At 43.6% G+C, this 72,089-nt stretch overlaps 1 protein-coding gene across 1 annotated transcript; it reads left to right on the forward strand.

Moving 5' to 3' along the window:
* The first annotated feature begins 583 nt into the window (after positions 1 to 583).
* Positions 584 to 58,114, forward strand: LOC144827965 (nmrA-like family domain-containing protein 1). The gene is made up of 5 exons (XM_078686121.1): positions 584 to 680; positions 13,171 to 13,409; positions 15,816 to 16,065; positions 32,331 to 32,521; positions 57,935 to 58,114. The coding sequence occupies exons 1-5, from the start codon at positions 584 to 586 to the stop codon at positions 58,112 to 58,114; spliced, it is 957 nt and encodes a 318-aa protein (XP_078542247.1).
* Positions 58,115 to 72,089: the final 13,975 nt, after the last annotated feature.

Genomic DNA, 72,089 nt, shown 5'->3' on the forward strand with positions numbered 1-72,089 from the left:
GACAGATAAAAATCAACATCTAATTAACACATACCTAGACCAAGAACCGAGACCTAAATTTTTACAAAATGATTATGACAGCCTTGAAGATATACCCCAATGGATTGAGATTCTACTCTCCATTAACAGCTTGCCTTCGGGGAAAGCCGCAGGACTGGACGGTATACCGGTCGAATTTTATGTAAAATTTTACAAACCACTTAAAGCAAAACTCACGGCTCTTATGATTCAAGTATTCACAACGGGAAAACCCCCAAAATCTTGGTCAATGGCAAAAATAGTCATATTCCCCAAAAAAAACAAGGATCCAACTGAACTCGGATCATACCGCCCCATAACTCTGATTAACTGTGATTAAAAAATCTACTCTAAGATGTTAGCTACCCGATTAGCCCTGATCATCCATAAAATCGTATCGGTACGACAACATGGATTTGTCCCCAGCCGCTCAACTACAGATCACATACAAAGGGTGATTACACTCTTCGATATAACAGAGGTCACAGGAGACCCTATGGCACTTATATTATTGGATGCGGAAAAAGCATTCGATAGGGTCTCCTGGCAATATCTGTGGACAGCCATGACAAAGAGTGGAATCGGAGATCAATTCATCAATGCCATCCAGAGTCTATATTATAAACCAGAAGCCGTTGTGATGATAAATGGTGGAATGACTGGTAAGATCAAAATAACTAGGGGAACCAGACAAGGGTGTCCATGCTCACCCTTATTATTTGCAATATTCATCGATCCCTTTATCAGTAAATTAGAATGTAATTAAAATATCTCACCAATAAAAACATTGAACGGAAATACTAAAATATTAGCTTACGCCGATGACATCGCGATCACCACAAGCAATCCATATGTAACAATAAAGCTGTTAGAAGAAGAGGCCTTACGTTTTGGAGAAATCTCTGGATATAAATTAAATGAAAATAAAACTCAGATAATAATCAACAAAAATATCAACTTAAGCGATGAAAGAATAGTCGGAAATGCTACATATCTCGGCGTTAATATTACCTCTAATTTGGATGAACTTGTTAAAATTAACATAGATCCCCTTCTAAAACAATCATCGGATAGCCTGAGTAGACTAAACAATTTACATCTAACTCTTATAGGGAGATGTAATGTAATTAAAATGATTTATTTGCCGAAATTTTTATATTTTTTTCGTACCATATGTTTAAATTTTGATCCACTAATATTCTAACAAATCGATACGCTTTTTTCTCCATTCATATGGGGATACCAAAAAACACGCCGAGCATATAAGCACATCTCACTTCCAAGAATGAGAGGGGGTCTTGCAGCCCCAAATCTTAAAATATATTGGTGGGCTACATTGATGAGTTATAGCAAAGGCTTACTCATGTCGGATGATTTTCCGATTATTGAAGGGGACGTCCCTTCTCCGAGCAGACTTATTCTGGGAACAGAAACTGGTGATCATTTGTGGCGACTAACATATGATAATCACTTTAAAAAAGTCCGATTTAAAACACTGTTAGGTATTTATAACGCTTGGTCTAACATCCGTAAAATACTAGGAATAGGCAGATACTCTCATTACACTAGTCTCATCCAAAATCATAACCTCCCAGGAATATTTCAGGATACGTGCATGATTAGATGGATCAATACTGGGATTAAACATTTGGGAGTATTTTTTTCACCATTGGCCATTAAATCCTTTGAGGAACTAAAGATGGAATTTGGGCTTGAACATAGGGATTTTTTTAAATACCTCCAAATTAGCGACTTCATAATAAAAAAAGGGGGAGGCAGGGCCGAGTTTCAGAAAGTCCCGATTATAGAAGCCATTATAAGCAAGACTCCTATTAAAATAGGAGATATTTATAAAACTTTAATCTCACTGTTACCAGATGATCTGGATAGACATAGTCTCAAATGGCAAAATAAACTTAATATCAATATAGACGGCGTACAATCAGCATTTCAATTCTCTCAAACTTCACTAATATCTACGAAATTACAGGCTCAATATTATAAGACTTTCTTTCAACTATATTATACACCATCTCAGATTGCCAAATGGAGTATGGGTAAAAGTACGAATTGTCCAAAATGTGCTACACATGCCGCCAACATAGTACACATATTTGCCACATGCCATTCACTAACTATTATCAGATCAGAAATTTCTAAATTTCTTTCTGAAATTTTTCAGAGTCCAGTCGTTATCACGACAACAGAAATAATGTTGGGATTGGAACAAGGTCTAAGATCCAGGGAAACACAGGGTCTGATATCTATATCTATGGCCATCTTAAGGATCTGTCTGGCAACTGGATGGCTGGATCCAACTCCTCCACTATTCCAACAGTGGCGATCAAGACTACTAGCTAGCTATAGCCTAGAAATAGCTATATACAGGAGGAAGGGGACATACAAGAAAAAAAGGGGTCTCGAGATATGGGGCCCCCTAATTAATTGGCTGCAAAATAACGAATAATGATAGGCAGTGAGTAACTCATAAGTCGTGTGAAACTAACATGACTTAATAACATGCAAACGAATGGACGAACGAGTATGGACATAGAGAATAAATACCTCTAACTTTTATAATTTATTTATCTAATAATCTAGCTACTTTTCTTCTCTTCTCCTCTCCCTGTTGTTTATGACAATGTGCTAGTATGTCCTTCATTATATGTTATCATATTTAGTAAGAACTAGTGAAATAAGTGTATATATTTATGTTTTTGTAATGGAATTCTTGACCAAAAAAAGTTTATAAGCTGGCTGGGCATGGGTGGGGAGGAACAAAGGGTGGGAAGGGATTAAAGTCAAAATATACTGAATAAAGAACTATTTAAAAAAAAAAGGAAACCGGAGAAGGGTCAGGAGGCTCGAGTACTCTCTCACCCAAAGTCTCCTTGAACAGGTTGTGAATAATCATATTAATCCTGGCACCAGAATCAACAAGTAAATTGAGGGATTTACCTCCGACACTGATTTAAACAATGGGATTAACGGTATACAGACAAAATATCGAATCAAAAATAAAGAATAGCACTAATATCGAAGTGAAAATATAGAATGGACAAAATATCGAATGGACAGAACATAGTCAACAAAAATATCGAATTTAAGGTAAGTAATTTAATATCAATTTTCATAAAAATAGAAAGTCAAAATATCGAAGTATATAATATAGGTATTAAATATATTGAATTTTCATTAACATCACATTTTTTAAAGTGTTTTGTATGTTAGTATATGTGTGAAAAGTGTATATTTACTTTATTATTTATTTTAAGTAATGAATTTTATGTTATTTAATTTTTGCGTAATTTTATTCTGTAGCGGGTAGTGGGTTTATAGGGGAATAGGGTGGGAAGTAATTTAATTATAATTAATTAAATATTTAAATGTATTTATTTTGAAATAATTGTTAATTAATTTTTAATTGGTCATTATTAAATTTTAATTGGCAATTAATTTTACTTAATAGATTAATTGATAATTATGTTAATTTTATTAATTCATTTTCCGTAGTGGGTTGTGGGTTTTTAAGGGAATAGGGTGGGAAGTAATTTAATCATAATTAATTAAATATTTTAATTTATTTATTGGTATTTATCTTGAATTGTTAAATATATTTTAATTGGTAATTAATTAAATTTTAATTGGTAATTAATTTTTATTAAGTGATAATTATGTCAATTTTATAAATTTATTTCCCGTAGCGGGTTGTGGGTTTATAGGGGAATAGGGTGGGAAGTAATTTAATTGTAATTAATTAAATATTTTAATTTATTTATTGGTTTTTATTTTGAATTATTTGTTAATTAATTTTTAATTGCTAATAATTAATTGTTAATTGGTAATTAATGTGTATTAATAGGTAATGAATTTTAATTAATTAATTTTTATTTGTATTTCCAATTGATTAATTATTATATTATATTAAATTGGTAATTAGTTTTAATTAATTTTTTATTGGTATTAATATTTAATTTATTTTTATTAATATATTAAGTATTTACTTTCCCTACTGTTGCACTCTCTGGAGTGGGAATAGTTTTTACCCCTACGCTATCCAACGCTTTCCCTACTGTTGCACTCTCTGGAGTGGGAATAGTAATTTTTACCCCTATGCTATCCAACTCTTTCCCTACTGTTGCATCCTCTGGAGTGGGAATGGTAGTTTTTACCCCTACGCTATTCAACGCTTTACCTACTGTTGCACTCTCTGGAGTGGGAATAGTAATTTTTACCCCTATGCTATCCAACGCTTTCTCTACTGTTGCACTCTCTGGAGTGGGAATAGTAATTTTTACCCTTGCGCTATCCAATGCTTTCCCTACTGTTGCACTCTCTGGAGTGGGAAAAGTAATTTTTACCCATACGCTATCCAACGCTTTCCCTACTGTTGCACTCTCTGGAGGGGAAATAGTAATTTTTACCCCTACGCTATCCAACGCTTTCCCTACTGTTCACTGTCTGGAGTGGGAATAGTAATTGTTACCCCTACGCTATCCAACGCTTTCCTTACTGTTGCACTCTCTGGAGTAGGACTAGTCATTTTTACCCCTACGCTATCCAACTCTTTCCCTACTGTTGCACTCACTGGAGTGGGAATAGTAATTTTGACCCCTACGCTATCCAACGCTTTCCCTAATGTTGCACTCACTGGAGTGGGAATAGTAATTTTTACCCTTACGCTATCCAACGTTTACCCTACTGTTGCAGTTGCTGGAGTGGTAATAGTACATGTTACCCTCCCGCTATCCTACAGTAAAAATATTGTATATTATTAATTAATATCATGTTAATATATATGTTATAAAAAATACTTTTAAAGTTATTTAAGTATTTTTAATTATGTTTTAGTTAATTATAGTTATTATTTCATGAATTTTAAATTACTTTTTAAATAACTTTTAAGACATTTAAAACAATTCGATATTTTGACTAACTATATATATTTTTTTGATATTTTTGATTCGATATTTTTGTATTTACCTTTTTGTAGATAGGACTTCGATATTTTTGCTCTCTATATTTTTACTTCGATATTTTTAGTATTCTATATTTTTGTATTCTATATTTTTTCAGTGATCCAGGATCAACACAGCTTGAAGGATCGCCCCCCAAAGGTTCAGAGTCATCAGACAATACACATACATCAGTGACAACTGAATTTACTTGTGAGTCAGATTTATAGTCAGACTCTACCGCACATGCTACAGCCTTGATTCTTTTTCCTCAGACACACCTCAGCAGAATGTTCTGTTTTCTTAAAATAGTTGCATACAACATTTGCCCCAGGACATCTTCCTCCTTTTTGATGGGGAGGATTACCACAGGAAAAACACATAGGTTTTGAAGTGGTATTGTCAAATGGATTTCTACTTTTGACATTTGCTGGAGTGAGAGTGCGAAAAAAATGTTCTTCCTTTTTCCATTTGCAATACCAACATTCACAGATTCAAGACTTTTGTCATCTAACTCCTTCAGAGAGATTTGTGAAATTTCAATGCTCTTGGCAATTTTGATAGTCTATTCTAATGATGGGTTTCCCAAAGAGAATTTTTTTTGTCTGATTTGCTTGCCCTTACACTGGCAAACAAATTGATCTCTGATCTTCCGATCAACTGGTCAGTAAAAGTTTCAAACAGAAAAACAGAAGACAATCTACATATAACTGAAATACAAGCATCCACATCTTCTTCATCACCTTGTCGTCTTTTGAAAAATTTGTGTCTGGGGACCATGAGACTTGGCTGCTTATCGAACCTGGTCTTACGTTTTGTAATAGTATTCATCTAGATTGTCCCCAGGTTGATGTGTCAGCTCGGGTAAATGTTTAAAAAAATTGACCTTCCCTCAAAACCCAAGGAGTGGAGTAGAAGGCATTTTTTCCGCTTAGCACTGAATCTCATAGCTCCAATAGCCCCAAGATAGGTGTCAAAAGCATAAAACCATGCCTCCCATCTGACAAGCGATTCGACAGGACTATCTAAAAATGAAGGAGGAGTATCAACAGCTTGCATGGTACACATTATAAGAGAAATGGAAAGAAAGAAATGGAAGAAAGAAAAGTAGATGAGACAGAAAGCAAGAAGTAGGTGCAAAACAATTGTGGAAAAGATGTAGAGAAATGGAAACAAACAACAAAAGGTTAGTCAGACACCTTGAACCCCAACAAGTACTGGCATAGGCCAGCCTTTGCCATGCTGTTCACCCCAGTAAGAGAACACATAGGCCAGCAAATGGCCAGCCTCTAAAGCAAGCAAAAGTATAAACATTTATTATTGCATGTAGTTAATTAAACACATTACAAAAAATCATCGAAATTTGTCAATAAAAACACAATCAGCAACGATGTTTAAAAAGATAGAAAAGAATAGAGAAGCATATGGGTGTTTCCCAAAGATCAGAATTCATCATAACTAGTCAACTTTGATCGAAGCGCAGGTTATTACTCACATTTTAGGCTTCCTTTATCCTGTTGCTAAAAACGTTTACAATATTGTGTTTAGTACCAGGTTTTGCTAGTCTACTACATCATGGCTGGAATCATGAGTTTAAAGTGCAGTCCTATGGTGCAGTATGTCTATCATTGCAGGCGGTCATCATATTTCATTGCGGCAGTTATATAAAAAAAGTGCTGGTGTGCATGAATCATTGACTGTTATGTGTTATGTTATGTTATGTTATGTTATGTTATGTTATGTTACGTTGTTTTTGTATAGCGTACGGCTACTCGAACTGGAGTGTCCCGACGCTTTTTTCCACCCACGGCTGATAAAAGGTAACACAACACAGTAAAAACAGAAACCACAGAAAAATAAAAGTACGCTGCTGTGAGGGAAACATCCTTTACAACGAAACTTTTACAACGCACTACCATTACGACGCAACTTTTACAACGCAAACCATTACAACGGATAGCGCTGGGGGGCGCTCTAGGATAGGGAATGTATTTAATATACTATCCAACACCTTCCCTACTATCCACGGGGACTGGAGTTGGAATAGTAAATTAAATAAATCACTATCCAGCGCCTAAAAGCACTATGCGTTGTAATGGTATGCGATGTAAAAACCGCATTGTAAAGGTAGGCGTTGTAAAAGTATGCGTTGTAACGTCATACATCCCTGCTGTGATCATGGACAGTGTGCAGATATAAACTAGGTGTTACAAGATCTCAGATTCCTGTGCGGTACCATGTGCATTGTGAATTTTGAAACAAGTTGATTTCTAGAAGTTCACAGTCGTCTGTCTCCTGTTTGAAAATCATGTGCAAAATACATACGCCTTGGCTCTATGGGGCCGATTAGGATGGCGGTTTTTCCGCATCCTCCGGGCCGGCGGAAGTGTCCGCCGGCCTGGAGGATGCGGAAAAACCGCTGCGGAGCCTCCAAAGACCCACCGCCAAATTAGGATGGCTGGTGGGTCTGGAATTCCGTCCGCCGCTTTTCCGCCGCGGTCGGCTTCCGACCGTGGCGGAAAAGCTATAACATGGCAGGCGGTGTCTATGAGACACCGTCCGCCATATTAGGATGTTCGTGAATACATGCTTTTCCACGGCGGCTTTTCCGCCATGGAAAAGCATACGGACATTCACTTTGGGGGCCCGTTGCGGGCCCCCTGGGTGAATGGGGGGTGGGGGGTGCACATGGGGGGTACCTATGGTACCCCCCTGCATTTGCGTGCACAAAGCAGCAGGCACCGTGCGGTGCCGGCCGCTTTGTGCATGTAAATGTAAAACATGCTTTTTTAACATTGCGGCGGGTGCAGCTTGAAGCTGCACCCGCCGCAATGTTAAATATAGAGGATGTGACCGCCACCCTGGCGGTCACATCCTAATCAGCACGGAGGGAACGCCGCAGCCCCTGCGGACGTTCCCTCCTCCTCAAGGGTGGCGGACGGACGCAAGTCCGTCCGCCATCCTAATCGGCCCCTATGTGTTTGATTTAGAAAATAAAGAGCTGACTTTCTGCAAAAATGTGGTTGCCCTGCAAGCGGTCTGAAGCGAATTGCAGTTCAATAGTTGCATGATGGCGGGCTGACAAGACATAATTTGTGAAACGCGAAGTGCATTTCAGCGTGTTTACAGCTGAGCAAATGCACACTAGATAGATGAGGGACTCCTCGGCTTGACCACAAAGCCTGCAAAGCATGGTTGCCATGACTGTTTCCATTTTGGAATCTGGTCTTTTGTGGTGAAGTCTCTCAACCTGATCAAAAGTAGCTGATGCTGGGTTGATGGAGTGATATTCTGGACGAGGTACGGTTGAGGGAATCGCATCTCATATGAGGATAAGATCATCCAGCTGTGTTTTTTCTTCGATAGGGTAGCTATATCCATTATCCAGGCCTTTTGCTTTGCTGTGTTTTGATTATTTTTTTTAATGCATTGAAACTAAGATCTGTGTTCCAAGCGTCATGCGTGTCAAGCGTTGTCAATGCTTGTTTGAGTATGGTGTGCCAAGCTTTTCCTCCTTTGGGTTGGTTCTTTATTTCTGTCCAGCAGTACCCCAGCAGGAAGTCCTCTGGTGCTGCTTTTAATTTCCAGAACCTCTTTATCACTGCTGCTTGTCTAATCGGATGTTGGTTTAATAACCTGAATTCCAAGCCGACTTGGGCTTGAGATGCATACTACGGATTCCAGAAGACTTGTTTAAATAGGCCTGATTGCAATAGGTTCAAGAAGTTGGCATCTTGTCCTTTGTATAATTCAGAGCCATTTGTGAGAGTTGGGAGGAATTTGGCATCAATGACGTTTAGTAGATGAGCGTTAGATGGACACTTTAATTTCAGTTTTAACATGTTCAGTTCAAATCGTAATTTATTTTCCTGAGTTTTTCTGGTGTTTAAGTGGTCTTTGAGTGTGAACCTTGTGTCAACCACTACTCCCAGGTATTTGTATGAGGTACACTGCTCAATTTTATTTCCTGCTGCATGCCACTGGTAATTTCCCCTACTGGGCACCGTTTTTGCTGCGAAACCCATGACCTTAGTTTTCTTGTAGTTGAGAGACAACACGAGCTCCTTGGTGTATTCCACTAACTTTGTATTCAAGGGCTGGAGTCCCACTGGCATCTGACTGCATAAGATGATGTCGTCTGCGTACTGCAAACTTCTTATTTTGCGGTTTGCGATTTTTGGGGGGTCACTTTGCACTTCTGATAGCCTCCTATCTAAGTCTGCGGTAAAGATATTAAAGAGACAAGGTGCCAGCACGCATCCCTGCTTTAAGCTGGTGCACGTAGGAATCCTTGCTGTGGTACTTTCTCCATTGCCCAGTTTTATCTGGACCCAAGTGGATGTGTACAGTTTAACGATAGCCCGTAGTAGTGATGGAGGAACACCCCATTTTGCCATTTTTTTCCCACAGAAGTTCTCTAGGTACCATGTCAAACGCTTTTTTTAGATCGACGAAGCAGGTGTACAATTTGGTGGATTTTCGTTTCACATTTTCTACGAGGAGATTCAAAGCCAAAAGATTGGCAAAGTATTTGTACCGGGTCTAAAGCCTGTCTGTGTGACTGGGATGATCTTATTGGAGGAGAACCATTCTTCCAAGGCTACCCCACTGGATCCTGTGCCATTCCACTGTACTCTACGGCACTATGCAGCATTCTACGCCACTCCACTTTACGCCACTCTTTTTCAATCTGTGCTTCTCTATTCTAAATCACTCCACTCTATGCCACTGCACTCTACTCTACACTACTCCATGCCACTCTACAAAATTCTACTCTACACCACTCCACTATACACCATGCCACTCTGTGCATGCCTCTCTCCTTCACTCCAAACCACTCAACTCTTCACCACTGTATGCCGCTTCACTTTGCAGCACTCCATTCTACTCTATGCATTTCTACTCCACACCACTATACACAGCTCAACTATACACCAACCTACTCCATTCCACTCCACACTACGCCACTCTACTCTATGCCATTCCGCTCACAGCTACTCCACTGCAAACAATGTTACTCTATGCAACTCCATCCAGCTCTACTCTATGCCACTGTACTCAAATCTACTTCACTCTACAGCACTCTCCGTCACTCCACTCCACGTCAATCTACTCTGCGCCACTTTACGTCACTCTACTCCACTCCACTCTATGCCACTCCATGGCACTCTATGCCACTCCACCGTACACCACTGTACTCTACACCACTGTACATTAACCTACTGTACTCTATGCCACTTCATGCTACTCCACTCGATGCCACTCTACTCTGTGCCGCTCTACTCCACCCCTCTCTATGCCTTCCCAGAAGAGAAGTGTGGCTCAATGGTTAGAGCGGCAGACCCTGATGCAGAAGTCTGGCCCGGGACCAGGGTTCAATTCCCCGCCTCGGCGGGTCTTGGGCTAAAAAATTCCACTGACCTGATAATTCTCGCCTCGGTGCCTATTCCAATCATGGAGTCCCACTCTGCAACTCTGGGCAATAGCTTGCTTAATCTCCACAACGGCCCCCACAACGCTAAGGATGCCTGGCCTCCACCTTGGGGGTGCCCAGTTGTGGACACCTCACAGGGAAAGCCAGGATGGGTTCCACAGCGGTATTCGTACAAGCGCCTTGAGACGGGTAAACCACCGTTACAACGCAACTTTTACAACGGACTACTTTTACAACGCAACTTTTACAACGCAGGAACCATTACAACGAACTACCATTACAACACATTTTTTTACAACGCAATACCTTTACAACACAATACCTTTACAACGTAAGTATTGGTAAGTATATTATTATAGTAAAAATGTTATAGGTTTGGGTTTTTGGGTAAAGGGGTATTTTTAGGGTTCAGGGCTAGGTTTGGGTTTTGGGGTAAAGGGGTATTTTTAGGGTTCAGGGCTAGATTTGGGTTTTTGGGTAAAGGGGTATTTTTAGGGTTCAGGGCTAGGTTTGGGTTTTTGGGTAAAGGGGTATTTTTAGGGTTCGGGGCTAGGTTTGGGTTTTTGGGTAAAGGGGTATTTTTAGGGTTCAGGGCTAGGTTTGGGTTTTTGAGTAAAGGGGTATTTTTAGGGTTCAGGGCTAGATTTTGGTTTTTGGGTAAAGGGGTATTTTTAGGGTTCAGGGCTAAGTTTGGATTTTTGGGTAAAGGGGTATTTTTAGGGTTCAGGGCTAGGTTTGGGTTTTTGGGTAAAGGGGTATTTTTAGGGTTCAGGGCTAGGTTTGGGTTTTTGGGTAAAGGGGTATTTTTAGGGTTCAGAGCCAGGTTTTGGTTTTTGGGTAAAGGGGTATTTTTAGGGTTCAGGGCCAGGTTTGGGTTTTTGGGTAAAGGGGTATTTTTAGGGTTCAGGGCTAGGTTTGGGTTTTTGGGTAAAGGGGTATTTTTAGGGTTCAGGGTTAGGTTAGGGGTTTTGGGTAAAGGGGTATTTTTAGGGTTCAGGGCTAGGTTAGGGTTTTTGGGTAAAGGGGTATTTTTAGGGTTCAGGGCAAGGTTTGGGTAAAGGGGTACAGGGTAAAAATAAATTAAAAATAATATTAAATTAAAATAAATTATATTAATTTTAATTAATTACATTGTAAAAAATATTATATACTTACCAATACTTACGTTGTAATGGTATGCGTTGTAAAGGTATTGCGTTGTAAAAAAATGCGTTGTAATGGTAGTTCGTTGTAATGGTTCCTGCGTTCTAAAAATTGCGTGGTAAAGGTATGCGTTGTTAAAGTATGCGTGGTAACGTCATACATCCCCTTGAGACCCTTGCGGGTGAGTAGTGCGCTATACAAGTATCAATTTACATTTTACTTATTGCCACCACATTCTAGTCTATACCACTCTTCTGTGTGCCACTCTACACCACTTCACTCTAAGCGACTCCACTCTACACCACTCACAGCACTCTACACTACTCCACTTTGTTTTCGTGCCACTCTACAACTCTCCACTCTGCGCCACTCCATGCTACTCAACTCCACACCACTCTACTTCCATCCATCACACTCTATGCTCCTTTATGAAGCTTTACTGTACACCCCTTGTACTGTTCAGCACTCTATACAACTCCGCTTCATACCAGTCTACTCTATGACACTTTAAGCCACTTTATGCCTTGCCATTCCACTCCAGTCTATGCCACTCCACGCTACTCCACTCTACGCTACTCCATGTTACTCAACACAATGCTATTCAATGCCATTCTGAACCACTCCACTGAACGCCACTCTACTCTGCACATCTATATTTTACTCCACTCTACTTTACTATGCTCTGCTCTATGCCACTTTACGGTACACCACGTTACTCTACACCACTCTATCTATTCCACTCTGCTCTATGTTGCTCCACACTATACCACTATATATTCTACAATACTCTACTCTATGCCTCTCTATTCTACTCTGCCACTCTACTGTATATGCCACTTTATGGCACACCACTCTAAGGCACTCCACTCTACGCCATTTCACTGCACTCCACTCCAGTCTATGCCACTCCACTGCTGTAATATAAATATGTTGTTCCACAAAAGGTACTCTCTCTCGCTGTGGTGTAAACCATATCTTATAAATGTGGTACTTGTACAATAACCTATATTTTGATTTCCTGATGGTGGGTAAGTGGTTGACTGTGATTTGGCCAAAAAAATGTTTTCTCAAAACAGTTGGAAAAATAATAATTGCTTGATATAATGCTGGGGCGTAAGTAACATAATCTCTTCTTTACCAAATGTTTCTCTGTTCTGAATCTTATGGGGAGCTCTCAAACTCTATGCGCCACTTTTTCGTAATTTTTAACATGGCAAAAGTGGTGCAAGGGACTTGTAAATCTGCCCCTACATTTTTTGGGCAGTTTGGAATTATTACTATCCAGCCTAACAGCACCAGACTGTCCTTACGGGACCACTGACACTCTGTAGGCTAATCCACCCACACAGCCCCATTAACTGGCTCTGGCTCTTTCTTGCGTCTCTTTACGGGTGGACGGCTACAAAGCTGGGCCCATCTGCACTCACTTCCCTAAGCTGTTTGACTTTGTACATCTCAGTTTACTGCCCTGGCACCACAGCCTGCCCATGCATCTACCCTCGTTACTGTGTGCCAGACTACCTGACATTTGAACAACTTGCTCTTAGGTGTAGCCTCTACATTTTTAATGTTGAAAACACAGTTTACAACTACTACACCAGGTCTGTTCTCTGCACCTAGGTCCTGAGGGTGAGGTTGTCACCCGAGCCCTCTTGCAGAGACCTGATTTTGCAGTGAGAGCCGTTACTCGCTTTGCCAACCGCCCAGCATCACAGTTCCTTCGTGACTTGGGAGCCACAGTGGTGAAAGGAGAACTAGACAACAAGAAAAGTGTGGAGGAGGCCATGAGCGGGGCTCATGGGGCCTTTTTGGTGACTGACTTCTTTGACAGTTTCAGCAGGGAGAAAGAAGTTCAGCAGGTAAGACCAGAGCGGCTTCCTTTGATCATCGTGCAACATGTCAGGTACAGCCCTTCCTATAAAGAGCCTTTTCCCATAAATATTTAAATTGCCGTCTATGGGACCCTCTAGACATGTTGTACCCTGAAATGTGCAAATATTCACAAGCCCCTATCGCCACCACAATATCACTTTCAGTGATGTTGTGGTGGCGATAGTGGCTTAACGCTGCCATGTGAATAGGCCCCCTTTCACGCTGTGTTTACCGTGAAAGGGGCGTGCAGTGGGTGTTGTGGTGGGCATTCCACCACAACATCCATTGATATTTATGCTGCCCTTATTCACAAGGTCTTAAGTTGGCGATACGAGGAGAATTGCTTTATTTCTTCTCATCTTTGCATTTTCCATGTGTGCTGCCTTGTACATAAAAAACCTTTTTTTAAATGCCTTTTTGTAACTTACATGTGTGCTGCATGAAGCAGCACACATGTAAGTTACAAACTGGCATTTCAGGTTTGTTTATGTGCAGGAAGGGACACCTTCCTGTACATAAACAAACCTCCCTGCTTGCAGACACCCTTGCCCTCTGGTGCAAGGGTGCTTGCGTTGGTGCTAAATTCTGAAACTTAGTGCCAATACATGGGGAAAAGCAGGGCTGAACCATGTCCTTGTGAATATGGTGCAGTCTTGCTTTGACGAAGTAGGGGAGAGAGGGTTTAAGCTAAGAAGGCTAACACCTCTCTCTGCCACTTCATTGTGAATATCCCCCTTAATGTTGCACTAGTTCCAGCTTTGAAGCAACCTTTTTATCTTTCATGGACCTTTTGGGATGAGTTTTGTGCTGATAAATTCTCAGACGAGGGTTTGGTACCCCTTTTGCACATTCGGTTCACCAGTTGTTTCTATTTTACACTATTTTATTTCATATTCTTGAAAGTTATTGTGTTTTATTGATGTAGCTAATATGATTTAATATATTACTACTATATTTTCTACTGCATGTAGAAAAATGCTACATTGGTGTGTGACCCTCAGTTGGACGTTTATGCCCAGAAGTGGGCCCCATGTACACTGTGCCACTGGAATCAAGCTATATCTGGCTGATGAGCCCATAACTAGGGCTAAACCGGTGCTGGGTTGCTAGTGTACCAGTGTAGCACCTGGCTTGGCCGTTCGGGCTGGACTGTTCCCATTGCAGTAGGGTCAAGACTGATGTGCATATAACCAGGGGCGGCCTTAGGCATGTGCAAGCTGTGCACCTGCACAGGGCCGCCAAACCCCAGGGGCCGCCACACCAGGCCTGAGGCATTTATAAATGGTGCGTGGGCCCCGGCGGGGCCCCTGAGGCTCTTAAGAAATGGTGCTGGCCCCGGCCGGGGCCTCTGTGGCTCTGAAGAAATGGTGCGGGCCCGGCCTGGGGCCCCTGAGGCTCTTAAGAAATGGTGTGGGGCCCCTGAGGCTCTTAAGAAATGGTGCGGGCCCCGGCCGGGGCCTCTACCTACGCTCCCTGCCCAGGACCGCCATGAGCCTAGAGCTGTCCCTGATATAACTAGGTCTAAACTGAGGTGGTGTGGTGCGCAAAATAACAATGGGTTGGGATGCGGCCCGAACAATTGCCAGTGGCTGAGTTTAATTCAATCATTGCATCCATCACTATTGTAAACTTTACTAAACCTATACATACCTATAAGCACTGTTGATATTTTGGTTTTCAATATTTTGGCTGTGATATTCTAGCAAATCAATATTCTCTGCTTGTTATTCCTTACAACCACCCTTCTCAAGCAGCAGGTTCAGGATAGAAGAGCACCAGTGGGCCTGGACATTTTTTTATGAGACCAAAAGTACACAAAGTAGAGCTACTCGGGAGAATCATTTGTATGACATTCAGATTACATATGTGTTTGTAAGTCTAAATCAGTGAAGCAGAATAGAACCAATCTAAAAAAGAAAGTTTCTGCTACAGGTTTTTTTGCATAGAACACCCCACACAATCTACATCAAAACATCTTCCTCTGCAAGAGCAGTTTCAATGGAGGAAGGCTGGCCTTGGACAGATGGATGTATTTGCAGTTACAAAGTACTTTTGCACTTGGTGTAGTTTCTCCATGCTGCATTGTCTTCTATGATGTTATAAAGTAGAGTTGCATCTGCAGTGAAGTTGCATGTAGTGGTGATGTTGTGAGAGGTGCTATATCATTCACTATGTTTGCATAGGTGAGTCAGGCATCTGCAGAGATGGCTCATCCAGTGCTGTGAGCTTTCTTTGTAGAAGGGCGAATATTGTCAGTTGGTTGATGAGGCTCTAAAGTTGGCATACTCTTCCAATAACGTTTTCTTATAAAAAAAACCTTCTTATATACGTCAATGCTGGAAGTAATTCATAACATGTTCTCTAACTGAAGAGATGTCTTCTTTCTTCTACAGGGCAAAATGGTGGCTGATGTAGCGAAGCAACTTGGCACGAAGCATGTGGTATTCATTGGGTTTGAGAATGTGAAGGCGCTCACAGGCGGAAAGCTGGAAGTGCTGCATTTGGACAGCAAATGCGAGGTGGAGCAGTACTTTTGGGACATAGGGGTGCCCATGACAAGTGTCCGTGTCAGCTTCTACTTTGAGAACTTCTTCACTAGCGCAAAGCCATTGAAGGCAGTGGATGGAGACCATTATAACCTGGGTATGGGACTTACAAGGTCCAGGTTCTAGACCTTATGTACGCAGGACCGTAATGATTGGGAGACCCTTCCCACGATCCAGGAGAAAGTTGAGCAGTCGCTCTCACTTTACCCACAACTCTAGACTATGGGTGCCTGAACCTTTGAAGTATATAACTGACCAGTACACATAACATGGTACAGATTTTGAGTAGCAATATCACAAAACAAAATGATAGACGGAGTGTTGAACAGATATGGGTTTAATCCATTGTTATTTTGCTCACCGTCACCCCAGTCTGGAGCCAGCCATGTGCAAATCAGTCTTGACACTGCTCCCCATGTGAACAGTCCAGCCCAAACTGTCAGGTCAGGTCCTCCCTGGACAGGAAACAAGCATCATGGGACCGGTTTCGGGGTATCACCCCTCATCTGTCAGGCTAGCATGAACCTGGGGATGCAGCAAGCAAGGAATGGAATGGAATGGAATGGAAATTGCACTTGTATAGCGCGTAACTACCGGAGGCCTCGCAGCGCAAGGGACCCACGTCTGGGCATACCCATAGCCACTTAGGGCGCACATAGCAACATTGCAAAATAAAATGATGGAGGGAGTGTTGGAACTTTTCAAACTTTCACCTGAGTCACAAACCTGGGTTTTATCCATCGTTATTATGCTCGCCACTGATCCTGCGGAGCTCTATAACAACCTTTAATACTCATCTCACTTTACTCAGGAGCAATTTTATTTTACACAACGGTGGGGCCCATAACACTGCGAGTCACACACACACAATTACTCCTAAATCAGTGATAAAAAAGGCAAGCTGCTGGTTAGCGGGGTACCTAGGCTCATAATTTGTACATTATATACATTATAGAATTTTCCTTACATATGCTAATCTGTTACCTGGAAAACTCTACACCAAGGTACTCCACTATTTGGTCAATAGATCATCTAGTAGAAGTTAGTTGATGGAGACTAAGACCAGCTTAATCATAGTAATCCTATAACTTTAGCATTTTATTCTGTCATAACATTTTAATAAAATAAAAACCATAACTCGAGTTTTAAATTTCAATTTTGAATTTATCTACTTCATTTAAGAAAACGAAACTTTAGTTTATTTTAGACAAGCAAGAACGTAAGCATTTAGTTAGTACATGTTAAAATAAAATGAAATTTAGAAATCATATTACCAAGTTCTGTTATATGAAAATAACAGAATTGCACGAGTCTCAATCTGCCTCTCTATTCTCCTCAACGCCTCTCTTCCAAAACAAAACCTCTGCATTCGATCATCTTCATTGCTCCAAAAAGTTAAAGTCCAAAAATATTTCAAAGTTTCTAGCACCATAAAATTGCTCGAACCAACAGCATGTCGTGGTGCAAAATAAATCCAGGAGCAAGCTTTTTTTTTCATCCGTTTGAACAAGCTCTTTTATACCCTTTTTCACTAACTAACTTAAAATTAAAACTTTTAGGGTCCACAGTTTATTCTGATTGGTGCATCAGAGAGTTGGCTATGATCACCTCATCCCATCCTTGCACAAACCAGTTTTCCAAAATGCGTAGTCATCCTTAACATGTTCTCATGGCAGTCATCCCCGTTTACGCTTGTCATTCACTTTTTGTTACATGATTTGCAATTCTCTTCCATTCAATAGTTCCGTTCCCACATTCTTAGATGCAAACATCCTTTGGCACCCTTCTGTGCCCTAGGCCAAGCTGACCTTGACATCACTTTGCCTTGCGTACCAGTCATTCTGCTTACTCGGCTTTTCATTTATGCGCATGCGTAGAGGCTCTTTCTCTCAAGCTGATGTCAACACCGAAGTCAGCAGCCATTTTCAACAACCAGGCCACATAGGCCTCAATGAGAACTAGTGCGAAAACAAACACAAGATTTAGAATTATAGTTTTTCTGTTTATCTCCCACCATTTTAATATCCCTAATTAGTGGTTACCTAGCAAAAGCGTGACATATAGCTTTATTTTACTTACCAAGTGCTTTTCATTTTCTCTTGCCACGATGAATACATACACTTTAATGAAGCCTAAACACACATGCTTCTTTAATTAATGTCTATTATTATAGCACTACATTAATACGACTTGTTCACAATTGTTAGTATGTTATTTACGCAAATGGCAATTAGTTCCCACATGTAATGTGAAATGTCTAAATGCATTTTGTTAGTTAGTTACTCATGCTTCATCCTTTAACTCTTCCAGCTCAATTTCACCCATTTTGCGTTCCATTTGTTTTCTTTTTTCTATATTCTTTTTCAATTTTCTTTCAGCTCTTTTTCTTCTAATACAAATACATCCTAATCTTATCAGTAATACTATCATTATTATTATTGTTGCTGGTATTAGTATTTTCCTAACTAATGAACTACCTATTTCAGCAAACCAATTCTTTACATTAGAAAAACTTTTACCAAGTTTCTCTAAAACACCATCAACCTCCAGTGGGATAATTTCTTTATGCAATTCAGTAATATTTTTAATATACCTTTGTATATTCCGACTTTTGTCAGGAATATAAGTACAACAATGTTGCACTCTCAATATTCCACACTCCTCTTTCTTTTGCCAATAAAATATCAAGAGCAAGTCTGTTTTGCATTACCATAGCTCTCATGGCAACCATTTCTGTATTTACCATTAAAAATCTTCCACCTGTGCTAGTTGATAAATGATCCACTATTGTTGACAATTTCTGATTTTTGTTTGCATTAAATGATATACCCACTGCTGGTATCAGTGTTCCAAAAATATCACCTACAATCTCTAGAAAGGTTTCCCTTCTTCTACGTGTTAATGGTTTACCTATTTCACGAACTCCATTAGTACCTCTATCTACATGAAATTTTTTAGGAAAGACCAAACCTACATAACAAGTCCCATACCAATGGTCTGGCAATCTATAATAAGCTTTTTTACCACAGATAAAATACAATCCAGGAAATGCAGGATCTTTTCTCCCTTTATATACCCATCCCCCAATAATTCTGTAAGTGTCTTTGCAATTACTTGCTCCCACAAAATAGTTATCATACACTGTATTGTCTCTTCGAATATAACATTTTCCCTGTTGGGGAAGATCTATTCCCAATGCAACATTAGTATCACTTTTTACAACATTTTCTTCACCAAAATACAATGAGGATGGTTTCAATTTACTTGCACTAGCCTTTCTTTGATAATCTAATCTTCTATCTTCTGCCATTTCTAAAAATACCTTTTCTGCCTTTTTCAATTTACATGATAAATTATTTTTGTATGCATATTCTATTGTTAGTTCATCAATTTCTGAGAAAAATTCACCTAAAACTTTAGCAGGTTTTACTTTGTTCATTCTATGTACTACAGGAACGTTAGCCAAAATGTCATCAACATCAGAATAATAATACTCTAATTTCCCAGTTTGATAAAATAAACTAGCTATAACACTGCAAGTCATTCCATACGTCAAAGGAAGGTGATGGTAGGTCACACCCTCTGATACAGATGCAGGCACTGCATACAGACATAGCAGTCTTGTACATCCATAGTTTCTACATATTCTTTTAATAATCTAGAAAAAACATTCTTCGAAAAATCATTAATAGATTTATCTTTGTGTAATTCGGTTCAATCTATTAGTTCTACATTATTCTTTGCATCATGTATTTTCTCACTCTTATTATCACTTCTATTTCTATATGAATTCTCAAAATTTGAATGAAAAGGAATCAATATTGCTAAAATAATCCATATCCGCTTTAATAAAGCAGTACATATTAACCACATTCTACACCATCTGCGGAACATCCCACTTTTAGATGTATTACTTGAAGGCTTTTTTTTTTACACTTACAATGTCTCTTTTAACACTTACAATGTCTCTTTGCCACTTTCCGCACAAAATATGTGTCCTTTTAAAATCTGTTACTTTAGTTATGACTCTTTCTTCTTATTCCATTTGACCTTGTCTTTCCATTTGCCACTTATATTGTCTCAGTTTTGAAATCAAAATTCTTTTTCTTTGCCTTTGTCCTTCTCACTCACCAGAGTCACTTTGGTTTCTTTCAATTTCCGGTATGTCAGGTAAGGAGATATACACCCACTCAGGTGATTTGTACTTTTGATTTGGTCTCCTTACTCTTTTAGGTCTTTGCAATTTTTTTTTATTCTTTTCCTTTTGACCTTCTTGGCTAGATATCTCGTTTACTTGTTCTTGTTGTATTCCATTAATATTGATCAATTTGAATTTTAGTCCTTTGATTTCTGTAGGCCAATTATCTCCCTTTTTGGGCTTTTTAATCACTTGTTCAATTGTTTCACGTTCAACTTTCCAAGCCCTCTTTCTTGGACTTTTTCTCAATGTGTTTTCTCCGTCACATTCATCAGACTCAGTTTCAGATTTGTTTTCACTTCCTCTTATTTTGAACTTTATTATTTCAGATTCAGCTTCTGAGTATCGTTTTCCTCTTGTCAATTCAGTTCCTTTACAAGGAATTTTTCCATAACTGGTGCTTGGAATCTCATCCTTGTCATGAGTTACTTCCTTTTCTCCAGTTTTGAGATCGATATTCCTTTTCTCAGAACTTTCTGTTTGACTCTTAATTTCTCCACCTTTACCAGTTTTATTCTGTTCTCTTTCAGTGTCCAAACTGGTTTCTCCTTTTTCCAGATGTCGACTTACAGGTCGATCTTCAAAATCTGGAATGTCATTTATTTCAGTTTCTGTTTCTGATGCTGAACTTGTATCTGATATCTCCAGATGTCGCCTAACAGGTCGATCTTTCTTATCTGGAAATTTGTCTGCTGTCTCCTCCGCATCAGAGTCTGAACTAGTCTCTACTTCTTGTAATTGTTGATTCTCAGGTTCTGGTACTCAGATGGTGTGGCTGGCATGCACCCACCTTTTAACACCTGCACATTTCACTGCAGTCGTGCTGACCAGAATCACCTGTCTTGGCTTATCCCAGCGAGGGACCAGACACTTTCTTCTTCTGTGTATTTTTATTCGGACCCAATCTCCAGGACTTAAATCATGTGTTGGATGCTTTTCTTTAGTACATGCATCAGCTCCAACCTGGTGAAACACAGAATTTATTGTGTCAGACAAGCCCTTGCAGTAATCCAGTATGATATCATCATTTATGGGTAGCAGTTTGTTGACAGGTACAAATGCTTGTCTCATTATTCGTCCCATCAGTATCTCATGTGGACTTAAACCAGTCTTTCTGTCTGGAAAGCTTCTTAAGGTCATTAGAATAAGTGGCAAAGCATCGGGCCATTTCAGTCCAGTGGCCAAACACATTTTTCCAAGTCTGTTTTTAATTGTTCCAGTAACCTGCTCAACTACCCCAGAAGCCTCTGGTCTGTAGGTGCAATGTCATTTCTGTTGAATATCCAGTACTTCACAAATCAATTGTATCAATTCATTTTTAAAATGGCTCTCTCTGTCAGATTCAATTGTTACTGGAAATCCGAATCTCGGTATCACTTCCCTTAGCAAAAGCTTTACTACCGCCACTCCATCATTCCTCCTTGTAGGGAAGGCCTCAATCCATCTTGAAAATAACCAGATGATCACTAGGACATACCTCAGCTTGTTGCATGGAGGCATTTCAATGAAGTCTAATCGGATTCGTATGAAGGACCACCCTCCCATCCTATGGTTCCCAAACTCACAACACTTTTTCTTCCTGGATTCAATTGTTGACAGACCAGACATCGTTGGCACAAACTTTCAGCTATTATTCCGAACTTTGGATTATACCAAGTTTGTTTGAACATTCTCATCATAGCATCCCTACCTATGTGTGCTTGACCATGGTACATTCGGGCCATATTTGAGATCATGCTATCAGGCATAACTGGTCTTTCATCTTTGTATACCCAAATTTCATCTTCCTCTCTTTGTCTGCAACCTGATTTTATCCATCTATCTTTTTCCTCATCATCTGCGTCATCTTGCATTTGTTTCACTTCCTGCCAGGTCTCAACAATGTTAGTGAGCATTAAAGGACTTGAAGTATGTTCTTTTTCTCTGTCCCGAAAATTTGGGGCACAATATTGAGCAATGGCATCAATAAATCTATTGCCTTCAGTAACATAATCATCTCCATTTTTATGTGCAGCACATTTCACCACTGCTATGCTTTTAGGCAGCTGTATTGCCTCTAACAACATCTTCACAAACTCACCATTCTGAATAGGTGATCCCGATGGGTCATATAACCTCTCTGAGACCACAGTTGCCCATAATCATGGACCACACCAAAACCATACTATCAGTCACTATGGTAACCCGGACATGCTTTCCCAACTTGCATGCTCGAATCAAAGCAACCAATTCAGCTACTTGAGCAGAACGTATCCCTTTCAAAAAAGATGCTTCCATGACATCAACCACTGTACATACAGCATATGCAACACTTCATCTGTTCTCAAACAGGAACCATCAACAAACAGCACATAATCTGATTCTTCCAAAGGTTCATCTTTAATATCAGGTCTTGGTTTGGTACAATACTCAAGCACATCCAAACATTTGTGATCGATATCATCTTTCACCTCCACATCCAAAGTACCAGGTAACAAAGTTGAAGGATTCACATTGACACATCTCGCAACTGTCACATTGTCTGCACCCAAAATCACCTTTTCATACCTGGTCAGGTGACTATTGGTCATTTACTGTGTTTTAGTTCGCGTTAAAAGCATCTCCACTGAATGTGGCACATGCACGTTAACTGGATATCCCATCACAACGCCTTCACTTTGCTCAAGACTCATACTTGTGGCTGCAACAGCTTTCAGACACCCAGGCAATGCTTTTGCTACTGGATCTAATACTGCTGAAAAATATGCAATGGGTCTTCTCATTCTTCCATGTCTCTAAATCAGAACTGATAATGCACACCCTTCTCTCTCACTGCAATATATTTCAAATTCTTTTTCATAATCAGTCATGCCTAGTGCTGGTGCTTCACATAGACTGTTTTTCAATTGTTCAAATGCTTCCATTTCTTTTTCATTCAGCACTATAGGATCTTTTACATCACCTCTTGTCAATCTCTGTAATGGTTTTGCAATTAGTAAAAATTCATTTATCCACTAACGACAGTAACCAACCATACCCAAAAACATTCTTACATGTTTCTGTGTTTCTGAGGTCACTTTTCTCACTCCCTTTCCAATCTTATGACCTAGGTATTGTAATTTTGACGGGGGCACCTTATGCCCTCCTTCTGCTCATTGGCTTAAAAATTCAATACTATCTGAAATGCAATTTATTTTCTTTTGTTTTTGATGCCACCAATAGGTTATCAATATATTGGAAAAAAACTGATTTTCCTGGCATGTTTAAGCTTTTTAATAACTTTTTTAACATCTGATTAAAAATTGAAGGACTTTCAGTATACACTTGAGGAATTCGGCACCATGCCAAAATAGGTTCTCCAAACCGAAATGCGAAAATCGGTTGGCTATCTGGATGTAATGGAACTGTAAAGAATGCATTGCATAAATCAATAACAGTATACCATTCTGCATCATGTGGAATTTGATATAATATCACTCCTGGATTTGGCACAATTGGACAACATGGGACAACTATTTTGTTTACCTTTCTCAAATCTTGTACAATTCTACATGTACCATTTGGCTTTTTCAGTCCCATAATTGGTGAATTACATGGGCTACTCGTGATTTCTCTCAGAATTGCTTGTTCAATAATTTTGTTAATCACTGGGGTAACTCCTTCAATTATTTCTGATGTCAATTTATATTGTGGAATATTTGGATATACAGCATCTTCCTTTATCGTTATTTTTACAGGACTTACTCCTTTCATCAGCCCTATTTCTTCTCCTGTGAAGTCCCACACCTCTTCTTTAACTGTTTCTTTTAATTCATTTGGGATCTTTTTTCTGTCAAATACAGGGACTGTTTCACTTCTTTCTGAATCAATTATTGACATCGTCATTTTCAACAGACTATCATCATCTGCTGTTTGGAAAGCTATGCCATCTGGTGAAAAATAAATGGCACAGTTCATTTTACACAATATGTCACGTCCAAGTAGATTTACAGGACTACTGTCACATACTACAAAGCAATGCATTTCTTTGAAGTTACCAATTTCTACTTCTACAGGTGTGTCAAAGGGGTTTTAATTTGTCTGTTCGTCACACCTACAACTTGGATTACATCACCAGAGAGAGGAAGGTTTTGAATTTCTACTGATCTTACTGTAGAACGGGTAGCACCTGTGTCCACTAGGAAAGTAACATTTACACCATTCACCTTTCCATTCACAAAAGGACCAGATTGATCTACCTCAAGAGTTGCGCCAAGATCGCACTCCACTTCCTCTCCTAGGCTCCATCAGAAACTTTCATCAGATTCATTTCCATCCGATCTTAACCAGAACTGCAGAACAGCAGTCACATGTGGTGATCTTTTTACCTGTTCTCCTTTGTAGAATCCTGTCTCTGCACTGTATTTCTGAAGATTAACCCTCTGTGGAAGAGGTGGCAATGGCACCTGATTCTGTTGAGTGACTACCTGCTGCTGTGGTGGAGATTGTTGATTTACCTCATTCTGCACCTGTGGATTCAATGATGCATTTTCCAGATAAACCCTTTGTGGTAATTTACACTCATTTTTCCAATGCCCCATTTTTCCGCAATTATGACATGGCCATTTCTTTTTATCCTCATCAATATTCATTTGTCCTTTTCCTTTATTCTGATTATTTTAAAATTTCATTTGGCTTCCATTATTAATAATTTGTGCCTCTTGTTGCTCTGCCACCTTTACTTGTGCCTACATTGCTTTCTCTTTCAAATTTTGCTGTCTCGCTTCAATATCATCGCTACAATATTTTGCATATCTCCATACATCATCCACCGAGCTAGACTGCCAGCACATCATATGGTATCTTATCATGTCACCTATTTTAGATCTCAAACCAAACACAAATCTATATACAAAATGACTCATATCCTTTTCACTTAGGTTTTCATACCCACTATACTGTTCGAAAGCTAGAAGCAATCTTTCAATATATGCGTATACAGATTCTTTTGATTCTTGAATAGTTCTATCAATCTTTAACCAATCAGTTTCTTTTGGTGGAATTTTATTTTTCAAAAAGGTAATAACTTGATCATATTTTCTCATTACTTCTGGACCTGGAGCACCTATTTTTGCATCTCTCGGATATTCTTCCTTTGGCCAATCAATTGTAATTTTACATTCTGTCCATAAATCTGCTGGTACAACTATGTCAAATAACCCATCTAAATTTTCCCACAAAACTTTTGATACCTTCACAAACCTATCTACTTGTCTATACCATTCAACTGTTTTTTCTCGCAATCTTAGGAAATCATTTGTAAACGATAATGTATCCAAGGTACATGAACATAACCTCTTCCTGGTATTTCTCTCATTGGTTATTCTTTGGCTACAACCGGTTCTTTCTCTTTAACAAGGAATGCTAACAACGTTTTATTAATAATTTCTTCCTTTTTCTTTGTCCATCTAATTCTATTCATCTACATCTCCCCATTTCCTCAGTAATACAATTAATTCTTTTATTTGGGTCAATCTCCCTGCTGTATTCATGTTGTCTATATCTTTTTTAATAAAATCTACTCTGTACGGTTTTTGCAACATTTTTACCGTTGCAAATTCTATACCTAATTCATTTGCAAGTTCCTCCAATCTGTCATGAAGATTCTTAGCTCTCCATGTTATACTTTTACTCATAAAAATCAGCTTTTCATCTTGATATGTTTTTAAGTTTTCTGTTCCAATTGTTCCTATTATCAATTCTTCCATATCTATTTTTAGCTTAGCCACATCTAAAACTGTAGGTTCTGTATCTTTTTACTGTATCGTCTTAATCCATTCATTTAATTCTTCAACTGATGGTCCTACTGGAGTTTTGATTATATCTAAATTAATTAAACTTTTCTCTGAGTTACAGTTGCTGACTCTGCTCCCATCTGTATTTTATATATTGGACTCTGATTCATAGTTACATTTGGTGGTGGCATTCTACTAATATTCTGTATTTCATTCAGATCTGGATAAATCTTTTCCCTGACTTGTTGCATACTTGAATTTAAAGAAATAGTTAACGAATTCTCATCTATTTTCTGATTTTCAAAAACCGGTATTACGGGACCTATAGTTACAGGTACTGTCACAGCTTCTACATGTTTAGTTAATTTCTTAATTTTCTCTGCTAATTCTTTTGTTGACCTCTCTAATTCTGATGTACTCGTTTTTTCATCTTGCATACATTCTGGTTTTTCAGAAATATGTTTTTCTTCTAAATGTCTTTTTGGGGTGTCTACTATATCATTCTCTATTGGCGGTGCATTTGGAGTTACAGCTGTAGAAGTTGTTTGATACAGTGGAGGTCTTCTATTTAAAATGCTTTCCAGCACCTCATCCTCTGCATCACTCATTCCATATCCGCTTCTTTCGGAAACCTGATTATTTCTTTTCTCTGTACAGTTTCTTCCTACAGTCTCATCCACTGTCCGTACCAGATACATTCCATCCCACATATCAGCACACCTCCATCTTTTCATTCTACTCTCATGCGTAGATCGCCAATATCCTTTAAAATTTCCATGTCTGCCATCCATATTTCTGAACCTTTCTTCTTCTTTAGCATGCATTTCATCCTCCCATTCCATTAAAGCCTCAAACTGAGTCGGCCTAGTCAGTCGGTTCAAGTCTCATCATTTCTTCTCTCAAATTTCTCAATACATCTGTACTAAATTAACCTGTTTCTGGGAATGCCAATATTCCATAATTTTTAGTGTATTTTGCCCAATTTTCCAACCATATGCAAGTATGATAGCCATATTTTGCCTCATGTAAGATGCAGGCTTTTTTAGTGGAGGAAGCAGTATTCCCGCGCTCATAACTACTTCCTTATACTTTCTGAATAGATTCTTTTTTTAAAAAACAAAAACGTTTTTTATAAAAAAAAAACAGACATCAGCAATACAACGAAATTTCAGAGGGAGTAATCCATAAGGCATCATCGGTACAGTAGGTAAGTGACAGTATACGATCATATAGGGTGGAAGGTCTAGTGTAATGGGGGGTCATCGGTAGTAGGAGTCAGAGGAGGTTGACATATTTCTCCACGATATGAGTTCCACAAACCCCATACACAAGACCATTTTTTGGGACATCCACAAGATACATGCACAGTCTTTTCTCTGAACATTGCCCAGTTCATGTCTTTTTCCCAATCCTGAACTATTGGTAGGAGCGGCGCCCCCCATCGCTGGGCAATATTCCTCTTGGCCAGCATTAGTCCCAATGTAGCCCACTGTGTAAAGCAGACTTTAAATCGGTTGGTTCCCAGATGTTTAAGAGACACCTACGGGCTTCCACACGGTGCCGCACAGACAAAACAGTATTAATAATGTCATGAATTTCGCGCCAATAGGGTTGGATCAGTTCCCATTCCCAGACTATGTGGAAAAAGGTTCCCAGCTGGCCGCATCCCCATCTACAAGCACCCCCATCCGCACCAATTGGGGCCCGTTACATATACCCTATGGAGAAATTTTAGTTGGACAATTCGGAGACGAGCTGGTATCGCCACTACCCTGGGAGAGGAAACAGCCTCCTGCCACTCCTCGTCATCCATCTCTATGCCGTCTACGGTCCACTTCTCTCGGAGGGCCCGGAGAGGGTCCGAGATGTTGTTGACTAATTTTTTATATATCAGTGAAATGGTGCTGTCAGGGAGATGACCATCCAGTATTCTATCCTCCAGTGGGGATGATTCCGGCCACGTGGTCCCGGGCCGTAAGTGTGTGCGGAGTGTGTGTCGAACCTGCATATAACGGAAGCGCTCCGACTCGGCCAATTTATACTGTTGCTGTAGTGTGGCGAAAGACTTAATGTCTGATTTGTCCCACAGATCGCCTATACGTGTGATACCTATGAGATCCCATTTATCGAATCCCTTACTTCTCCACAAAGTACCCAGTTGTTCAGAGTCCCATAGTGGCGTTGCGAGCGTTAGCGATTGGTGGTCGCATGCCAGACGTGCATTGCATGTTTAGTGGGGCCCGTAAGTGGATAGCGCTTGAGCCTAGAGTAGAGGGCTCTACTGAAGGTCCCTCCAGAGAGGAGCCACCTATCCATGTTATAACCCGGGTCGCAGGTTTGGGCATGCATGCAGTGGTTAATGGAGGACAGATGAGACACCTAATAATACATCTTAATATTGGGGAGGCTGATGCCTCCATCATACCAGTTCAGGGAAAGTTTGCCGCGGCCGATACGGGGCCCACCGTTCCACAATAGATCCCTTTTAAGGCTCTCGACTTCCCTGAAATATGACGCGGGTATCGGGTCCATAGAGTTCTGGAGTGCATATAGGAACCGGGGTAGAGACATCATCTTAAAGAGGGCGGCCTTACCTTGCAAGGAAAGGGGTAGCGATTTCCATCTATCGATGTCTTTACGCAGCCGAAGCAGAGGAGGCTGGAGATTGCGGGAGTAACGAAGAGAGGGATCCAGAGAAAGAAAAAATACCCAAATATCGAAATCCTTCGGTACATGTTTTTGAATAGATTCTTAATTTTCTTAAACCATGAAGGTTTCTCTCTATCTCGTTCATAGTATTAATCAATTTCTCCCATATTCCTTGTCTCAAAACAATCGTACACTTGCTTTCAGTCAATACCGCTATTCTGACCAATCCCAACGCGTCTCACACCAATCAGTATTGTCTGCGTCACACAATTTCTGACCTATTCCAGCGCGCCTTCACACTAACGCATCAATCAGAACTGTATCTGTCACAGTCACGTGGACCAATCCCAGCGCAACTCTTTTGACGTCAGCTTCTACTCCTGCTTCTGCTGACCTCTCCTTTACAAAACTTATCAGCACAATATTTTTATATTTTATACAACTGAAATCAGTTAGTTACAACACAAAACATTTCCATTCGTCGGTTTCGCTAAACCAAAGTGATAGTTTGTCCAAACTTACAAGAATTCTGTATTTCCAGTAGCACTTACCTCTTCTCTACTACAGAATTTTAGTTTCGCAGGTAAAGTAGCACTTCCCTCTACTTTACCCTTCTTTCAAGCTTAGGGGAATACCTATTACTCTCTCAGAGGTAAGTTTTAGTCGGAATATGCAATTGATTCCTGTGCTTTAGGCCAAGATTTCACAGATTGCCTACGCTATACATTCACCACTTTCACACGGAAAATGTCCCTAACTGTAACACACGACGATGTTACTACTTTGCAACCAGACCATATAATGTGTGACTTTGCTTGCCCCATGTTCCTCTGCCTGCAGACAGAGTGACCAATTTCCTACTTCCCCGATTCGGTAAAATCCCGTACGAATAGCCGTACGGAGCATTTTTTCCGTATGAATAGTATCCTCGAACGTCCCCGTACGTACGATGTAGTACGATGCGTACCCAAAGCAGTTCTCCGTCCGAATCATACCAAAGCCCGTACGACTCAATAATCCGTACGAACGGCATTCAGAACACGCAGTATGCGATGTCTGTACGGATCGAAGCAACATTTTCCGACCCAGCAAGTACGATTCGTCTAGTCAACACTCCGTACGACTCTTTTTCTACAGGAGTTAAACACGTCCAGAAAAGCAGAATTTGACTCGAAATGCATACAAAACGGACCCCCGGGTACGGTGCATACACCCCATGATCGTAGGCGTACGGTTCGTACACCCCATGATCGTAGAGGTACGGTTCGTACACCCCATGATTGCAGGGGTACGGTTCGTACACCCCATGATCGTAGGGGTACGGTTCATACACCCTATGATCGTAGAGGTACGGTTCGTACACCCCATGATCGTAGGGGTATGGTTCGTACACTCCATGGTCATAGGGGTACGGTGCGTACCACCCATGATTGCAGGGGTACGGTGCGTATGTGATTGTGTGGCTCTCTGTACGAATTGCTCATACGCGATGTTTACCGTACGAATTGCGTACTCATTCCCCCGTCCGGATCGTACTTGGCGGGTCGTACGGCATGTTTAGGATTCGTACGGTTCACTGTGAGGGTCCATGTCGTACTGATTTACCCTTGCTTTTTGTACGGTTCGCAAAGATTCGTACGTATTTGTTTCCTACGGATCGTACTACGCGATTTGGACGGATTTGTACTATTCGTACGGAAAGGGCTACGAATTCGAATCGACGTACAGATTAGTTTCCCGAATCGGAATCGACCCCATAGTGTTAAAACATAAAACATCAATAATCAATAAATCTCCAAACTAACCTATAGAAACCATAACTCTGCTACCAAGAAATCTGATCCAGCGGAGCTCTATAACAACCTTTAATACTCATCTCACTTTACTCAGGAGCAATTATATTTTACTCAACGGAGGGGCCCATAACACTGCGAGTCACACACACACACACACACACACACAATTACTCCTAAATCAGAGATGAAGAAGGCGAGCTGCTGGTTAGCAGGGAAACTAAGCTCATATTTTGTACATTATATACATTATAGAATTTTCTTTACATATGCTAATCTGTTACCTGGAAAACTCTACATCAAGGTACTCTACTATTTGGTCAATAGATCATCTAGTAGAAGTAAGTTGATGGAGACTAAGACTAGCTTAATCATAGTAATCCTATAACTTTAGCATTTTATTCTGTCATAACATTTTAATAAAATACAAACCACAACTCGAGTTTTAAATTTCAAATTTGAATTTATCTACGTCATTTAAGAAAAACTGAACTTTAGTGTATTTTAGACAAGCAAGAAATTAAGCATTTATTTAGTACATGTTAAAAGAAAATGAAATTTAGAAATATTTTACCAAGTTCTGTTATATGAAAATAACAGAATTGCACGAGTCTCAATCTGCCTCTCTATTCTCCTCAATGCCTCTCTTCCAAAACAAAAACTCTGCATTCGATCATCTTCATTGCTCCAAAAAGTTAAAGTCCAAAAATATTTCAAAGTCTCTAGCACCATAAAATTGTTCAAACCAACAGCATGTCGTGGTGCAAAATAAATCCAGGAGCAAGCTTTTATTTTCATCCTTTCGAATAAGCTCTTTTGTACCCTTTTTCACTAACTATATAACTTAAAATTGAAACTTTTAGGGTCCACAGTTTATTCTGATTGGTCCATCAGAGAGGTGGCTATGATCACCTCATCCCATCCTTGCACAAACCAGTTTTCCAAAATGCGTAGTCATCCTTAACATGTTCTTAACATGTTCTCATGGCAGTCATCTCCATTTATGCTTGTTATTCACTTTTTGTTACATGATTTGCCAAGCTGACCTTGACATCACTTTGCCTTGCGTACGAGTCATTCTGCTTACTCGGAATGATAGTTTTTCTGTTTACCTCCCACCATTCTAATAAGCATGACATATAGCTTTATTTTACTTACCAAGTGCATTTTTTTTCTCTTGCCACAATGAATACATACACTTTAATGAAGCCTAAACACATGCTTCTTTAATTAATGTCTATTATTATAGCACTACATTAATACGACTTGTTCACAATTGTTAGTATGTTATTTTCGCAAATGGCAATTAGTTCCCACGTGTAATGTAACATGTCTAAATGCATTTTGTTGGTTAGTTATTCATGCTTCAAACTGTTATGTTGGTTATAGTTATGCGAGTTTAACTTCACAGGGGGTATACAAAAAATGTTGTCTCACCCATGCTCCATCACCACGTCACCCCTGTTTGGACACAGCTACATGCAAATCAGTCTTGACCCTGTGCCCATGGAAACAGTCCAGCGCAGACGGCCAGGTCCTCCCTGGATGAGAAACAAGCATCCTGAGACCGGTTTCGGGGTATCACCCCTCATCAGCCAGGCTAGCTTGAATCTATTGGCAAAGCGAGCAAGGGACCTACGACTGGGCATACCCTTAGCCACTTGTAGGTTGGAGCTTGGATACTGGGAGGTGAGATCCAACGGACCAGCCATTTTTGCTATGCACTAAGCTCCATGTCTGTGCCTTCAAGAAGACAACTGAGTCCTTTTGAAAGCACTTCATGAACTCAGGTATACATGGGGTGGACATATTATATAGAGGGATGAAGACCAGACACCTCCTTGATCCTCTAAGAATCTAGGGCATCTGCAAAACTTTGCAAGAGATTACCATTTTCCTTCTTCTCCCCACTCACCTTGCTTACCTTGTCTCTGCTCAAACTTTATCTCCTTTCGTCTTTCTACACTAGTGCTGCCCTTGGCGGACATTCCGCTGGATGCAATATCCATAGATGACATTGGACCTGTCGTGGCAAGCATCTTCCATTCCCCTGAAGGTTACCTGGGCAAGGCCATTGGACTGAGCGCTGAACGCCTGACAGTCCAGAAGTACGCAGAGATACTGTCTAAGCACATGGGGAAGACAGTGCTGGATTCCAAGGTGAGAAGCATACTGTGTGCAAATAAAATGTAAGAGAAAATTGTAGGATCTTTTATAGCTATGTGGTAAGAGCAGATGCCAGAACAACCCAGTGCAATTCATCTGTTCCAGGTACTGTAACTATCTCCCCGCCAGAAACAAAAAAACAGGAGAATGCTTACTTCCAGTATTTGTGCTTTTTCTGTGCATGTGAAATCCCCATGTTGTGGAATTGGCTCAGGCAGTTGACACCAGTTACCAGCTGGTAGTGGCTGGGCAAAGATCCGAGAAGCACAATTTCGTTTGAACTCCTTGCATTAATAAAAGCTGAAACAGGGACAAATATCATTTCTAACCATACTAGCCCTACTGCCCTGCTCTAATTGTCCTCTAAACCAGCAGCTACCTTTGTAAAATAACAATACAATCAAAATGAATGGCCAGGTTTTTGATGCAGTGATTTAGGTAACACAGTGTTTGGAATTTATTGGTTGTACAATTATCCCCTATAACTAGTTCCTGTGGTGTATCTTCAAGAGTTCTTGAAGGAAGTTCCAAAGGAAGGGATTTTCTGATTAATATAGCCACTCCCCATCCCACTTGAAGTCAAGGGCAGTAGAAACCTTTTTATGAAGTGTGTTAGGCCAATAATATTCAGTGAAAGGATGAAGAGGTCTTTTGTTTTGCTGAAGACATTAACTGACTACATCCAGAAAAGCCGTACTGAGAAGAGAAGGTACTAGAGATGACACCACACCATAATATAGTAGAAATACAAGGTGCATGCCCACAGGTATGGAGTGCAAGTGCTGAGGGGTGGCTTGGACTCTGTATTGCTGAGAAAGGCTTACTCAAAGAGATGGTGAGAGTAAAGGAGTACGGCTTAGTGCCTGTCAAATTTGTGAGTTGTGCACCAGTGGAACCCAATTGTTTTCCAAGAGTGAAGAGAGACTTGAGGAAAGTGGTGGGAATAGAGAATGAACAAAAACAGGATCAAGAACGACCAAAAAAACGCTCAATATTGTCCTTCAACCGACAATACTTTAGACCAGATATTTAGGGGAATGTGAGGACAGCAAACCCACCTGTCATGAATTCTACCATGAAACATAGGCTGGAAAGTCAAATCAGTACATAAATTCTGGTGTTACAGTCTTATATTAGCAGTGGAAGCACTTAACCTGTTTGACCCAAGCTAATGAGTAGCTGTTTATCACATGCAGAAAAGCCGATTGTCATTCTACATCTACGTATATCCTAAACAGGGTCAACAGCAATTAAGTTCCGACAATGTGCCCCTGTATATGTTTGTTCTCTGTGTAAGGTAGACACAATTCCTTCCCCTACCCCAAAATGAACAACATAATGAGCTAACATTAACAATTAAAAAGTGCATATCAAATCACCATTTTGTGTACTTCTCATGTCAGCCATTCCATGGGACCAGCTATCTGATTAATCACCCAGAGCGGGCCACGGGTGCAGTGTCTGTTATGATCAGGAGTTCTTAAGAAGTTATTTTAAGTGTCTCTGGGTTGTTGTTGTCTTCTATTTTTGTTCCTGTCCCCAAAATTCCATGGCAGATGACAGCATAAAGTCGCTCTCTTTTCTCCAGGTGTTTGTCGGTTGTATGAGAGTTCTTTGTTGTTTGTGGGGTTGGTGGGGATTTTCTGGCTGCAAAGTCTGCATCTTTGATGAATGCATGGGGTCTGGTAACATTTCCAGTGAATGAGGTCCTCATATTTTGTGATCTTCCCATCAGTCGTTACCAGCATTGTAGCAGAATCAAGTAAGCCAAAGCCGATATTTCACTTTCTCCGTCATGACCTGAGGAGTAGATATGTCTTCTGCTTTTGATCGGTTGTACACCAGACGTTCTGTGAGATCTATATTTTGTGTCCTTGAAATGAAACGGAGCCATGTTTTTTAGCCAGCTCAATCACTTGATGTGCGTGTAATTGTATCAGAAAACATGCAATTGTTTTTCTTTTTCCAGGTTGCGTGTTGCATTCAACATCAACTCTCAGAAGTCTGTTACCGTTGTGCTCGCATCCGAAGGACGGTCTAACTTTGACAGCACATCGCCGCTGTTCGACGTTCTTATCGACTGTAAGACTGACCTCAATTCTGAAAACAGGTACGGCACTGCCGTCATGCTCTTTTTCAGGGTCGGCATACGGCAAGACCTCGATCAATGTCAAGATCTCACAGTCAGAAGTCATTCGCCATCAGGGTCACATCATTTGATGTTAAGATCATGCCACTCTTCGGCGTCAAAAAACTCTGCTGCGAAGAGGCATGCCTCTCCTAGAAGTTCTCCAGTGCAGTCTAAAAGACAGTGAATAGCTTTGAGCACCCCTCACTCAACGTCGAACATAATTCAGGTAGAGATCTCGCTGGTCTGGTTCACTCCAGCATATAGAACCTTCCTCCCCGGACCAGGATATATGTCTTCCACCAATACGACCTGTTATCTTTCCTTCTGATCCTCTTCATATTCCTGCACAACCTCTTAATATTTCGCCTGGGCAACAACACTCAAGAGTTACATCAATGTTGCCTATCTGCAAGTGGAGAACTCCTTCACCTATTAAATCTCCCACAAGCCCCAGACCTCCCAATCGCCCACTATTACTGTCAACAATATCACAAACAGGATCTCCAGATTCCTCTTCTTCTTATACACCGTCTCCCCCTCGCTCTCCATCTGGATCTTCTCCTGTTGATAACATTGTCACTTTTTAGGACGCTCTAGCCAGAGGCGCTTCTAAGCTCAAAATACAAGTTGATATTCCCCAACAATCAGTATCGGTTATACTGGAAACTTTGCATCATAGAGCCCCACCAAGGCCTCTGTTACCTCTTCTTCCAGGCCATACAATACTCCTCCTCAGGATGCAGACTTCCTCAAGGCTGATCCTAAACCGGTCACAAGAGTACACAGGAAACATGCCTCTCCTCCGGAGACCACAACTCCACCTGACCAAGGATGCAAACAAATGTATGCGATTGGAAAGAAGATGTGTGGCACAGCATCTACACATTAACATAATGCCAAGTCAGCAGCACTATTGGGTAGATATCACAGAAATATTTGGGAAGGAACAAAGCCGTTCATATTGGATCTGCCAGATCACAGACAATACGATTATATAGAAATGATCAGAGAGGGCACTCTCATTTCCAACCATTCCATCAGCAGTGCAGTTGACTCTGTTGATCTGTATGCTACTGCCTTTTGCCATGGTATTTCCATTTAGACGTACAACCTGGTTGAGTCTCTCCTCTTTAAAGCCAGATGTACAACTGAAGATTGCTGATCTGCCTTTCTCCGGATCCTCTCTATTCGGACAGCACACGGAAGAGGATATGTTACGAATTAAAAATGAAGTGGAAACGCTTAAGGCAGTAGGTTTAGAAGAGCAGGAAAAATTCTTCAAACAATTAAACACAAAGATGAAAGTCTTTTCTACCATAGGGTTCAAAACCCTAGGTTGCTTTACCAATGCAACAACAACAGAGACAGCCTCACCGGTATTTTCAAAGCTGATAACAAAGACAAAAATCCTCTCCCAAAAAACCCTCGCAAACCAAGGGGAATATTTTCTCAATCAAAACATTGAGGATCACATACTCCCTCCAGAGTTACCCACTCTGGTGGGGGAGCGGTACAGTCTCATTGGGAAGAGTGGCAAAAATACCAACAGACAAGTTGGTCAGAACAGCTACGCTCTACATTTCACCAGCGCCCCGCCACCAGTCCCTTTACAACAAACCATTTTGGCCCATTTGCCCGATCTCAACCAAGAAACCTCTGTACTACTCCACATGAAGGCCATAGAGCCTTTGGACGATCCAGCATACAGAATAGATCGTCATAATATTCAACCAAGTGGGCATCTTGGAGCACTCTATGGGGGAAATCGACAAACGCCTTTCACACCCGACCTCAACCGCACTCCAGATATGGCAGGGGGAGGACAAAGGCATTGGGTTGGCAAGACAAAATGACATTACTGATCCCATTGTGGGACTCCAATAAGCTGGGTCTGATGGTGCAACACATAGGCAGGTGGGACATGGTTGGGATCGCCAAGGTAGGCGACCTCTGGGAGGGATGAGACATCCAATCCTTTTTGCCCCTGTAGAGGGACCACTAGATGTAGGGGTCAGAGACCTTTAATTATCTCCAGATTACCCCTGCCCTGAAAGCGGCAATACCGAAGGGGACGGCGCTGCCCGAAGCTTCTCCACTGGAGGACAGACTGTAAGATGAATACTAAGATAAAAAAGTGATCTCCCTAGTGTACCACAAAATCATAAAAAATTTCCAAGATCCCCTCTCAACTCTTAGGACTCAATGGGAGGAAGACCTGGGCACTCTTGAAGATGAGGAATGGCTGGAAGCTAAGACCTTTCCCAGGGAGTTTGTCATACGCCTGCGCTTTAGACTGGTGCAGCTTAAGATCTTACATAGAGTCTACTACGCATGTGCCACTTTGGGGAAAATGGAAATGAAGGCCACACCACTGTGCCCCAGAGGGTGTGGACGGGAGGGTCCTTTCTTCCACCTACTATGGGATTGCCCAGCCCGCAGGAGTATTGGGTATGAATATTGACGAGCATGAGACAAGCATATATGGTAGAGGACACCAAATCACTGAGATGGTACCTTCTAAATGTATGGGGACACTCGGACCTCACAAGCAGTAGGCGTTTGTGGGTGACATTGGGATTCATGGTTGCAAAATGTAACATCGCACGAAAATGGAGGGCAGTGACGGCTCAACTTTGAATGAGTGGAAGGCAGATATGGACTGGTGCATGCTGGCGGAGAGAGCAGTCAATGAGAGTAGGGGCTGCCCTAAAAAATGGAATTAGATTTGGGGGAATATCGAGGAATGTTGTGCAGGCTAGTTGATAGACTTAGATAAGACAAAGAAGCAACAGAACCGGATGATTGAGGGAAGAGAATGGGGGGGATGACTTGAGAAAAATCAGCTATGGTATGTAATAAGAGCATAATTTATCGTTACACTAATGTCGCATCAAGCTATTGTGATATAACTTTTTTCAATGTAAGTGGCAAGTTGCTGTTTCAATAGGAATTGAGACATCAGAGAGGCAAAGGAGTCTATTTCAGATACTTCTTGGTCAAAAAGAAAAATCCCCTCTTCAGTTTCAGGCAATCCTGGACCTCAATTTCCTCAACAAATTAATAAAGAGAAAATCATAATGCTTTTACTGCTCAAATCTTCCCCACTTGAGAAATAACTATTGGCTTTGTGCAGTAAATTTACAGGATGCGTATTTTCATATTCCCATACTTCCGTGTCACAGACATTTTTTTAGATTTCTAGTGGACTCTCACCACTATCAATTTGCGGTGCTACCGTTCGGAGTCAAATCATCAACACAAACTTTTTCCAAATGTATGGCAGTGGTGGTGGCTCTACAAAGAAAACAAGGTATTTTTGTATATCCATCTCTGGACGACTGGCACATCAGAGCAGAGTCTTTTCACAAAGCAAAGGAGGACTACGCCACCACAACATCTCTCCAGGAAAAATTAGGTCTCCAGGTCAATCCACAGATATCCATCACAACACCGGTGCAGTGCCTCACATTTCTAGGAGCTACTCTAAACATTCCAAAAGAAAGTGTGTATCCTTCCGAGGAGAGAGTGTTTTCAATTCAAACAAAATGTTCTAAAATTCTACAACATACCAGGCTCACAGTTCGCTAGGCAGTGTCTCTACCAGAAAAAATGGCGTCCTGCATCAACAATGGACCTCTAAAGGAATGTCTGGAAGATCAAAGGTCTTAAGGAACAGGCCTCTGGGAAGATCGGATCCTTCCCACACCTATCCCTTGCATGGTGGATCAACCCGAACAATCTGCTGAAGTTAGTTCCATTTCAAGAAACAACCCCATCTCAGATGATCATCACAGATGCATCTCTGAAAGGATGGGGGACCTAGACCTGACAACAACAGTGTTACTGGCCCTCAAAACGTTTCTTCCATCTCTGCAATTGAAGGACCTCATGATTTAAATAGTCAAAGCCACCACAATGTTTTACATCAACAAACAGGGGGGATCAATGTCCAAACAGTTGTCTTACCAGGCACAAACAGTGGTTTCTAGCGAGAGGACTCTCCATTACAACCTTTCACGTCCCAGGAGTTCTAAACATGGAAGTGGATTTCCTCACCTGCTTCAATAAATAAAACCAGGAGTAGGCCCTCAGTAACAAAGACATAGATGCTATCTTCCAAGAAGAGGGCTCCCCCAACTCTGGAGTTGTTCTTAACCGCCCTAAACTGACAAAGCCAAGACTTTGTATCGAGAGCTCCAGAATCGAAGTCTCTGGGAAATGCCCTTTTTATAGATTGGTTGACTCCATTTCTGTAAACTTATCTGCCAATTCTGCTAATTCCGATGGTGATTCAAGAGCTACTGAGATCACGCATCACAATGATCCTCATAGCTCCAGATTGGCCAAGACAATCGTGGTACACGGACCTAATCCACTTATTCATAGCCCACCACAAGCATCTCCTGCTAAGGTCAGATGTGCTCTCCAAGCACCGGTGAAGAATTCTCCATCCCTCGATCCAATCATTGAATTTTGCACCTTTCCACAAGGGCTTGCTACTCGTTTAAATGGAAACGCTTCTCTATATGGTGGCATTCAAACAACTATGATCCCATCACAATGCAGGAAGACATAATTCTACCTTATTTACTACACCCAGCCACTTCTATCCTGCAACTGCCCTCTTTAAGAGTTCACTTAGCAGCTATCACTGTGTATAGTAAATATCCAACTCTAGAATCTTTCTTCAAGATCCCAGTCATTAAGTATTTTATTGGAGGCCTCAAAAAAGGTTTTCCTCCTTGCAGAAACCCCTCTCCTCCTTGGGAGCTAAATATAGTTTTTTTCCAAATTAATGGATCTGCCCTTTGAACCGATTCATTAAGCATTCCTGCAGCACTTATCATTGAAAACTGTCGTTTTGGTTGCAATTACCTCAGCTCATAGAGTTAGTGAATTGCAAGCTCTATCCTCTATAGTACTCTATATAGATTCCACCACAATAGGTTTGTTTTACGTATACAACCTTCTTTTTTGCCCAAGGTAGTATCATATTTCCATCTCAATGAATCTGTCACTCTTCCTACCTTTTTCCAAATTCCACGTCTGCAGTTGAGAGAACATAACATTCCCTAGATCTTAAAAGAGTCCTTTGTTTTTACTTAGACAGATCGAACTCTAATAGAAAATCTTCCCAACTTTATATAAATTATGAGACAAGATTTATAAAGTTCAAAACAATCCATATCTAGGTGGATAGTTTCATGCATTACCCTATGTTTCTAGATTGCCAAAAAACCTTTACCAGGCAAACCTAGGGCTCACTCAACAAGAAGAAAAGCTGCGACCACAGCTTGGGTGAGGCAAGTACCTATTCAAGACATTTGCAGGCCAGCAACCGGGAGCTCTCTGCGCTCTTTCACAAAACATTACTGTTTGGAATCAGACAATCAAGACAACTCTAAGTTTGGGCAAGAGACTTTAAGGAACCTCTTCAAATAGGTTTTATTCTCCTATGTTTTTCTACTATCTTTTTCAGGAAGATTCCCTTGTATGACCTTTGCAGTCTCACAGGATACATATCTATAAATACCCAACAGCTGCTTTATGACGTTTGATTAGCTTGCCATTCGATTCAAGGTTTATGACTATCAATGAAGATCCCACGATGCAGAAGGAAAGGTTACCTACCTGTAGATATAGTTCTGCATTGTAGGTATTTTCATTGAAGTAATAAATACCCTCCCTCCTCCCCGGCTGTCAGGTTGTAGTATTATCCTGTTCATCCCTTAAAAAAGAACTGACTCTCATAGGCAAACTGCCACTGCAGGGCATTGTGGGATGGGGCCCCTCTGGGATTGTTAAAGGTACAGGTCTCATTTTGTACTTTCTAGTGCACAGGCTTAAAAGGCTTGTGCAAAGCTGTCGAAATGTCCTCAGACTCTCTGTTACATGTACATACTGCTTTAGACATCTGACCACAAACAGCTTAGGTTGTAGAGAAAAATCAGGGATCTCAATGGCAGTAGAGGCATTTTTGGTATGTCAACCAGTCTCACAAGAGACAAATGCATGGCAGAAAGATCTAGCGCTCTATTATTAAAAAGAAGCCAAACATAACAACATTACCAATTTTGCTGACAACAGTTTCAAGTTTTAGCTGTCATTGTCCTCCAATGATGCTATAACCTGGAGAACCATCTCTACATACCATTAAGTGGAAAACCTTGATGGATGTGTGAATCTGATAATTTTCAATAATTTACAAACCAGCAGGTGCTCCCAAACTGGTTTACCTTCTACTTTCCGATGTCCTGCTTATATAGCTAATCCATATCCATTAATAATTATGTTAGCCTTCTGTCCTACTGCTAAGGATGCCAGAACATTTAGAACACCTGTGATGTGAGAGAAAACGGGATTGATACCCCGCCCACTACTTCAGGTTTCCTAATCTGACTTTTCGATATATGTTGTATCTTTTCCCCAGGATGTTCTGATATAAGTAGAAGCTGGTTCAAAAAGCCCAGAGGGTCCCGCAACAGCTGAGCAAATGTTTGAATATGAATTGGTCGATTGACTGACAGTTTTAGGAGTGCCCTCCACAATGGCGTTACCAATTTGGTCCTTGCCAACTATCTACCAATCTGGAAACACATCTTGGAATCATGAGAAAAGGTGGAAAAGAATAAGGATTCCCCATGGACAAATCCTAAAAGCATCCATTGCTAGAACTTTGGAAACTGATCTCGAGCTGTAACATCTTCCTTACTGAGCTGTCAAGCGAGACTCAAAGAGGTCTAGGCTCCAAGGACACTGTGTCTTGTTCAGAGTCTGAAATACTTGGTGATCCAGACACCAATCTGCTACTGTATTATCCATTCCAGGTAAGTGTTCTGCCTAGAGAGATATGTTCCTCTGAGGTAAAAATTCCAAAACGGACCTGGCTAAACCAGCCAATAGCTTTGACCTTGTTCCTCCGAGTCTATTTATTTACCTGACATCTGTAATGTTGTCCATGCGAAGGAGGATTGCACATTTGATTTTTGCAAAGCTCTTGATTGCTAAGGAGCCTGCAAGAAACTCTAAACAATTTATGTGCATTAAGGATTATTTACTGGACCATACTCCTCTGCTCGAGTAACTGCCACATCTTGCATACCATTCTTCCAGACTTGCATCGATCTGATTCTAAGACAGGATCTGGGGACAGTGGGAAAATAGCTTGCCCATTCCGTGTGTCTACACCATTTAACCATCGTCTTATCTCCATCTTTTGACTCCTGGTCTATAGGGACTGTTTGTGAGTATTCTAGACCTCTGTAAAGGTGCACTATCTTCAGGTGCTGTAGAGCCTTGTAACAAAGGGGGCCTGGATATATAACGGCATGGAGTTCCGCAGATACTGTAAATGGTTCTCTTTCTCCCGTAAAACAAGACTTTGGTTGATATTTGCTATTTGGTCCTTTGAATAGGGATGAGTATTGAGAATTTTATTTGTGAGAGACTTCTGTGGTATTTGTTCTCCCCTTTTCTCTCTTCCTTGGATAGCTCTGTATTTGCTGATTAAGCAATATGCTGTACATTATGTGGACTGTGGGGAAGGGGAGATGGACATCTCGAGTTGGACTCCTACGTGAATGTGTTGTCTGTGTGATATTCCTATATGCCAATTAAGTTATTTAAAAGGGGGGTGGGCTGGAACAATTGCCTGAATTGATGAAGAGGGCTGGCCCACTAGCCTTTTCAACTGACCGAGAGAAATATGATGTTGTGAACATTTCATCCTCAACTCCTTCTTTATCTTCTTTAACTTTTCTTCTGCCAACATAACAATGTAATTTTCGTGATCCAACAGAAATCCCAAGAATTCAAAACATCCGGGATACTCCATTAATTGAGAAAAGTGGGTTCTCTATATTCTGTTTGGCTCACCTCCTAAATTACCTTGGGGCTGTATGGTCAAGATGGTAACAGACAGCTTTAAATACCTTGGGATATATGTGACGTCGGACCCGGATAAGTTCCAGGTGCTCAATCTTCAGCCACCGCTGCAAAGGCTACGAAGAGATATTCGGCGCTGGAAGACGCTGCCACTCACCCTGCTGGGTAAGGCGTCTCTTTTCAAAATGATGGCTCTTCCTCGATTCTTATATGCCCTTCACAATATGCCATATCATGTACCCAACTCCTACTTTAAGGCAATAAACTCCAAAGTTACTAATATCCTATGGGACAATAAACCTGCGAGGATAGCCATGTGCAAACTCGTTAGGAGCTGGTACGACGGTGGCGTTGCTTTGCCCGATGTCCGAGCATATTATTGGGCCTCTCAACTGACAGTCAATCAGTGGCTCCATGTGCCTGATACTGACCCAGCATTTCGCTTAGATAAGGTGGTCCTGGGAACTGGGGGAATGAATAGGATGCTATACAATAAGAGGAAAACGAAGGGGCTCCCGGGACCGCCTTTACACACGATTCATGACTGGCACACAGTGACACGACACCTCGGGTGGGCCGATAAGCTTACGCAGCACACCCCACTATGGGACACTGGTGGACTGGAAACCCTGGGAAACAGAAAGGGTTTCAGAAATGGAACTTGATAGGAATCTCCCGGATAGATGACCTATGGAGGGAGGGCAAGGTGGTCCCCTTTACTTACCTGCAAGAACACTATGAGATGGCCCCTGGGGAACGGTTTCGATACTTGCAGGTTAAGCACGCACTAGAAACAGCAGTTCCAGAATTGTCCTCCTTAGAAGACCGACTACTAACTGACTATTTGCATAAGAAAGCAATCTCCCTTGCATACCAGAAACTTATTAATAACAAGACCGACCCCCTGACGCGACTCATCTCTACGGGAGGTAGCCGTCTCCTCCAAAATGCGCCTCGTCCAACAAAAAATACTATATAGGACCTACTACACAAGAGTGACTATGCATAAGATTGGCAGAGCCTCGGACCAGTACTGTTTCCGCAACTGTGAGGGAGTAGGCACATTCTATCACACTTTATGGGAGTGTCCGGGGATCACATGGTACTGGACAGCAGTAATGGATACCATCACGGAAATTAGCAGGAACATAGTTCCGCTTTCTCACAAATGCTGCCTGTTGAACACATGGGAGCCGATAGACCTCAACCATACAGACAGACGGTGGGCAAGAACGGGGATGATGGTAGCAAAACAGAGCATAGCTCGGACCTGGGGAGCAGCGCAGACCCATACAGAGACAGGGTGGTGTAATGACATAGATATGATCATGCTGGCTGAAATGCTACATATGTCCACAGAGGGTGCCCCAAGAAATGGGGGAGAGTATGGGGCAAATGGAATGAATACAGAGGTTACATATGTACCCCCCCCCGTTATAGACCATTGTTCGGACAATGAGATGTAATAAACGCAAATGTGTCATTTATCCACTATTGTACATTGAAATGCCTGATGAGATGTTCTCCAAGTATTCTTATCTCTATGTGGAATGTAATGCAGATTTCATTTTCAATAAAATAAAATGTTTAAAAAAAAAGAAAGAATTCAAGACACCAACTCCCATTTTCTCAAATCAACTCTATGGCCACTTGAACTTGCTTCACCAACATCCTTCTCTCCTTTCCCAGGAATAAGATATCGCCCAGATACACCACCATCCTCAATCCCTGTTCTCTGAGGGCTGCAGCTGCTGTAGGCCTCATCAACTTGGTGAAACATGACATTGAGACTTCCAATGCCCGAATCCTTTGCAAAATGCACACTGATTATCTTCTATGTCCCTACGTCCAGAGTAGGGAGTAGGTGTGCGGTCCTTTGGGGGTGGATTTATAGGGGCGATTGATTGGTAGCTCCCCCTGTGTAGTTCTTTCCCGACTGCCACCCCTTGTATCTGGGCTATCATCACCCTTTCTTTCAAATCTTTCTTCTTTCTCTCGGTTGCCCTATCATTCTCATTCTTTTGGTGTTCGTAGTACTGAGCCATTTGGAGGATAGCGGCGGGTTTGGAGGCCCCCCAACTACTCTCGCTCGTTTGTAACTTTTGGGAAACCTCTTGTGACAGACCCTTTACGTAGTTTTGCACGAATAGGTGTTGTCCGGTTGCGGTGGTCATGTCTTGGCCACTGTAGTCGGAGAACACCGTTTCAAATCGGGAGAAGTATTCTGATACGTCTTCCTGGGGTTTCTGACGGCAAGCCGTGACTATTGACCAATCTACCTTTTTCTCTGGGATCAAGGTTTTTAGCTTCTGGACTAGTTTGTCCGGAAGTTCCAGTATGTCTTTTATCGGTTTCCTTCCGGGCTCTCGTCGTCTATCTAGCTCACTGAGTTGATTCCAGGTATGTCCGAACAGATCTGTGTGATCGGCTTTCCGGATTTGCTTCCACACGTCAGCCGGTGGACATAACCCGAAAAACAAATCAATGTCTGCTAGAGTCATTATCGTTGAGCCCAAGGCTGTGCCTAATTCAGTGTAAAACGCTGTCGGGTTCTTTCTTAAATCAGGCAGGGTTTGCCTAAAGGTTAAAATATCTTGTCGATCCCATGGTTGGTAAACCCAATTGTACACAACCCTCCCTTTTGTATCTGCGTGGTTGATATCGTCGTTTGTTCCCTGACCTCTTGGGGGAACCCAATAGGGGGCGGCTTCTCTGATAGGCATCATAGTGTTGGCTACTTCTAATGGGGACTCAGCCGTTTCAGGGACTGTGATTTTGACCTCTGGTTTCTGTTCCGTGAGGTGGCGGAAGACTTCAAGCGTTTGCATGAAGAGGTCCGTCACATCGCGCTCAGTCCCATCTCCAACATCGACCTTTCTATATAGAGCCGTCAGCTTAGCAGGACCCTTATTTTGATACCTATCCTCATATGCGTTCAGGGTGTGGTAGCTGAACCGTAAAATGAAATGCCGTCTGTGGCTACCGGCATGTGAATTGTGCATATCCATCGTATATTCTTCGCTCTCCTTCCGTTCTACCAGTGTCTTTGCTATCTTGTCAATCCCATCCCGCTCGTCTTTGCTCAACCTATTTGGTCTGGCTGTTGGCTGCTTGCTAGTCTCGAGTTCATCTGATATTGTTACCAATGTGGCCGGTGCGAAGGCCGTAAGAGCCGGGGCACTAGCGCTAGGGTCACCCTCGCCCGCACTCAGAACTGGAAGGTGCTGTGCTAGAGGCTGGCAGGGGGCATAAGGAGGGGGCATGTAGATAATCGGAGGACCTAGCAGTAACTCGTCGTTTGCCCATTGTTTGGAGGGCATCTCTGGGTAGAGCGTAGAGGGGGTCCTAACAGGGCATTGGCCTGCCGACCCTGATTCTTGCGTTTGTCTAACTTCCTCTCTCCTTCTTATTTCTTCATCTAGTTCCTTAGCGGCCAGGTGGGCTGCCTTTTGTAACTCTTTCCCTATTTTTGCTTCTTCTCTTTTCCTTCGTTGCTCTGCTTCTTTGCGCCACATGCCGATACTATCGAGCATGGTGGGCGTTGCCTTATTTGTTCTAACAGCTGCTTCTAACGTTTTTATTTTATGATCATCAAAGGAACCTATCAGTGGCCACTGACTTTCGGGGTCCTTTTTTGTATATTTATGCCATAACTTACTATAAGCTATAGCGACTAGTCCTTGCTTAATGAACATGTCCTTATTAGGGGTGCCCTCCAATGGAGCTGGATGGTTCATCTCTAATAAGCGGTCCGGGTTGTACCAACTACCAATCAGTGGGGAGAAGACAGGCATGACAGATTACAACGGGGGACAAAGGTCCGCACTACCTATCTTTCACTATTTGCAAAGACTAGACAGAATATTGCTATTCTACGTTATTTGCAAGCAGAGAACCTCAAAAGAACTATACTCCAAACAATCTATGTTCGGACAATCAATCAGTGGGGAGAAAAATAGGTACGGCAGATTACAATGGGGGACAAAAGTCCGCGTTACCTACCCTTCACTATCCGCAAAGGGAGATAGAATATTCCTATTCCTCTCCGTTTGCAGGCAGCGAATATCTCAAAAAGAGCGACAAAGCAAATACTAGTATTTCAATCAATCAAACAATCAATCAATTCGCAATTCGTCGTGTGTCACGACCATACCCGGACCGCATGGACAGTTTCTCGTCTTCCGCTTCCAGCGCCCGATCGTCCTCTACTCTCTGCTGCTACCGCGGCACTCCTGATGGTTCCCGGTCAGGACCGTAGATCACTCGGGAGAGGTCTGCTCGGAATCAGTGAAGTTCAGATGATCGTCTGTCAGACGAGGGTCTATCGGACAGGAGCTCTCCCGATCGTTGCAGTCGTTCACTCTGTCGTCGGGACCTCTCCCACTGGATCCACGTGTCGCTGATGGGCCCCACGTTGGGCGCCAATTGAGGAAAGTCAGAAAAAATGGTCAGGCGATTTAGTCGATGTTTCTTAAGTAATTTTGCCCGGCGTTAAACGCCTCTAATACCATACGAAGTTTATCAAATAAAGAGGCAGGCGCTGGAGACAGGAAGACAGGAAACAAGTTTTATTCCGACGGAGCAGAACACATCAGATCGGACAACAAGGTATCGTCTCGAGGTGCTCTCTCTAGCCTCTCTGAGGCCTGGCCTTTTATACACTGGTTTACGACATGTGACCGCTCTTTATTACAATAAAGACATTGTGAAGTAAGGAAAAAGACATCCCAGGTACCCCCCCAGTTCCGGCTCATTCCAACACGTGGCTACAGTAGAGGTCCTCACCCCCCATACAATAGGAGGGGGCTATCACGCAGCTGAGTATTCCGCCGATTCCTTTGGAATGTGTGCGCCTGATCGAATCTCAGGGGGTGGGGAGGTCATGATCAATAGTAGCTCCTTTGAAGAGGGGCGAGTGCATGCAGTAGTGGGCAATAAACTGTATCCTCAGGCTAAGGGATGACCAGCGGTCCGTGCAGACAATCGGGCTCAGAGGAAGGGTCATCAAAGGAGAGATATTCATGAAAGGAAGGATCGGTGTGGACAATCGAGCGTAGAGGAAGGGTTTATCAAAAGAGGGGTATTCATGGAAGGAAAAGGAGGTGTTGGTCAGGCGTGGGGTGTGATTCCCAGAGACAGAGTCATGCGGAAGGGGAGGGTTCATGACTTGTGCATGTGGGAGCGGGGGCAGCCAGGGTGCATGGGGGATGCTTGCAGGGTCATACGAAGTGCGCTGACGAGCGATCGTGAACAGGGAGACCATGGTACCTAAAATGGCTGTCGTGTATGTTCATACGTGAGTCTGAGGAATGGGCAAGATGGCGCAGATGATGTACAATTCACGAACTAAAATTCCACAACACTGTATGGTCTCTTTGTGGCTGATGGATGTTCCTCCTCCCAGCTTGTTGGTCTGGTCTTGGTGAGTGAATTTATATCCGTCAGGGATTGCTGTGGCAATGTCTGGGCAGATGTAGGGTTAAGCGAGTGAGGAGGACCATGTCAGGTGTGAGGGTGGCGATTGGGTCACATAATTCAGTGGAATGACTGAAATTGCCCAATGTGGCCAGAGCAGCAGTAGGGTTCTTCCATATCAATCAATCAATCAATCAGGGAATAGTAAAGCGCGCTACTCACCCGTGAGGGTCTCAAGGTGCTGGGGGAGGGAGACAAGCAGCTCCAGTCAGTCTAAGAGACAGTTCTTGAGGGTCTGTCTGAAGATGTCCAGAGAGGGGGCGCGTCTGATGTTGATCGGGAGCTCGTTCCAGGCAGCGATGTAGGAGAAGGCTCTTCCACCCATTCTGGCTCTGCGGATGAGCAGGGTTTCGGCGAGGTTGAGGTCGGCGGATCGGAGGTTTCTATAGAGGCCGAAGAAAAGCATGTTTCCACTCAGTGGGTATAAGTAATACTTCTAGGGATTGGTTCAGAATTCTGTTGAACACAGGGTAAATAGTTGGGGCAATTAGTTTTAAAATTCTTATTGGACAAGGACCAGCTGGTGATCTCGTTTTACTTATCTTGAGTTCTTCCAAGAGAACTTCCCCAGAAATTGCGAGGAAATTTGAGAGTTCATGATTGTGGGCTGTCACCGTATCTATCAATGTTTCTACTCCAGAACTCAAGAAAAAGGTAGCATAAATATTTTGAATTTTTTCATCAAAAAATGTTATGTTATGTTATAACTATTCATAGAGCGCACACATACCAACAAAGGTGTCTCAGCTCTATAAATCATCTCAAAGTTCTCTGGAAATACTAAAATTACTATTAACAGCCTCTGGAGTGAGAAACGAATGAACAATTTTAAATCCTGTAAAGTATTGGGCACCACCCAAAAAATTGGGGGGGAAATACTTTCTCTGTGCTTCACGGGTAGATTTATGAAAGTTTCTTAACGCTTCTTTTCCTATTGGATTCCGTAGGATCTCCTCCAAACTCACTCCAGCTTTTTATAGTGGCTTTTTTCTTCCCTTAGTACAGGTGAAAACCATGGAGCCGAAGAACCGAAATGGTACAGCATAGTCCAGGGCATCGGTGATCCATTTATTAAACTTGTCCACATCAGTGTCAGGACTCCCAGTTAGAGACGGGGTCAAAGAATGTAACTTTTTTTTTTTTTTTTCACAACAAGTTTATTGACAAAGATGAGCATATGTAACAAGACGGACCCCCACAATCGGGAAGGCACCATCAGACATTCCGATACAATCAAGAAAATAGAATTGAGTATTCAGTCAACAATCATTGCAGCACAAGGTCATAAGAAACGATCATCTCTGTCTTTATCACTAAATTATCCACTCATCCCCAACTCCCGGATCCCTCCCCTGAATCCCACCCTAACCCTATGCATGTGTGTATGGACGGTGTCGATGAAAATTCTCAAGCGGTAAGTGTGTGTGTGGGGGGGGGGAACGGGGCCGTCCGGCCACAGGGAGTTAAAGATCTTCCTCTGGTTCCACTGGGGGGTCCAGCAACAGGCCCCTGTAGTCCGCCCATCTCTTCCATACCTTAAAGTGCTTACGGGGGCACCCTCGGGCCTCAAAGATCGGTCGTTCCAGACCCATGCAGAAGTCTATGCCAGCCTTCCACGCACACAGGGGGGGGGGTCTCACATCCTTCCATACTCGGGCTAGGTCTCTCTTGGCCACCACCAGCCCCAGGAGGAGCAGGTGTCTCTTGTACATATTGCCACCAACCCCCTCTAGAATATGTAGCAGACCCAGACGGTGGGTACGAGGGAGGGTCCATCCCAACACTTCCGACAAGCAGTCCCATACACCTCTCCAGAAGCCAACTAATCTAGGACACGACCACAACGTGTGGAGCAACGTACCCCTCTCCAGCCCGCATCTCAGACAGTCCGGGGACTCTATCAGTCCCGCCTTCCACAAACGCTCGCGGGTATAGTAGGCTCTGTGCAGGATTTTGAATTGGATTAATCGGAATCGGACGGCAATGGCCGCACCCCTCGGGGATACCAAGGCCTCACGCCAATCATCCTCATCCAGCTGACCCACGTCCATCTCCCAGGCCGCCTTCAGTGGAAGGAGGGTGGAGGAGCAATGGATGACCATTGTCTGGTAAATGCGTGAAACTTTTTTATCTCCCAGATCGCCCATGAATACCTTAGCTTCAATCGGGCTGAAGTCAGGAAGGGAGTCAATGCCGGTGAGACTGGGCAGCAGCGCATGCCGGAATTGCAAATATCGAAAAAATTGAGATTGGGGCATGTCAAACTCGGTGCGAAGGGCCTGAAAGGATTTGAGGGCTGTGCCAGACATCACTTGGCCTAATTGCGAAATACCAATTGCGTCCCAGCCATCAAAACCTGATAGCTTAGACAGTTCCGGTAGCAAGCCGTTACGCCACAAGGGCGTCTCCGCGGTCAGTCTGCCCCACCAGCCCATGCGTCGCAGGGCCTGCCGCCACACTGCAAAGACAAGTTGTGTAACCCTCGGCAGAGATCGACGCAACCGGGGTGAATAGAGGATGGTGTGGAGCGAGTTGTCGCCCATCAAGGCACGTTCCAGGGCGTAGGCTGGGTCTTCGCCATTGCTATACCACCAGTCGTTTAGAATGAGGAGGTGTGCGGCTTGATAGTAGGACTGCAGATCCGACGTGGCCAAGCCCCCACCGTAGGTGGACAAAAAGCACGTACGTAGCGCAACCCTGGCGGCCCCTCCGGCCCACAGGAAGCGGCCCAGCAGAGAATTGACCTGTCGAAACCACTGAGGTGGGACAGGATATGGGTGGTTCTGTAGCTGATACAAGAGGCGTGGTAGCGCCACCATCTTAAAAATGGCAGAGCGGCCAAAGATGGACAGGGGCATCCGAGACCAAGTCTTAACGTCCGACTGTACCCTCTCCCAGACTGGTATGAGATTATGATCCCAAGCAGTGGCTGCCGAGGTCGATAGAAATACGCCGAGATATTTCAGCCCGGTCGTAGCCACCCGCAGCCCTGAGGCCCAGGGGTCCGCCAAGGCGCCCCCTCCTAGCACCCACAATGTGGATTTATGAAGGTTCAGATATAGGCCCGAGGCCTCCCCAAATTGTTGCATCACCTCCAGGACACGCGGGCCCGAGTGCTGCAAGTCGGTAAGGAAAAAGAGGACGTCATCCGCATACAGGGCTATTTTGTCAGACAGAGTGGCAGTCCATTGAAAGCCCTGTATCAGCGCATCCTGGCGCACTCTGGCAGCTAGGGGCTCCATGGCCAGTGCGAACAGGTAGGGGGAAAGAGGGCAACCCTGTCTGGTCCCGCGGCCGATATGGAACGTTTCGGACACAGCCCCGGCGACCCGCACCGAGGCCGTGATGTCGGTGTAGAGGAGCCGGACGTATGACAGAAAGACCAGGCCCAAGTTAAGGCCGCGCAGCAAGGCAAACAGGTACGACCAGCTGACAGAGTCAAAGGCCTTGTTAATGTCGGCCAGCAACAGCGCCGCCCGGTCCCCCAGAGTCTCAACCGCGTCAATCGCCGCCTGAGCGCGATGGATATTATGTCGCGTTGCCCTGTGTGGCATGAAACCTGCCTGATCAGGATGGACCAGGTCGGTGATAAGAGGAGCTAGGCGGTTCGCCAGGGCCTTGGCCAAAATCTTGGCCTCCACATTAATCAAAGAGATGGGCCTATATGAGTCATGACTGTCTGGGGGTCTGCCCGGCTTCAGGAAGACCACTATTTCGGCATGTCGCCAATCTGGGGGCAACACCCCTCTGGTACGCGCCGCTTCCAGCGCCCGGCGATAATAAGATCCAAGCTGAACATGGAATTTCTTGAAAAATTCGCTAGGATAGCCATTTGGGCCGGGGGCCTTGCCAGTGTTAAGTTGCCCCAAAGCATCTCCCAACTCCTCAGCTGTGAGGGGAGCATCCAGGGCCGTCTTAGTCTCATCAGATATCGGCACGGGCGGCAGCTCCTCAAGGAATCGGGCCAAGTCGCCATCCGACAACCGGTCACGCGGGGCATACTGGGTGGAGTAGTACATGGCAAAACTCGTAGCCAATTCATGTGGATCGGTCATAACCTCCCCACCACCATTCGTGAGACCGGGCAGTAGGAGGGGTTGAAAGTGTTGTTGGCACAATCTATGCAGCATGGAGCAGGACTTGTCCCCCCATTGATATATCCTACTTCTGGTGGCCAGCCACGCCTGCTTGGCCTCATCCATCAGGAGGGACCCGTAGGTTTGCTGTGCTTGTAGAAGCAGGCGTAGCCCGATGACATCACCACCCTCACGACTTTCTCGCTCCAGAGCCGTTACCCGTACAGCCGCCTCTGCAACCTGCTCTCGACGCTTCCGACGGGCCGCCGAGCACCATGCAATATCTGCTCCCCGTATGGTAGGCTTCATGGCCTCCCACACCATCCCCACATCAGCGCCCTCCACTAGATTTTCCCGCCAGAAATGGTCAATCGTTTCACGTAAATGGTTAGCATATGTCGGCTGAAGGAGATGCCACGAGGACATCCTCCATCGAAACGGCTGTCTTTTCCGAAGGAGTTCCAGTCCAATCGAGACGGGGGAATGGTCGGACAGGCCCCTCGGTAAGATGTCCGCGCTCTTCACCCTGCACAAATAGTCCCGAGGCACAAACACACAGTCGAGCCTCGAAAAGGAGCCGTGTACAGCCGAGACATAAGTATAGTCCCGGGCCGTGGGGTGCATATGTCGCCACACATCAACCCAGCCCAACCCCTCACTCATTGCACGCAGTCTGGAGGGCGAAGGGGAGGGGGGCGGGAGCTCAGATCCCCCTAGGCGCCTCTGGCGATCCACGCTTACATTCATCACATCATTCCAATCTCCCCCAATCACTGCTAAGGGTCCCGAGATGCCCTCCCATACAGCAAACAGCCTCTCGGCTAAGGCCCACTGGAGTGGGGGGGGGCGTAAACACTGCCAAACACCACCGACTCCGCACCCATCCTGCCCTTAATAAACAGGTAACGACCCTGAGGATCTACCCACTGCTTCTCGTGGATATAAGCCACCCTGCGGTGAATCAATATGGCGACTCCCCTGGACCCCCTGGAGAACCCGGCATGGAAGACCTGTTGATATCCAAATCTCTGTAGGCCCAGAGCCTTTGTACCCATCATGTGTGTTTCTTGAAGTAAAAGGACATCTGCAGCTTCATTCTTCCCCCAGCGTAACACAGCCCCACGTTTGATTTTATCTAAAAGCCCCCTGACATTCCACGTAATCACTCGTATAGTATCTACAGGAAGTCTACGAACCGGTTCAGCCATGGTCCATTAAGATCCAACACCCGAGCCCTCCACTCCCGCGCCACCCACCACACGTCATATGGAACATCGTTGCAACACACACATGCATAGCCCTGTCAACCCCAAGGACAACGGTCCCCAACCCCACGGTCCCGCAACCCCAAACAGTCCCCGTCCCCAACTCAGCGGCCCTAACCCCGACCGCCCTCATCCCGCCACCCCCAACCCTATACCTCAAAGAACCTTGAAGTACCTGTCGCGGCATGGGTGGTCCCGAGACCAGAACATAGGGCCCGGGCCCACCCATACCAATGGATCCCAACATTCCCAAACGGAACAAGAAGCTTACTCCCCCTCCCACAGAGTCTCTCTCTCTAGAGGGAGAGTGGTAGCCACCATCACGCAGTCCCCGACCCCCCACCCCACAGCCCCATTCTCAATTAGAGGACAGACAAAGTACTGCCCCATGGCGGCAACAGTGCCGGGCAGTCATCAAGGCCCAGACGACTCGATGAGTCCAACCAGAAGTCACAGCCGTGACAGTAGAGATGGAAAGGCAGGGCCTTGGAATGTTTTAGTGGTCTGTCCCAGATTGTTCGGAGTCTTCGGTCCTGCCACTGGTCTGTGTGCCATCAACCGAGGCCGCACGTCTGCGCGATTTGGATCGCTTGGTTCGGCCCCTCCTCCTCGACGTCCGGTCTTGCTGAGCCCGTGGTGAGCCCTCTGGAGAGCCCGGATTGAGCCCCGGTTGCGAGTTCGGTCTAACCCGCACCGTTTCATCCGTCCATTTGAAGAGGTCTTCCGGCGTATCAAAAAACAATGTCCGCGATTGAAAAATCACCCTCAGGCGTGCCGGATACAACAGGGAATATTGGAGCTTAAGACCCCTCAATTTTGCCTTGGCGGCCATGAAGGAATGACGCTGCTGTTGCACCATTTTGGTATAGTCAGGGAAAATCATTATCTTATGATTTTCATAGAGGAGGGCGTCCCTGATTCTAGCTTCCCTCAACACAGCATCTCTGTCATGGTAATTTAGTAGTCTGGCGATCACCGCCCTAGGCCGCTCGCCCTCAGGTGGCCTTTGCGTCAGGGCGCGATGAGCTCTCTCGATGATGAAGCAAGTGGACAGCGTCCCTGGGGGCATCCACGATTCCAGCCACTGTGTGAGGAAGAGCTCCATGTTGCCCTTCTCACAGCGCTCCGGAAAGCCAACAAAGCGGAGGTTGTTGCGGCGCGCCCGCCCTTCGGCATCTTCCACCCGGAGCGCCGTGATCCGCTGCGCTGATTCCATCGCCGCCATTCTCTTTTTAAGGGTAGTTACATCGTCCTCCACTACCGTTACCCTGGATTCGGTTTCTGTGATGCGCGCCACTGCGTTCCTCAGGTCTTGGCGTAATAGGGTTACATCCGCGCCCACTGCCCCGATCTTGGCGTCTAGCATGTCCCTCGAGTGAGTAATGGCCGCCATAAGGGCTGCATTGTCTGGCCCCCCTCCAGGCGGAGCACCCCCGGATGAGCCAGCGCCCCCACTGGGCCCGGTGAATTTGTCGATAGTCACTTGCTTGGCGGGGCCACCACCTCCCCTGGTCATGGCTGCGGAGGGCCAAAAAGCAAAAGGAAAAAAAAAAAAAAAAAAGGGGGGGGGGGGCCCTTCACGATGGAAGGAGGCGCCGAGCCACGACCGCTCCTGCCAAGGTCTATGGAGGGCAAGGGAGGACAACGTCCGGCCCCGGGGCAGGTCTTGGCGGATCCGTCTCAAAGCGGCCCAATGACTCGGTCAGGACGCGGCCGGCCCCAGTGACCGCCAAGGAGCAGGGTCGCCTCCGAGCAGCAGCCCCCCCCAGAAGGGTGGACAATTATGGAGGGCAAGGGAGGACAGTGTCCGGCCCCGAGGCAGGTCCCGGTTGGTCCGTCTCGAAGCAACCCAATGACCTGGTCAGGACGTGGCCGGCCCCAGTGACCGCCAAGGAGCAGGGTCACCTCTGAGCAGCAGCCCCCCCCAGAAGGGTGGATAGTTATTGCGTATGTCGCGCCAGAGCGCTGGCGTCTCCCTCGGCCTGGGGGGGGGGGGGGGGGGGGGGCACTACTCACGGCTGCTGCCAGCTTCTCCACTGTCCGCCCACGTCGAGGGTCAATCACCGCCGTTCAGGAGTATCAGGGCGCCCGACCTCCGCCTCGTCTGCAGGACCCGGCCAGTACTGGGCCGCGAAAACCGGGGCCCCGGTTGCGCCTGGGCCACCAGGCCTCTCCAGCCGATCTCGGTCGACCGCTGCCCCGGCTCCTCCTCCGTGTAGGTCTGGGCCCCGGCAGAGGGAGCACAGAGACTCTCCCGCGTTCCCAGCCCCTCGGGTCTCCGGGCGTCGCGGCCGTCACCAGGCCCGGCGATGCACCGCTCCCCGGCCGGGGAGCGCCAAAATCGAGGTCCCGGCTGCACCTCCGCCCACCAGGCCGCACTTTGCACCTCGGGGCTCCGTCCCGTTCCGGGACGCCGGACCTCCGCTGGGCACACCGGAGGAGTCCAGGTGTTCTCGGCAATCACCGCCCCGTTGTGGCTGTGGGTTCTGGGGTTGGGGACCAGGATATCAGGAAGGATTAATGGCGGGCCGGCGGGAGCTCTAACAAGCTGCGACCGCCATCTCCGCTTGCGTAGCCACGCCCCAAAAAAAAGAATGTAACTTTTGAGATAGGGATGTTTATAATTTTATGCCAAGCACCGAAAAAGGGTGGAGGGGAGGCTACCAAATTCCGATTTGGCAGCTCATTAAAAGAAAAGGGAATTTAAAAATTATCAGACCAGATAAGACACCGTGCTGTGGAAACCCAGAGATTGAGCATATGTCCTGCCTTGTGTGGGGGGGATTGAGCCCAATAAGGAATGTTGATACCTACCAGAGTAGCAATAAGGTGCACTGCCTGAGAGCATTTCAGATCATCCATATACAAATTAAAATACCCAAGAACAGTGAAATTTGAATAATGCAAAGAAAGTTGGACAATCGTGTAAAATAGTATAAAATAGTTGGGGAAGACCATTCGTAGAGCCTGAAGTCCATATACCAGAATGCCTGAAAAGGAAAAAGAGGGAGCTAATTAAAAGCTGAAAATCAGACCCTCAGTACCCTTGTTTTGCCCTAATGGGGTAGAAGTACTCTCAAAAGTATACCTGAAAATAACAGCGCCCCCCCCCCCCACCCTCACACACACTTTTTTACATTCTCAGTTGACAAATAGAATGCGTTATCCTGGGAGAGTATCTATTGCTAAGTCAGGAGCTGGTGCCATGTTTCAGACAGGAACATGGATTTCCAGATATTATCATGGAGTAGATTGAACACCTCAAAGGAGTGTTCGAAAAAAAGAGATCTACAGTTGGTGAGACAGGCGCTATAAGTCAAGCACGTATCCTGAGAGAGACACACAGCTATACTTAGTGACTCGCTCAGATTACAATAAGGATCTGATCCCGCTAATGGTTTCCCAAAGAACAGTTTAAGGCAAACCCACAGATTTTTCAGCACTGATCCCACAATTGCTCTAAATTAAAACCCACGAAGGGGAGCAGCAACCCTTCCTTAAAGTGAAAAGCACCTACCTAGGGTATGAACTCACTGTGGTGGGCCTGTATACATTTGGGCAGCGTGGTTGGCTCTGGCCGTGGTCTGGACATGTGCGAGCCTAGACAGACTTCCCTTTGGCTCACCTTTGGTGCACTCGCTGAGTGTGTCTGCGGTATGAGCAGCTTTAAAGCTTGGCAAAAAAAGGGCAAGAGGAGAGCCGCCTTGTCAGCCTAAACATTACAGCATTAAACACACAAAATGGCGTCACTGTGGTGGTGCAGATAGAGGAGTTAAAATGGCGGCCTTCTCCACAAAGTGCTCTTCGTATTTAACTTCAAGAGACCAGATCTAAGCAGGATCCTGTGCAATGTCCGCATTCCTAAAAACACATTAGGCCCATAAATAACTTTATTTACATTTACACTCCAAGTTTAAAAAATGCGTTCTTCCCAAACAGTGAATTTGTTAAAATATTAAAAAGCTTTAAAAAGCCCCAATATTCCTAATAGTCATTATTAAAGCAGATTTTAGTTGTGCGGTCAGTCTCTGCTCCGATCAGTTCCACATAGAGCTTGAAAGCAGATACCTGTGTGAATTTACTTAATTCATAACTTCAGTTTAAACACTACACACACCTGAAATAAATCTACAGCAAATCACAATCCAATGCTAATAAACAGCACTTATCTCTAGAAGCAAGGAAAGAGGGAATGGTGTACTGACTATTGCTAAGTGGGGATGTCCTTTGTGTTAATAATGTCTTGCCCAGGATTATGAGTGTTGTAGTTTTCTTGTAAATGCTGTACAAAATAAATCAGGAAGAGCGACTGCATAATAAAATCTCTATCATGTAGTAAAATTATAGTTAAGTTGCTTAACCTTCTGGAATGGGCACCTTGATGAGAGACAGTGCAGATAGTCTCCCTGCATGCATACAAGTCTTGAGCCATTGCAGAAATTGACCCCGGTTGACCTCTTGCAGTCTTTTGCTGTGGTCTTATTTGGTGATATACATGTCTTTTCAGACATAACTGGTATGTGCAAGTGAATATATAGATAATTGTGTGTTTTTGCTCTGTGCTCTCTTTTACTAGATTACTCCTGAACAGTTTGAGGAGCTGGGATTCCCTGGGGCCAAGCAACTTGCTAACATGTTCCGATTCCTCCGTACAAAGTTAGACCGCGACATTGGACTAACACATCGACTCAACCCAAAGGTCAAGAGCTTTGATCAATTCCTCTCCGAGAACAAGGAGACCTTGAACAGTTTATAGGAAGCAATGCTTTTTCTTTCTCTATTGGAGTCTGGGAACAATAAAGATTGTTGTGGCCGATTACTTGTCATTTTGTAACACAGTGTCTTTATCATCTCAGTATTTTGGTTTCTGTCTTGTCCTTTGCTGTGAAATCCTCTGATTTCCTGGTGCTCACTCCATTCATTTATCTTTCTAAATTTGGCTTCTGACATTCTATGCATATTCCATTCCTCTACATTCCAAGGGAATGGTGGGAGATATCCTGTTCTCATTTCACCCTTGTTTCTTCTAGGATTGTGGACCATGACATCTTCTCTTAATTATATTCTGCTTTTCTGAGGCATGTTGTGTGAAGTTAGAGGATAGATGGCTTATGATGTCTAGCACATTTCATTGCTATTCATTCCTGGATGTGATGCTTGTTGTCCCTAACCCACTTACTTCTGCTGCCATCCTGGGGCATGGTATGCCATGCTGTTGGTACGTTATATCCTTCGGTCTTCCCAGGGCATGGTGTGAGATGTGGTAAATCGGTTTAGTTCCTCTACCTTCTGGCTCATGGTGAGTGATGTAGCTCTTTACACTCCTTGGCCTCCTAGTGCATGATGTGTAATATCCATAGATCAATTGTTTCTCTATTATTAATTTACCTTGAAAAAACAAAAACCAAGAGTTGTTTGGCAAAACAGGAACAGTTGGTTTAATTAAACACTTCGGCCAGGAGGTCTGAGGACTGTCTTAAAGTATAATCAATCCGAGCACGCTTTTATAAAGTTTTGGGTATCATAAAAGTACATCCGGGGATCCCTGTCTGGTAAAAGAATGTATTCCTTGTCTGTGGAGTTGTAAATAAAAGGTCCCAAATACCAAATGCAGGTAGGCCTTGACCTTGCATGGACACAATGTGGGCCAGTGGGTAATGTGTCCAGATATCCGGCAAGAGGGGTGCGTAATCACTGCTGTGTGTGCTGTGTCCAGATTGGCTGTGTGTTCCAAACTCCAGGTGGCATCTGACTTTATGATGTTTTGGGAATGTGCGCACCCCTTTCCCCATGTATGCCTTATTGGGGCCATTTTATCTGCAGGGAATTGAGGTGGTCGGAAAGCTATCTGATGGTCGCCGTGTGTTTCTAATGTTGCAGTGTCTTGCGATTGGACCTACTGTTTCCTTCAGATGGTGTGTGTAAGGCCTGGTGTGTTGGTTGACTGTTAGGCCTGATAAGGGTGTGAGCACATTCTCAAGTTCTAATCTCGTACAGAGCTGTGCTGGATCTTTTCAGTGTTCCTGTTTCCCTCGACACCCCCCTCTCCCTCTGATCCTTCTTTTCCTGGGTAGTTAGACCTGTGGTTCCCTCCTGTGGCTAGGGACCCCTTAACTGGCGACTCACTGATTTTGTTATGTTGGTGGGGCACAATCTGGTGAGCAGGCTTTTGGATGCTTGGAAAATTTTGAGGGAGAAGAAAACATTGCTGCATGGAGAACATGGAATCTAATGTCAAGAATTTCTCGAACAATCCTCCAATGAAGGTAATGTACTGGGATAGTTGGTTGTTCAGGCAGACCTCCCCATCTCACTGACTTTTGCAGTGCGCAGAGCCTCGCGACGTGTACGATCCTTTGAGGTGGAGGTGATCCACCATCCTGAGCATACAGGACCCTGGCTCCTGACACGGGAGCTGCGTTTTGGACCTTAAAAGTGGGCCTCCATTGGCTGGAGGCTGCTAGCTTTTGGAAGCGTGGTTGGATCCTCACCATGAAACAACTTTGGTCACAGGCTGGGGCCCGAGAATGGGTTCCTTTCGGTTTAGTGATTGGATCCAGTCCTAGTTGACATGTGGGAGCAGGCGGCTGGGTACCTGCTTTTAAGGACTGGATGAGGAGCCGCCATGCCCACCTCATCTGACAGTCCTTCCCCTGGGGTGTGGTCAGTCTGCCACGCCCTGGGAGATAAGCAGCAGAGAGGGGCTTAGGCTACCACGGGCACTCGAAATGGCAGACTCTAGTGAGGATACCCGATCGTCAAACCACATCCAACCACCCTGAACTCCCGAATGAAAGTAAAGACTTGAATTCATAATATTGTCACATTTGTCCTTCTTTTGATGTATGGTACCATGAATTGTGAGATGGGCATGAAATGGATGGTTCATTTTTGGGGGGTTCGACTCGCTGCATATTTGAGTTCAGGGTTTGCATGAAGGCATTCCCTCTCCAGACATTTACCCCTCCCTCCCATGGTTCTGTTGCTATGCGTTTGCCCAATTACCTGATCCCCATTGCAGTGGTGTTTTAACTGGCTGACATGCATGAGGCTAAGTGTATGGTTGGTTCGGGTCCCCCTGCATTTGGTTTTGTGGATGGGGGTTTTGCTGGGACTGGTCCATGTCTATCAACCTTTGTCCGTGATAGGCTTTAAGCTCACATTGGATGGCCATGTGGCCCATCCTGTGGCAATAGTTTCATTCTTTGAGGTCTGGCTGCGGCCCACCTCCTTGACTCCTGTCGTTATAGTTAGGTTAAAACCCTCTGGGGTCTTGCGACAGAGCCCCCTTCAAGACTGGTGCCATTTGTATGCTGGCAGCCAACACGGCCCCCATGAGGACTGTCTTTTTAACTTGTGTTGGACCAACTTAGAGCATTGAGACATCGATAAAAACACAATATAAAAAAAATACAGTTTCATTAATGTACCAGCACCATAGTGTCAAATCATCAAATACCTTCCATCGATTTCAATACTACAATAAGGAGAAAACTGGCAGAGAATTTTTTTGGACTTTGTCAATAATACCAAAAATACCTTAGCCCGCACCTAGCGCATGCTATCCTGTGACCAGAGGAAGTCGCACTTGGGACTAAGTGAGCCTGATAGCCTGTCAATATCGGCTCCGCGACAACGAAAACGACAATTTTTTCACTGAGAAAATGAAGAACTTGAAGAATCACAGGCTCCTCTTGGCCAACACAAGCTATACCTGATCATCCAGATCCAAATCTTTCCCTAACATCCAATTTGCACTCTGGTTCATATTATGTGTTTCACGCCCAGAAGTCCAAGCGAACAGTACCTCTCTCTTCTTGCAGGTACCAACAGTGTTTAAGAGACCAGCAGTACTGATAAAACCCTTTTAGAAAAAATCAGATCGAGGTGTAGGCCTTATATCACACCCAGGGCCATGCGTACCAACTATGTAACACACACCAGTTCCAGCAGTGAGGCCTCAGTCCTGTATCACACTCGGGGGACAAGCGCACCATCTGTTTCATTCCCACCAATTCACCCTTCCTAGTGTGCTGACCATCGAAAAAAAGGCGAAATCTGCGGGAACGCCTCCAAGGCTGCCTTGCGCTTCTTCCTAGTTTGCTATATGGGAGTAAAGCTTACAGAAACTGGTGTGAGGACTGTCTCAAAGTGAAATCAATCTGAGTACGTTTTTATACAGTTTTTGGTATCATAAAAGTACATCCGGTGATCCTTGTTTGGTAAAAAATGGTGGGTCTTATCGGAAGAGTCATGAACAAAAGGTCCCTGATAATAAATGCAGGTGGACCTCGACCTTGCATGGACACAGTGTGGACTAGTGGATAATTTGTCCGGATTTCCGCATGAGGAGAGTGTGATCGCTGTGTTTACTGTGTGTGCTGTGTCCTGATTCGCTGTGTGTTCCTAACTCCATGTGGCATCTGACTTTATCATGTTTTATGAATGTGCTCACCCCTTTGGCCATGTGTGCTTTATTAGGGCCAACTTCCCTGAACCATTGCAGTGTCGCTGCGCTTATCTGGGGTATGGACCTGAGTTTCCAGCTATGTGCCACCCCATCCCACCTGTAACCTGTCAATCAGTTACCATGGGCGTAGGTTGCAGAGCCTGCCTGATTGCGCATTTCTGAGTCGGGTTGATGTAGAGTTCATGACGGGTGAATTTGATAATAGTTTTGCAATTTTGTTTGTGTATGCTAGTGTATCATTATAAGCATTGGTATCGATTTTATCAATATCAACATTATCCATTCCTCTGTCTTCCTAATGCATGTCTGTAATGTTCTTAGATCCCCTGCCTTCCTGATGCATGTTTTGTGATGATCTTAGATCATTCCATTCCTTTGTCTTCCAGATGCATGAAAAGTGTGATGTTGTTAGCTTATTTATTTGTCTGCCTTCCTGATGCACAATTTGTGATGTTCTTAGGTCATTCCATCCCTCAATCTACCTTATGCATGTTATGTGATGCTCTTAGATCAATCCCTTCCTTTATCTTCCAGAGGTATGAAGTGTGAAGTTCTTAGTTGATTCCATTCCTCTGCCTTCCTGTCGCATGGTGTGTGGTCTTTTTTAGATTATTCCATTCCTCTTCTTTGACGCTGTTTGGTGTGTGATGCTGTTAGATCATTCCATTTTATTGTCTTCTAGAGGCATGGAGAGTGATGTTCATAGATCATTTAATCCCTCTTTCTTCCTCATGCATGGTATGTGATGTTCTTAGCTCCTTCCATTCTGTTGTCTTCCAGAGGCATGGCATGTGATGCTCTTAGACCATTCAATTTCTCTGCATTCCTGATGCATTGGGGTGATGCTTTTAGATCAATTGATTCCATTGCCTTCCAGAGGATTGGTATGTGATGTTCATAGATCATTCCATCCTCTTTGCCATCTTGATGCATGATTTGTGATGTTATTTGATCATTCCATTCCTTTGTCTTTGAAACGCATGGCATGTGTTGTTCTTAGCTCATTCCGTTTCTCTGCCTTCCTGTCGCATGCTGTGTGGTCTTTTTAGATCATTCTTTAGCAGTATGGTATGAACATTGATTATTCTTTAAACTGCATACATACTAGATTTAACACTGATAATAATGTTCACTTTACACACATTGACAAAAAACATCACAGAAATAGAAAATGTTGAATTATCAGCACCATAAAAGAATGCTTATTTAGCCAGAAACAGTAGGCCTAATCAAATAATAAGAATAGCAAGATGTTAGGAAGACAAAGGAGTAGTTTACCGTTTCTATTGATTTCAATTGCAGGGTGTCTTCACAAACTTGATATTGGTGCAAATCAATGTTGGTAAAGATTTAATGTTTGAAACTTTCAGAATAAGTTTGTAACACCCTAAAGAACATATATTAATGAAAACTATTTTGTTTTAATGATCTTTAGAATTATTTTATATGTTGCTACTTTTGGAATTAGTTTAGGAAGGCCATATTCAGAATTGTTCATTTTTATTCAATAATCACTGACAATACTACCATTAATATTTAAATATAAAACGTTTTATTTACTTTATGTTTTGAATAGTTATAAATAAGTTGATTCACTAAAAGATGATTTTAATGCATTGAAATTCTCTTGCTTAGGCTGCATTATTTCATGACCAAGTGAAATTAACTTTGACATGTTTCTTTCAAAAGTTGCTTTAAGTATTCCTGCCTAATGTAACAATTCAACTATGAATAAAGCCTTATTCCTTGTGTTTCTGAATTGGTGGGAACTAATCCTTGGACTGTAACCATGAAGGAGCTAGCAATAAATGTTTCTTTTTGTAACTAACCTGTGAGAATGGCAAAGTATGTGGTTTCTCATGACTAGCTTGGGAAACAATGCTGGAGTAGCAAATTGTACCTGACAAACGGTCGGACCATAAAAAGACAAACTCCCTGAAGGAGGGGTAGAGGATGATGATGATTTTAGAATTAAATGCAATCCAACTCCGGACAGTTTCCCTGACTATGTTAAAACATATTCCCAGACTGGTGTAGATCAGATGTGGCATAGCTGATATATTCCCAGCCCCCAAGGACAGCACGCTGGGGGCGGCACACAGACTCCACCTATAGACATTCCAATTGCCCCAGATCTGTTCTCACTTTTGAGGGCAGCCCCTGCTTTCATACACCCCTTTCTGAGCCACGACGCACCAGTCCATTTCTCTTATCTAAACTCTGAGGCATGGAGCAGATTCTGCCCCCCCCATAGACAAGCTATATTTTGTTTAGCAGTCACCATACCCTGGGTCACCCAGATTTGTTCCATGCGATTCAAGTCTGTGGCATCCCAAACATTAAGAAGACACCACTTGGCGAAGGTGTGAAACTGCCCCAACCCACGCTTTTCAAACAAGTTAACACAGATCCCCAGAAGTCCTGGATTGCTGTGCACTCCCAAATGATATGGAGACCCCACTCCCGTATTGCCTTCAACAAGTTGAATCAGTCACCCTGCCAATCATAACCATGAAATTGTGGATAAATGGGATCTGTGGAGTATTTTAAGCTGAACTCGTCGAAACCATGCTCTGACTGCCTCTTCTTTGTGGGATGCTATGGCCTCCAACCAGTCTTCATCAGCCAGGCCACCTAGATCTGTATCCCAGTGGTGGCGCACAAGAAGAAGCCTATCTGGGAAGTTATTAATGAACTTTTTATAGGTACTGAGAATACCCCTCGGCTCATGGGATTGTCTAACAATCTATCCTTTAATGATGATGATTCCTGAAGGACCTCTCCATGGGGGATTGCCGCCAGAAGGGCATGTCGAAGTTGCAGATAATGTAACATCTCGTCAGTTCATATTCTTTCTTTAGTTCAGAGAATGGGACCACCATCACACTGGACAGGAGATCCCCTACCTTGGAGATACCAATAAGGTCCCATTTATCAAAGCTTGGTCTTTCCCTCAGTGTGCCTAGCTTCGCAGAGTCCCATAGTGGTGTAGCCTGGGTAATCTTGCCCCCAACCCAACACAATGTAATGAGTGTTGTGTGCCAAAATGTGGACCGTGAGTGCGATCTGTCCCATAAAGGTCAGACATTTTGGGTGTGTGTAAGTTGTGGTAAATAAATAAATAATACCCTATTTTTTGAATGTATAAATGAATAACAGATAGCTCAATAAAATAAGAGTCAAGATTCGAGGTAGTAGGAGTTATGCAGGTTTAATACAGAATAGGGACAGGAACAGGACAACCTGCACAGGAATAGGATGGCAAGGCCCAGCAGCGCTGCTGGGGACAGGATCGGGACAAAGGCAGGAAGGGATAACATTTTAATAACAATACATGAGCATATATACATAACGCAAACACATAGCATTACATTGCAGTAGGCGTAGCAGTGGGTGGAGCAGAAGGCATGACGCGTAGCAGTCGCGAAAGATAAGGGGGAAAATGGGTGTAACAGGGCGTATGCATAGACATGTGATGCAAACGTAACAGAATATGTCATGAATGGGGCGGAAACCATGGAGGGGGCTACCTAAGGAGCCGGGACCTCTAACCTGATGGTGCGCGCAAACTTGCAATGACGTATTACTAGGAGAAGCTGGGGGCTATGAACTCTGTGCTAGGAGCAGAGACTGAAGTCTGGAGAGTCAGGGCGACATGTACCTAAACAGTATCTAGTATCTGATGTTTAGAGAACATGTTGATATAAACTAGAAGTCAGGAGGGGAAAGGCTAACAGACACTAAGACTGAACCATACATTATTCTACATGTAGTGCGTGATGAAGAATACTAAATGACCATTAAATACAGTATTTCTCCTACATGGAGCCGAAAAGGCTAGACAATGACGGAAACTATTGATGCAGTTCAGTAGCTTAGGAATGCAGAGAAGGAGGACTGAACTGATAACTGGAATCATAACATACTTTTGGCAGACTCAGAGGCAGAGCCAGGCTGGACCGGGCACTGCGTGGCAGGAAGTAAGTGAAGGGTCGAGGATACAGGTGGGGGCTGTATCGCTCCTTAGCGCGGCTTCAGGAGACAGGAGCTGAATCTGGAGTCCGGGCCCTTTTGAGGCCTAGAAACGGGGACTTTACAATGAAATAACGTGCACACTGGGAAACGTGGCAACGTAGTTTTACATAGGCCTGATATTCGTAGTATTCACGAGGACTGGAAACTGGCATACTAGAGGTGGACACAACTGTAATTGCGTCATTAATCGAACATAGGGGATACATATGCATATTAATCATGCACACATAACATATGGTGGATGACACGTGGTGACACAGAACATGGCAAAATTTACTTTTCCACATTCCCTCCTTGTCACTACGTTTCCATCAGGAAACATCAATTTTCATGATACCGTCTATCATTTCATACAGTATCATTTGCTCGTCTCGAATTATCCTGGAACGGGATTTAGAACGGGGCTTGGGACTAGGAATACAAGAGGTAGCACAAATGCCGCAAATCGCAGGGCCACATTGTATACAGAGACAGCAGCTGAATATGATCGCTACTGCAATACCTAGGAAGGACAAGACTTTCCATCCCCATGCGGAAATCATATTCCAGAACCAACCGGACCATGTCCAGGTGCCTGGATCTTGGTGTAACAGATGGGCAATTTTATGGAGTCTGGTTATAGCTGAATAAACAGACGGCGCGTTATTTGGAATGAAAATGCAGCAACTAGATCCGATGACTCTACAGGCCCCGCCCCTATCGGCCAGTATGACGTCAAGGACGAGACGATTCTGTAAAACGACAAATCTCATAGCAGATTGCTCTTCGGTTAAGTTACCTAGAGCAGAGGCAGTCTCATTTACTACAGCTTCGAGGGTTCTGGTTAACCTACGGATTAGCTTACTATTCTGGATAGGTCCTATAAAGAAGAAGAAACCTCTATTGAAATCTGTATACTGTTCTAGAGCAGTTTCAGTATAATCGACAATTGGGGACTCCCTTCTATGTCTAATGTGTACTAGATGTGTGTTTCTATGATAATCAGGTGGGGCTAGAAAAACAGGTGGCAGTAGGAAGGCAATGTAACAGGTTCCCTCCCAATCGAGGGGCAGACGAACATATGCAGTTAGACCACAAATAAAATAAGAATGACGTGAAGCTTTGAAAATAGATTTCCCACTGTCACTATACTTGACAATAGTAGTACAATCACTATGTCCTACATGTACGGAACCATTATTTCGGACACATAATTCGCCTTTGACTGGTAGTACTGAAATAGCAGGCAAGTCTGGAGTAGTATCAGACTGAACATTCAGGACCATGAAATTCGACGAATAATTACCTAAATTATACACTTCATTTTCTAGATCTAGCCCTGTTCTGTGGGGGAGATCTTGCTTGTCTGGAAAACATGTACTGTTAAGAAAAGACATATCTGTTGAGGATGACGTTAACGTGGACCATGCTCCACACGAACCATTATGTGAAAACGGATAAGGAAAAAGTGGCAGAACTCCCTTCGAGGTCTGGAAAGGGGGGAGTCGACCACACACCCAACAATTAGTGGCATTGCTGGTCTGGTGTGAGTAATGTAACATGCGGATGAATGAATTATTTCGCATAGCGAGGCGGTAAGAGAGTTCATGAGGAGGTAGGTCACTAAACATGTGCTCTATAGTAGCATTAGCAGACTTATTTACATGAAGAACTGGGAAATACAAGAAAAATGCATAACTGGTGCAGGAAATCATAATGCTGAGAAATAAAATGAAACATAGAAAAACGATACATCGGATTGAGTTTTGACTAACTCTCTCACTATGGGGGTCTATTTTATACATGTCAGAAACAGTCTAACCGTTTCACCTAGGGGAGGACTTATACAATCAAACTGACTGACTTATTTTACTAGACCGGAGTTTTAGCTTATACTCCTGTTGCGGAGTTTTCTCTAACAGGGGAGGGGTTGTAGCAATGTCTTTTGCGGGACAGTCCTTAAGAGCAATATTTTGGCAGTCCTTCAAATCCTGGGAAATGTTCTTTGGAACGGATTTCAATTCATTAAATAGTTTGATATGAGAAAGGTGCACCCAGCCCTTGCGTCCTTCCAACTTCACGGCTGTACGGGTGGTGAGGAGGACCTGTCGGGGCTCTTTCCAACGAGGCTCCAGCGGACTTGATCTGTCAAAGTTGCGGACCATCACCATGGATCCTGGAACGATTTCGTGCGGTGCCACCTCGGTATTGTCTGGAAATGCGGCGGCAACCTGTGAACGACATGAGTTGAGGGCAGACATCAAGGAAGCTAGGTAATCTGTCAGCATATTACTTGAAACATCGGTAATACTTCGGGGTCTAGGAGTACCCCACATGTTAGGGGGGCGGCCGAAAACGACCTCATACGGGGACAGACCTGATCTGGAATGTGCGACCATGCGCATATAAAACAAAGCGACTGGCAGAGCTACTAGCCAGTCCACACCTTTTTCTTTGCATACTTTGGCGATTCGGATTTTCAGAGTCTGGTTATGTCTCTCTACGAGACCGGCTGCTTCAGGATGGCGTACACAATGAAACTTCCACTGGTACCCTAATAACAGGGAAACGTGCTTCATGAGTTCAGATGAGAATGGCTGGCCGTTGTCAGAATATACGACTCTAGGGAGTCCATAACGAGGGAAGAACTCACGAACCAACTGCTTAGCAGTGGTCGCGGCTGTGTAATCTGGGACTGGATATGCTTCTGTCCACCTGGACAAAGCGCATACAACTACAAGGACATACTTGAAACCTCGACATCGCTCCATCTGAATATAATCCATCTGGAGGACTTCAAAAGGGTGGTCAGGAGGCTGGAATCCACCTTGTTCCACCGGGACACTTTTACCTGGATTAAACTGACAACATATCATACAGGTACGGACTTTCTGCTTGGCTGCAGCTCGTAAATGCTTATTGAACCAAATGTTCTGGATACTGTCTAACATGGCTTTTTCTCCTAAATGTGCTGGACTATGTGCGGTATTAATAATGACTTGAACCATAGAGTCGGGGAGAAACCATGTGGCTCTACCCTTCGTTAACCATCCTTGATCTGTCTGGACCCCTCCTTGTTCGGACCATTTCTTAATTTCATCGGGAGTAGCATGTAACTGGATGTCTATGACATCTTGTGTAGGGTCCTTAACTGTCATACATGTGATCGGATCTGGAGTGTGTGTCATGTTAACTGGAATGTCTGGAGTCTGTGCTGTAAGCTTGGCTGTGCGATCTGCTAGATCATTACCTTGGGAAATAATGTCAGTAACTTTCGTATGTGCTTTGCACTTCATGATAGCGATAGATGTCGGTAAATGTATGGCATCTAACAGAGCTTGAATAAGGAGACCATGCTGAATCTTGGTTCCATGAGAAGTCATGAAACCTCTCTCCTGCCAAAGCACTCCGAAGTCGTGTACAACTCCAAATGCGTAGCGTGAATCTGTGTAAACATTAACTTTCAAGTTCTTGGCGTGTGTGCAGGCTTGGGTCAGAGCAACTAGCTCTGCTGCTTGAGCGGACAGAGTGTCAATACGGTGTGTCTTAATAACTTCAGTGTCAGTAGTCACTGCATACGCGGCGACTAGTTCTCCTGTACTTGTTCTCATACATGAACCATCCACATAAAGTGTCAGGTCGGGATCTGGTAACGGAATATCTGTCAGATCTTGTCTTGGCTTTGTAGTAATGTTAACTACCTCCACGCAGTCATGTGTGGCAGAATTCGAAGTAACTGATGGTAACAATGTAGCAGGATTTAAAATGTTGCAGCGTCTGATTTCTATGTGTGGCTGGAACAGTGTCAATTCATAACCTGTTAAACGTGCAATTGTCAAGTGCTGAGTTTGTGTTCGGTTTAAAAGAACTTCCACGGAATGTGGAACTTGTACTGTCAAGGAATGTCCTAAGACTATGGAATCACTTTGTCTGATAGCTAGTGCTGTGGCTGCAACTGACTTGAGGCACGCAGGCAGAGCCTGGGCTACAGGATCTAATGTGCTCGAAAAATAAGCACATGGCTTGTATTGTCCTGCTTGATCTTGTGTGAGAACAGATAATGCTGTACCTTCCCGTTCAGTTACGAAAAGTGTAAAAGGCTTACTGTAGTTCGGTGTAGCTAGAACTGGAGCTTGGCATAGGGCTTTCTTTAACTCATTGAAACTAAGTGTATGTTCAGATGTCCAAGGGAGGACAGTCGATACGGCTGCCTCCTGTGTCGTTAACTGTATCAGTGGCTTGGCTAGAAATGCATACTGAGGAATCCATTGTCTGCAATAAGAAGTGAGGCCAATAAAAGCACGTACCTCCTTCTGGGTCTTGGGCTGAGGAAGACTCGCTATTAACTGGATACGATCTGGTGTCAACTGCCTACCCCTCTTGGACAGTAAGTGTCCTAAGTATACCACTTGCTGGACACAGAATTGAAGTTTAGAAGGGGACACCTTGTGCCCCATCTCGGCTAGGAAATACAAGACTGTAAGGGATGCTCGCTCGCAAGCACTTTCAGAACGGGCTGTGACCAGTAGATCATCGACATACTGGAGCAGGGCAGTGTCAGTTGGCATGTGAATGTTGTCTAGTTGTCTCTTAAGTGCTTGACTGTAAATACTAGGACTTTCTGTGAAACCTTGAGGAGCTCGTGTGAACATATAGCTCCTTCCATTTAAACAAAATCCGAAAAGGAACTGGCTGTCTGGATGAATAGGAACACTGAAAAACGCATTCTTGAGGTCTATTACAGTAAAGAACGTGGCTTCAGAATCAATGGCTGTCAATAGGGAAGAGATGTCTGGGACAACTGGGTACTGAGGAACAATACATTTATTAAGTTCTCGTAAGTCAATCACTAATCGATATACTGGGGGTGCATTAGGATCAGTACGTTTCATGACTGGAATGATCGGAGAATTGCATACATTGGAGTCAGTTTCTACAACCACTCCTTGAGCCATGAGCTCGTCAATAATTTTGGATAAGGCTGCTACAGCCTCAGGTGGCAATCTGTACTGTCTGATTCGTGGTAACACTACACCTGGCTTGAGAGTCACACGATAGGGTGTGATTTGCATATAACCTACATCAGTCGGACCTTGTGCCCATAGATGCTGCGGAACATTAGACAGTCTTGAATCAAAATCTCGTAATACATAGTGACCCTTAAAGTCACGTAGGAACAATCGTATTCCCTCTGGGGAACAGCATATAACTGCACCTAACTCTTTCAGTGTCTTAATACCTAATAGATTTTCTGGACACGACTTAGTAAGTAACAGATCAGTAGTGCGGGACAATGGACCTACTTCTAGAGAAACTGGCTTTGATATTTCATTTACGATGGGTTTTCCTGAAAATCCAAGGGAAACATTTCTTGAGCCTGAGAGCGGAGCCCCTGGAACTTCGGCGTGACTAATTGTGGTCCTACTTGCCCCTGTATCAATCAAAAACTTTCTGTCTTTCCCTAATACTTGACTATGAACATAGGGACCTTCTTGATCTACAGGTATCTCGATGAGAGGCAAGCCTACCTCCCTCTCTAGGCTGTTTCATGAATACTGTTGGTACTCTGGATACTCAGACTGTGCATACTGGTACATTTGCTGTGTGACGTGCTGTGTTGCAGCAATAGGCTGCGGTGCGGAAACTGTCTGTGGTGCATTCTGTGACTGAGGAGTCTGTGAAACTTGCTCTTGTTTAGGCGGACGTGGTCTTTCTTTAGTCTTACCAGTAGCTATGTTGTGTTTCAGAACTGCACACTCGTTTATAAAATGACCTGGCTGTTTACAATAATTGCAATTCCCTTTAACGGGAGCTGCAGGATGACTGGCTTGATTTGGACCCCTCTTCTGACTGTCTTGAGGAACAGATTGTGCAACTAGTACTTTCATTTTCGTGTCTTTCATACGTTTTCTTTCGTGTTCTTGCTCTTCCCTGATTCTATTCTGGTGGTATTGGAGCATTTGCAACATCTGGGACGGGGTATTAGCTTGCCAGGTACTTTCGACTTTCAAAACTCGATTTTTAATTGATGGACTTGAATTCTCGACTAATTTGGTAACAAAAAGGTGAGGGTATGACTCACTACTCGTCTTGAGGCCACTGTTGATGCTAAAACATTTTTCAAATCTAGAATAAAAATCACTAATATCTTCGTCTTGTTTCTGTTTACAGGCTGAGATTGCATCCCAGTCTTCTTTTCTAGTTGTCAATAATCTGGGTAAAACTTGAATCAATAATTCAGGTAATT

Source organism: Lissotriton helveticus, chromosome 4_1 (assembly GCF_964261635.1).
Source record: "Lissotriton helveticus chromosome 4_1, aLisHel1.1, whole genome shotgun sequence".
Classification (NCBI taxonomy): Eukaryota; Metazoa; Chordata; class Amphibia; order Caudata; family Salamandridae; genus Lissotriton; species Lissotriton helveticus.

Bases quoted from the DNA above. Each gene is read 5' to 3' on its own strand.
- LOC144827965 (XM_078686121.1), top strand. From the start codon at position 584: ATGACAAAGAGTGGAATCGGAGATCAATTCATCAATGCCATCCAGAGT. The intron at 13,410-15,815 runs GTAAGACCAGAG...TTTCTTCTACAG, and splicing joins GGGAGAAAGAAGTTCAGCAG to GGCAAAATGGTGGCTGATGT. The intron at 16,066-32,330 runs GTATGGGACTTA...TTTCTACACTAG, and splicing joins TGGAGACCATTATAACCTGG to TGCTGCCCTTGGCGGACATT.